General features: G+C 46.4%; 2 protein-coding genes across 3 annotated transcripts; both read right to left on the bottom strand.

Moving 5' to 3' along the window:
* Positions 1-3052: 3052 nt before the first annotated feature.
* il10rb (interleukin 10 receptor subunit beta) lies at positions 3053-13147 on the bottom strand. Its single transcript, NM_001171823.1, has 7 exons — positions 13093-13147; positions 10523-10649; positions 9375-9535; positions 7644-7804; positions 6200-6350; positions 4749-4906; positions 3053-3166 (listed from the first exon to the last, which is right to left on the bottom strand). The coding sequence occupies exons 1-7, from the start codon at positions 13145-13147 to the stop codon at positions 3053-3055; spliced, it is 927 nt and encodes a 308-aa protein (NP_001165294.1).
* Positions 13148-19428: 6281 nt separating this feature from the next.
* Positions 19429-40130, bottom strand: ifnar2.1 (interferon (alpha, beta and omega) receptor 2, gene 1). 2 transcript variants are annotated; one of them, XM_031896115.1, is made up of 8 exons: positions 40026-40130; positions 35714-35817; positions 26687-26813; positions 25153-25325; positions 23770-23930; positions 22652-22823; positions 21564-21694; positions 19429-20734 (listed from the first exon to the last, which is right to left on the bottom strand). In XM_031896115.1, exons 2-8 carry the CDS (start codon positions 35760-35762, stop codon positions 20057-20059), a joined length of 1491 nt encoding a protein of 496 aa, XP_031751975.1. In that variant the 5' UTR covers positions 35763-35817; positions 40026-40130; the 3' UTR covers positions 19429-20056. The 2 variants fall into 2 exon arrangements, with proteins under 2 accessions (XP_031751975.1, NP_001072391.1); NM_001078923.1 differs by having other exon boundaries at positions 19613-20734; positions 35714-35820; positions 40026-40049.
* Positions 40131-54140: the final 14010 nt, after the last annotated feature.

The raw sequence follows: 54140 nt of genomic DNA on the forward strand, positions 1-54140 counted from the left end.
TCCTTTCCCACCCATCACTAGACTAACCATAAACCTTAACTTCCCCAGCCTGGCCCTAATCCTCTCCCTTCCCATCACTAGACTAACCATAATCCTTTGCTTACTCAGCCCCAGCCTGACCCTAATCCTCTCCCACCCATCACTAGACTAACCATAAACCTTAACTTCCCCAACCCCAGCCTGACCCTAATCCTCTCCCACCCATCACTAGACTAACCATAAACCTTAACTTCCCCAACCCCAGCCTGACCCTAATCCTCTCCCACCCATCACTAGACTAACCATAAACCTTAACTTCCCCAACCCCAGCCTGACCCTAATCCTCTCCTTTCCCATCACTAGACTAACCATAATCCTTTGCTTCTCAACCCCATCACAGCCTGGCCTTATCTCTTACATTGCTCTTCTAAATGTGCATTGCTTTAAGCTGGCCATACACGTGGCGATCCGACGATGTTTCGTACGACCATCGGTCGCACGAAACATCGTCAGATCCGCCACACACCATTCAGGGCTGAATCGGCAGGTAAGGAGGTAGAAACAATAGGATTTCTACCTCCTTCTGCCGATTCAGCTCTGAAGGGAGAATTTTGGTCAGGCGCCTTCTATGGCGCCCGATCAAAATTTTCTAACCTGGCCGATCGACGAGCCGACCGATTTCAGCAGCTTCCTGCGATATCGGTCGACTCGCCGACATACCATACACGCACCGATTATCGTACGAAACGAGGTTTCGTACGATAATATCGGTGCGTGTATGGCCACCTTTACTGACTGTGCTCTGATTGGAGAGGAATCTTTAGAAACAGGGCAAATAACTTCTTATGAACATGTGATCTTATAATATTACCCTGTGCTGTACCCAATACCCCTATAATACACATGCGCACAACATAAAGGAAATTATACTGCCCACCTCCCCACAAAACACATCCATGTAATTCATATAATCCCCCCCCCCCCCCAGCTCTGGGATGGAGCTTTTTACCCACTCATAAAGGGGCAGAAGTAGGTTCATACAACATAAAACAATGACAAAACAAGAAATAGTAATGTATGTATTTATTTTATAATCTCTCCCAGACAACTCGGTAGGCAAAATAGATGCCACAAAACTGCAGTTTACAACATAGTTGGTGCAGTTAAAGAAATAGTGTATCCTGCTGGGAAATATAGGCACATGTGGGTGTTTTAGCGGTACCATGAGTGTAGAAGGGCACAGAGATACAGTATATCTAATAAATAATGTACCCCCTACAGTAAAATGTAAGGATATTATAAGTCCCTGAGGAGTTCCATGACCATATAAAGACAAATGGCTAAATGCTGAGTGCACACAGGTCATGGAATTGTTCTGATTGGATGGACTGGATGGTATAAAGGCCTCCAATCCAATGTAGGTCACTCCCCTCTGGATCAACAGCATTCACTGCCGCCAGGTTCCTGCTATGGAATAAAGTTTGATCTTGATATTTGTGTCTTGTATCAGCCTTGTCTTCTATGTTACATATACTATACATATAGAAGCATTTAAATAACAATTTGGATCAAATGAACATACACACTTCTCTTAAATATTCACAATCACAGTTAAATATAAAACACAGATACATTTAAAATAAAATTCTGTTATCTGTAAGAAAAATTCACATATGTAATGTTATTTTTATAAAAATCAGCTGTAAACTGCCTTTATGTCTTTATTCCAATAGGAATTGCAAAGGAATACCAACAGATATATATCGATATACCTAAATGTTACCCGTTTCATACTCCCCGCCCTGCATCTTTCTTCCGTTCTTCCACCTTTCCTCTCCTACCTTTATTCAATGCCTCAGTACAGCAACCCATAAGCCAATCAGATTTTTGTTTTCAGTATTCTGCCTGCAGTAGACTGATCAGAGCAATCTGCTGATTGGTTGCTGTGGTTAGAGGCACCAGAGCAAATGTTCCCTAAGGGCTTTTATGGCAGGTAAAAGTAGTGGTGGGCAACCTCAGCAATTTCATATCAACTGAAGGGCAAGAAGCGGCTTTTGTTTGCCACATCAGGTAGCAGCAGCAGCTAATGTGCCTTAATAATAGCTGTGTGATGTACAAGTCTATGGGAGGAGAATGCACATAATAGAGACCATGCTGCTGTGTTACCGGCCTAGGCCAGACGTTCAGTCCAATAGCAGTACAACATGGAGGCCAATGGAGGATCAATTGGTTCTCTAACAATAAGGTCCAAATCACTTTATTGGCAAATGTGTCTCTTTTGAAGAAGCCAAACTAAACTGCGAATTATTAAACCATTTCCCCTGCCCAGTGTCGGACTAGGTCTCCTAGGAGGGCCCACTCTCACAGCGATTGGCTAGAGATAGGTTTAAATATAGGCCTACTGTGGAAATAAGGATGGGCTGCTGGGAGCTCCCTTGGGCTGGGGCTGCTGGGAGCTCCTCGGGTACCCAGGGAGGCCAGTCCCACCCAGTGTATACAGTGAAACAGCCTACTTTGTCATCATTTTGTACACTAAGGGTGGAATTTTTAATTTTTTTTTGTTAATTGTAAAATTCAAACAAACCCATTTCCACAAATATCTTACATTTGCAAAAATTTGAACTGAGTAAGTGTGGGAAAAGTTGAGAAAATTCCAAATTATTTGGCTTGGTGCATGAAAACGGTGACTTTTTTAAATTGTTGCACAAAAAAACCAGTGTCAAAAGTCACAACAGTTTTTTTTCTGCAGTGTTTAGTAAATGGCCCCCAAAGATTTGGGATCTGTTATGCAGTAATGATCTCTGAATACATGCAAACCGTCAGCTCTCTTACCCACAGTGCATTTAGCAATGCTTCATGTGTGCCAGGTCCTGTCGTATTGAGCAAAGTCTCCAGGTTCCAGGCATTGCAGATACTTGGGTATATAAATATACACACACCCACGTACACTCGAGTCACAAGGTTGGACGTCAGAACTCAAACATAAAAACATTCCTGAGTAAAGGTGAGCGAGGGTGTGTCTGTTACAGTTCAGCAAACACACAAGTGCAATAGTAGAAAGCCCAGGCCGCAGTTACACCTCCGGGTTCTCCTCCGACACCAACGTTAGGGTTCCATAGGGCTCAGCAACATCATCGGGGCCCTGAGTGGACAGGTGGGGGGAGCTGTAGAAAGGCTGGCTTAGGTACTAGGGAGAGAAGGAAATAAAGGTATATTAGCCTTAGGTACATGGCTGCTGGGCTTTTTTCTTTTTGCTTCATATATATATGTAACATGCCCGTAGCCACAGTGGCACAGAGATTTGAACGTACAGGCACTGGCAACCATTTTTTGCATAATAAAAGAAAATACAATTCTAAGCAACTTCCCTATATACATTATTTACTTTTTTTCTGGTTTGAAAGTTATTGCAGTTGAAAGCAGCATCTATCTGTCCGTTTACATGCTCTGCATTGCCGGTTCTGACTGCTCAAAAGTGAAATGACTTCTGCTACATTGTTCAGGAGTGACCAATAGCACTGAACACGTATAATGAATGGATAGAGTTGCTCAGAATTACATCTTTTTAAACAAACATGTAAAACATGTTTTTGGGTGGAGGCCTCCTTTAGGGTGAAGACACATGGAGCTACTAGTAGCAGCTACTAAAATAGACAATGCTGATCATTTACTGATAACTGTCTTTACGTGTGTTTTAGCAGAGGCAATTCTCAGTACTGTCTATGGCAGGGGATTTCCTTTCGTTTAGTAGCCATGAAAAAGTAGCTGCTACTAGTAGCTCTATGTGTCTTCAGCCTTAAATAGCACTTTAAAAACGTGGTTCCATAATTAAGTGTTGTCCTCTGTCAGGGGCACTGTTGCAAGAACAGAAAGTAGCAGGGAAAGGGGGCCTATTGACTCGGGGTGCAAAGGGAACCCTGTAGGTACCATCTGGAGTCAGTAGGTTCAGCAGCGCGCAATTAACAAACAAGTGACTGCAGGGAAATTGTGGGAACCATAGGGATGATTCTTGTCCCTGCGCCTCCCTGGGGCAGCTTTCATGATATTAACACTCTCCCCCCCCCCCCGGGCTTACCTTTCCAGCGCCATGGCGGGAGCAGGGCCGTATTTATATATTGGCACCCATGGGCCTGTGCCAAGGGCGGTGGCTTTAGGGGGGGTGGCCCCCATTTGCCAATTTAATTTATCACATTTTTAAAAAATATTAATAAATCTTCCCAGCCGCTGCCAGATGATACCTGTGCTAATTTGGTGGTGGAGCTGGGGGCATGAGGGTGACAGCGAGCTGAAGTGGTGTCATCTGGTGAAAGTGATGTCACACGTAGCGGAAGTGATGTCACACACAGCTGTGTGTGCGTGACATCACTTCGACAGCCTGAGGGGCGGGATTAGGTTCGGTACCTAGGGTGACACTGGAACTAAACAGCCCTGGGTAGGAGCCCCCCTGGGGAACCAAAACTGCACTTGCTGATGTACATAGCACTTCTAGTATTTCTAATTCTTTGTTGAACTTTAGTTCTCCTTTAAACCCGAGGGGAACTGTGAAGGTCACTATCACTAAATATGGCTACTTATCTCTGAACAGCAGTGGTGTTTTTGTTTTGCCCAAAATAAAGTCTGTTTGCTCAGGGTTTGAAATGAGCAGAAGCAGAGAATATCAAGGAACTGAAACAAACAAACATGGCGCTTCTCTAAGCGGCACCAAGGGAACCTGGGCTTTAAGCCCCACCCACCAACGCACAAACAGAAATACTGACTCCAATACCAACCTCTTTCAGATGCTCGGGGAAGGAGTATTTAGGGAAGAACAGATATTTGGCTGCTTTATATATACTTATTCCTAAATAAAACATTCCAACAACGATCACGGCAGAGAGACACAGGGGGACGATGAAGGAAAGAGCGATCTGCCACCCTGGGATGGTTCCTGCGAAAGAGAGGTGCATGGTCAGTGCCCCTGTTTCCTTTATACTGTCCAACCCCAAACGTGGTCCAACTGGGAAATAATTTGGCCAGGGATGTATGGCTGCTCCCATGGACCACAATCATGGTCCTGCCAGCAAATGATGGGTACCTTACAGAAAGCAATTGTAGGGAAAAATGGCGGGGGTATGGCAATATGGCAGGAGTAATGCTTTTACATTCAGTCCCCCCAGTGCAAGTAACAACCCCATACACCCCCCCGGTGCAAGTAACAACCCCATACACACCCCCAGTGCAAGTAACAACCCCATACACCCCCCGGTGCAAGTAACAACCCCATACACACCCCCAGTGCAAGTAACAACCCCATACACACCCCCGGTGCAAGTAACAACCCCATACACACCCCCAGTGCAAGTAACAACCCCATACACACTCCCAATGCAAGTAACAACCCCATACACACCCCCAGTGCAAGTAACAACCCCATACACACCCCCAGTGCAAGTAACAACCCCATACACCCCCCCGGTGCAAGTAACAACCCCATACACACCCCCGGTGCAAGTAACAACCCCATACACACCCCCAGTGCAAGTAACAACCCCATACACACCCCCAGTGCAAGTAACAACCCCATACACCCCCCCGGTGCAAGTAACAACCCCATACACACCCCCAGTGCAAGTAACAACCCCATACACACCCCCAGTGCAAGTAACAACCCCATACACACCCCCAGAGCAAGTAACAACCCCATACACACCCCCAGTGCAAGTAACAACCCCATACACACCCCCAGAGCAAGTAACAACCCCATACACACCCCCAGAGCAAGTAACAACCCCATACACACCCCCAGTGCAAGTAACAACCCCATACACACCCCCAGAGCAAGTAACAACCCCATACACACCCCCAGAGCAAGTAACAACCCCATACACACCCCCAGTGCAAGTAACAACCCCATACACACCCCCAGAGCAAGTAACAACCCCATACACACCCCCAGTGCAAGTAACAACCCCATACACCCCCCCGGTGCAAGTAACAACCCCATACACACCCCCAGTGCAAGTAACAACCCCATACACACCCCCAGTGCAAGTAACAACCCCATACACACCCCCAATGCAAGTAACAACCCCATACACACCCCCAGTGCAAGTAACAACCCCATACACACCCCCAGTGCAAGTAACAACCCCATACACACCCCCAGTGCAAGTAACAACCCCATACACACCCCCAGTGTAACCCTCTTTCAGGCTGATGTCGGTTTATAAGCCGCTCTTACCATCATTTGTGGTTTTCTCGCATATGGCTTCACTTAATTCTCCAGTATTGTTATAATCGGGGGCGTAGGCCTGGACTCTTATACAGTAGCTGGTCCATTTCTCTAGGTCGGCCAGAGTTTCAAGGTTCTGTGAAGACTCCATGCTGGTGACCTGAAATAAATACAAAGCCAGATATATTTCAGCTACCAGATATGATCATGGTGCTACATATCATGTGTGCCACGAGTACCAGCATTTCATGGTATCTCTCTGTACAGGCTATGAGCAAACTTAGGGGGCTGTTCCTGCTGAATTGTGCTTAGTACAGGGGAATCCCTATGTGCCATAGTTTTATGGTATCTCTCTGTACAGGCTATGAGCAAACTTAGGGGGCTGTTCCTGCTGAATTGTGCTTAGTACAGGGGAATCCCTATGTGCCATAGTTTTATGGTATCTCTCTATACAGGCTATGAGCAAACTTAGGGGGCTGTTCCTGCTGAATTGTGCTTAGTACAGGGGAATCCCTATGTGCCATAGTTTTATGGTATCTCTCTGTACAGGCTATGAGCAAACTTAGGGGGCTGTTCCTGCTGAATTGTGCTTAGTACAGGGGAATCCCTATGTGCCATAGTTTTATGGTATCTCTCTGTACAGGCTATGAGCAAACTTAGGGGGCTGTTCCTGCTGAATTGTGCTTAGTACAGGGGAATCCCTATGTGCCATAGTTTTATGGTATCTCTCTGTACAGGCTATGAGCAAACTTAGGGGGCTGTTCCTGCTGAATTGTGCTTAGTACAGGGGAATCCCTATGTGCCATAGTTTTATGGTATCTCTCTGTACAGGCTATGAGCAAACTTAGGGGGCTGTTCCTGCTGAATTGTGCTTAGTACAGGGGAATCCCTATGTGCCATAGTTTTATGGTATCTCTCTGTACAGGCTATGAGCAAACTTAGGGGGCTGTTCCTGCTGAATTGTGCTTAGTACAGGGGAATCCCTATGTGCCATAGTTTTATGGTATCTCTCTGTACAGGCTATGAGCAAACTTAGGGGGCTGTTCCTGCTGAATTGTGCTTAGTACAGGGGAATCCCTATGTGCCATAGTTTTATGGTATCTCTCTGTACAGGCTATGGGCAAACTTAGGGGGCTGTTCCTGCTGAATTGTGCTTAGTACAGGGGAATCCCTATGTGCCATAGTTTTATGGTATCTCTCTGTACAGGCTATGAGCAAACTTAGGGGGCTGTTCCTATGCTGGAATACTATTGTGGTATCTCTATGTAAATATTATGCGCTATCTTTTGGGGTTGTCCCTGCTATTATATTTGTGTCTCCATTGGTTGGTCACACTGCAGTCACATCATATTGCTTCTGGCTTTGTGTTAGAAGACACAACAGATCTATGAGTTTCAGTATGAATATGGCGACTGATCCCCACCAACATCCATGTAATATACACACTACTCACAACTGACGGCTCGCTCTGCCTCCAGTAAAACAGTTTATACTTGAGATTCCCATATTTGTCTGTTAGTGATCTGCCGTCAGCTTCTTCCATGGGGCCAAAAAAGCTCACATCCAGGTACCCAGCCCGTGACGCCACTTTCACTTCCGGGGCAGTGATAACAGCTGGGGGCAGAGACAGAAGGGTTACCCGTAGGTACAAACCTCCATAACACAGTGGGGGCGGTCACAGGATACAATATTATTCTATAGCAATGTACAACTGGCCCAGTTTGTGTGTTTTAGCTTTAAATAGTTCATTCATTATTACCTAATTTTGCAGCTCTACAGTTGCTAGGGCCTATTATCCTAGAAACCAGAAAGCAGTTTCATGCGCTTTCAGTGCTCTGCCCATTCTTCAGATGTTTCCGGAAAGAACAGGGCAGTTAAAATGTGGCCATACCGGATATAGCTCTTAGCATTGTATCCATTTGTTTGGCTCCTGGGCCGCTTGGTCAGATACCGTACACCAGTGATCCCCAACCAGTGATCCCCAACCAGTGATCCCCAACCAGTGGCTCAGGGGTGACATGTTGCTCCCCAACCCCTTGGATGTTGCTCCCAGTGGCCTCAAAGCAGGGGCTTATTTATATAGGTATAAAAGGTTGGGGGTATGGCCACCTTGGTCTTCTTCTGAGTTAAGGTGGCCATACATTTTGCCTATTTGGTGAGATTGCCAAAGGAGTGGATCTTTCCCCGATAAGCCCACCTAGGGTGAGTGATAACAGGCTAATTTAATCGTTGCTTGAATTACAACAGCGGAAATAGGAGTGGTCGGAGCAAGGACCACATCAATGAGCAGAAGCGGTCTCTAAACAGTCTAAAGGTCCCCATACACGGGCCGACTATAGCTGCCGATATTGGTCCCTTGGACTGATTCGGCAGCTTATCGGCCCGTGTATGGGCAGAACTGAGCGGCTTGGCCGACAGGTATCTGGCCTGAAATTGGCCATATCTCGATCGGCCAGGTTAGAAAATCCAGTTGGATCGGGGACCGCATCGGCTCGTTGATGCGGTCCCCGAACCGACTGCCCCATAACCACAAATGTAATCCAATCGTTTGGCCCCAGGGCCAAACGATCGGATTATTTTTTTTTTAAGTTTCTTGCTACCCGATATCGCCCACCCGTAGGTGAAGATCCACTCGCTTGGCGACATCGCCAAGCGAGCGGATCTTATAGTGTATGGGGACCTTAAGGCTACCGACCCATAGAGCGAATTAGTCTCCAGCAATAGATCGCTGCTACCACAGGCAGGCCCGGATTTGTGGAAAGGCCACAAAGGCCCGGGCCTAGGGCGGCACAAGTTTAGGGCATGCCGCCCCGCCACAACGGTTTTTTTAAATTTGGCTCCCATACGGAGCAGTCGGGACCTCTCCCCACTGCTCCGTATGGGAGTTTAAATGTGCGTTTGCGCATGCGCACTGGAGGGAGAGGGCGCCGCGCGATTGCGCATGCGCACTCGTGCGGGGAGCGGGGGCGGCCTTGGGGCGCCGGCAAGTTAAATCCGGCCCTGACCACAGGCAACTAACTACTCCGAAATGCCTTTCCACCGGCAACAATAGGAGTCCCCAATGGGAAGGCAGATTGCTTCGGCTTTCCAAAGTTGCACAAAGCAAATGCACATCTTAACCGTCTACTAACTGGCAAGGCCCTCTTGGCGTAACAGATACAGGTAGGAAGAAAGGGAAACTTACTCTGTGAGTACGGATTAAAGAACCTGGTCACCCATTTAGAAACGCCGCCGTTACGCTCGGCTCTCACCCGCACAATGGAATTGTAATTAATATTTGAGAAATCGCAATGAGTGGCGTTTGTGTGGCATATTCTTGTGTAATTCGTTCGTCTTTCCAGAGCCCTGAAAATGAAACTTAATGTCAGGTTTGTGGAGTCACAACACGGATAGTTCTTGCTTCTACTTAAAGGAACACTATACCCCCAGAATGAATACTTAACCAACAGATAGTTTATATTATGTTAAGTGACCTATTAAAAAATCTCACCAAACTGGAATATATATATCAGTAAATATTGCCCTTTTACATTCTTTCCCTTGAGCTGCCATTTAGTGATGGGCTGTGTGCTCCTTCAGAGATCAGCTGACAGGAAGTGACAGCTCTAACTGTAACAGGAAGTAGTGTGGGAGCAAAAGGCAGAACTCTGCCCATTCATTGGCTGATGGGGCCTAGCATGTATGTGTGCCTTGGCTTGTTTGTGTGCACTGTGCATCCTATGATCCCATGGGAAGTATCAAACCACAGCATGCCAAAAGGCCAATATTCCATCTCCTCCTGCTCTAGCCAATAGAAATGATGATCTTTACTGGAGGGAACTCAAGTTTTATGGGCAAATACTGTCATGGGAAAACATATGTTTTTCTCAAACCCATCAGGGGTTTGAGATCCAGCAGCCGATCAGCAGAACAATGGGAAGGGAGCAAGATAGCAGCTCCCAGTAGGTTTCAGAATAGCACTCAATAGTAAGAAATCCAAGTCCGGCTTGGGACTCCTCCAGTTACATGGGAGTAGGAGAAACAATAGGTTAGCTGAAAGCAGTTCTAATGTGTAGCGCTGGCTGAAAGCTCAGACTCAGGCACAATGCACTGAGATGGCGCCTACACACCAATATTACAGCTACAAATACATGTGTTGGTTCAAGAATAAAAGTTTAAATGGCAGAGGGAATTATTTGCTGTGTAAACAGTGTAATTTAGAAATAAAAAGTTCCCCATAAAAACCATGACAGTATCCCTTTAAAGCAAGTCATTTGTGCCTCAGTGGTTATTTGATATAAACCTCATTTTCCCATGCTTTGATTTCTACAGATAAATATAGATAAATCTTACAGCCTGTATTCCGCTGTGTAAGTGTAGGCCGCGCTTCCGCTGGCGACGGGAGGGTCCCACCGCAGGATGTTTTTGAAATTCACCGAATCCATCCGGACATTCTGTGGCTCGGGAACTCTTCCAAACACTGCACATCAACCAAACAGCAAGGGAGTTACCGAAGGGAAGTGGAACAATAATCAACCTTTTAATATTAATATGGAGCATAATAAGTGTAATCGTTCACCTTAAAATTAACTTTTAGTATGATATAGAGCTTGATATTCTGGGACAATTTGCAATTGGTCTTCACTTTCAGACTAAATGGTAATTTTTTGGGGCAGAGACAGTGACCAATATTTCCTACTGACAAAGTTCATCAAATAATGAGATATGTAACTGGGCGCTGTCACTGGGCACTGTCACTGGGCTGTCACTGGGCACTGTCACTGGGCTGTCACTGGGCACTGTCCCTGGGCGCTGTCACTGGGCGCTGTCACTGGGCGCTGTCACTGGGCTGTCACTGGGCGCTGTCACTGGGCACTGTCACTTGGCACTGTCACTGGGCGCTGTCACTGGGCGCTGTCACTGGGCGCTGTCACTTGGCGCTGTCACTGGGCGCTGTCACTGGGCGCTGTCACTGGGCTGTAACTGGGCGCTGTCACTGGGCATTGTCACTGGGCACTGTCACTGGGCACTGTCACTGGGCTGTCACTGGGCACTGTCACTGGGCTGTCACTGGGCACTGTCACTGGGCACTGTCACTGGGCTGTCACTGGGCACTGTCACTGGGCTGTCACTGGGCACTGTCACTGGGCTGTCACTGGGCACTGTCACTGGGCTGTCACTGGGCGCTGTCACTGGGCGCTGTCACTGGGCGCTGTCACTGGGCGCTGTCACTGGGCGGTCACTGGGCACTGTCACTGGGCACTGTCACTGGGCACTGTCACTGGGCGCTGTCACTGGGCTGTCACTGGGCGCTGTCACTGGGCGCTGTCACTGGGCGGTCACTGGGCACTGTCACTGGGCACTGTCACTGGGCTGTCACTGGGCTGTCACTGGGCTGTCACTGGGCACTGTCACTGGGCTGTAACTGGGCGCTGTAACTGGGCGCTGTAACTGCAGGGGGTGCAGGGACTGTGACTGCACCAAGGGAGCCCAGAATAATTTGCTCTCATTTAGTGGACAGAAGGGTCTGTTAATCCATCTATCTGTGGTTACTGGGACCAACAGCCCTGCCAAGTCAACTAATTCAAAAGATGTGTTATGTTGTGGGGGAGAGAATAACCATTCTATGGCTATATTTTTTTATTTAATTGAGGAGGATTTGGGAATTTTTGTGGATAACAAATTGAGCAGCTGTAGGCAGTGCCATTCTGTGGCTACTAAAGCAAATAAAGTGCTGCATAAAAAAGGGCATTGACTCAAGGGGGAAAAACAACTTTTGCCTCTTTATAGGTCCCTCATATTGAGTATGGAGTGCAGTTTGGGGCCCCAGTCAGGGCCATAGTTACATATAAGCACCCAAGAGCCTAAAGGTGGGAGCCCTCGAGTGCCTGTATAATAGATCCCCCCCCACCTCCACCTGGAAAGTTTCTGATGGAATCCGGCACTTGAGCTGGGGGGGGGGGGGGGGGGGGGGGGTGAGAGGGGTTGCTGTGTGCCACGGGCAGTGTGATGTCACTTGTACTGAAGTGATGTCACTTCCGCATCTGGGGGGGCTCATATTAAGGTCCAGTGCCCAAATACAGCACTCGCCCCAGTCCTTAAGAAGGATATTAATGAGCTGGAGAGAGTGCAGAGACTGCAACTAAACTGGTAAAGGGGATGGAAGATTTAAGCTATGAGGTGAGACTGTCGAGGTTGGGGTTGTTTTCTCTGGAAAAGAGGCGCTTGCGAGGGGACATGATTACTCTGTACAAGTACATTAGGGGGGATTATAGGCAGATGGGGGGGTTCTTTTCTCCCATAGAAAAGACTAATCAGAACTTCCATTGGAAGCAGTGTAGGTGGGGAATGCCCCGCGGATACCCAAGGCTATAGTGATCCCCAGATTCCAGCCATTTGGATGGAGTTCATGGCACTGGTTGGGCCGGAAATGCCCCTCACTGTCACCCCATGATTGTGAAAGATTTATTTTTGCTCTAAATTGAATTATTTAAACACTAAGCATTATTATACTTGAGGATGAAAAGAAGCCCCCCCCCCACATGATTCTGCCACCACTATACTTGTCACATTCAAGTTTTGCCCCCAAAAAGTACCTCTGACCCCCCCCCCCAAAAAAAAATGAGGGGCTCATTTATAAACACTAGTATTTGCACCAGGGCAGTAACCAATCATTGATTAGGGTTTTTTTTGTAGCCCTATGCAGGGCAATGAAGGCAAACATATGATTGGTTGCCATGGGTTACTGCCCAGGAGCAGATTTGCCCAGTGTTTATAAATGAGCCCCTCTGTCTTTTCTAAGAAATTTCCAACTACTGTTCAACTGAAACTCCCAGCACCTCCCCATGAGAGAGCAGCAATACAAACAGGGCTGCCAGTCCCACCCTCAGACAATACCTCCATGTTTGTTCCAAAGAGCTCACCTGGAATGGAGAGGGAGAGCAGCAGCAGCAGTGGCGGCGGGCAGCAGGGGCACATCGCTGGAATGGTACGTGCTCCGGCCTCTGCCAGGAACTGTGCCAGGAATGCCCCAAGCCGAGACTATCGACATGCTCACTTCCCCATCTCTATCAATAAGGAAGTGATACAGGAAAGAAGGGGAGGGGAGGAGACTGCCGAGAAGGCTGGGGCTGCACTCTGCACCCAACGACAGACACCCAACTCACGCCTGATTTTCTACAGAACTAGCATCTGTCTACTGATCAGCACGAGGGGGGGGGGGGGGTGTTGTTTAACCAGTTTCCCAGGGAGGTTTTCATAATCGCTGCTTTCGTTGGAAATGTGGAATTTCCACACTTGTTAGTCACACTCTCCTCATTAATGTGGCCTTCATATTAAAGGGGAAGTTCACCTTACAATGAACTTATTGTATAATTTAAGAAAGGGGTCTCCACCCAAAAGCTTTTTTTTTTTTTAAAGCAAAATGAAAGAAAATGTATTTCTTATCAATCTTACAACAGACACGACACATTTTCAGTGGTTTTGAAGCTATTGGTAAGTGTAATTGCAACGGAAAGCAGCGTTTCTGCCCCCTGACAAACTCTTGGTACAATGTAGTCGGCTTTCTTCCAGGTTGATCAGCTGCTACATTGTTTCCGGAGTCAGAATCAGCAGTGCAGAGAATATATTCAGACAGACAGAGACTACTTTCTAAAGCATTTACAAATAAGTTTAAATCCATCGGTAACACCTACTGGAAAGCTATTTTGATGTACAATAACCGCAAACACAGAGAATGTTGAATTGACGCATACTAGTGATGTGCGGGTCGACAAACACCCAACCATAACCCGCCCACTCCCGATACGCGCCCAACCCTAACCCGCCCACTCCCGATCCGCGCCCAACCCTAACCCGCCCACTCCCGATCCGCGCCCAACCCTAACCCGCCCACTCCCGATACGCGCCCAACCCTAACCCGCCCACTCCCGATACGCGCCCAACCCTAACCCGCCCACTCCCGATACGCGCCCAACCCTAACCCGCCCACTCCCGATACGCGCCCAACCCTAACCCGCCCACTCCCGATACGCGCCCAACCCTAACCCGCCCACTCCCGATACGCGCCCAACCCTAACCCGCCCACTCCCGATCCGCACCCAACCCTAACCCGCCCACTCCCGATCCGCACCCAACCCTAACCCGCCCACTCCCGATCCGCACCCAACCCTAACCCGCCCACTCCCGATACGCACCCAACCCTAACCCGCCCACTCCCGATCCGCACCCAACCCTAACCCACCCACTCCCGATCCGCACCCAACCCTAACCCACCCACTCCCGATACGCACCCAACCATAACCCGCCCACTCCCGATCCGCACCCAACCCTAACCCACCCACTCCCGATACGCACCCAACCATAACCCGCCCACTCCCAATCCGCACCCAACCCTAACCCACCCCCTTGGAACCATACCCTACGCGGCTTCTCCCCTGTATTTACAAACCTGTGCCTGACCTGCAATGATGTCACAAAAGGGGTGGGGCATACATATAAATACAGAAGCTGGAAGAGGCAGCCGGCAGCATTAGGTCATGGGTGGGCGAGTGGAAGAGCTCAACCTGAACCCGTCGTTAAATAATATAACTATGAGGCGCTTAATGAATGAATGGCGACTCAGAAATGGCGGGTCTGAAGGGGCTCAAGGATTTGTAGCCAAGGGGCTTACAGGGCGGCTCTAGCAGGAATCATTGCGGCTCGCTTCCCCCTGGGACAAACACTCCCCTAATGATCCCAAAGGTGGGCGCCAGCTGGTAATGGGGACTTGGGAAACTTTGCAATTGCATCAAAATGAAAAGGGCAAAAGGGAATGTGCTGTATCTGGCACCGCCCCCCAGTTACCAAACTGGCCCCCTTCCTTTGGTGATTGGTGCAGAGAACAACCACCCCCTCCTCTCCCATCAGTGTATTTTTTTTTTTAATATACAGGCACCAATGGCCTGGCCACCATAAGGCACGTGCCCACCCCTGCCAATATATAGATACGGCCTAGGTTATACACAGTGAAAGGCACCAGTTCCTGGCAGCCCAAATACATTATATACGGTGAGAGAGGGAGGGCAACAAAACCCTAAGGTAACTCTAATGCAGTGAGAAGCAGTGGCTCCCAGCAGCCATTTCTATACCACTTTATAATGGTTCCAGGCACCCGTAATCACTTTACTATTGTCAGTAACTTGCCCTTAGTAGGGGAACAGCCCCGCCACCGCCCCACTATCAGCCCCGCCATACAGGCTGCCAAGACAGACAGAGAGGGAATCAACACCAATATTTGGAAAATTTATAAAAGGAGAAATATTTTATTTGAAGTACATATTTCATGAATAAAAAAATAAAAAGTGAAAAGTGGAATTGCGGGGCAGCTGCCCAGCTGAGGTGCCTGAGAGCTTATACACATATATATATATACAATAATACTTTATATCAATATAAAGTGTGTGTTTGATCCCTGTGCAGAACCATGTTTTCAAACCTGATCCCGACCCAAAGCCGCGGCCCCGACCCACATTCCTACCTGCCTGACCTACAACTGCTTATCCTCAGCCCAACTCCTGGCCCACTGACTGCTATTAACCAGGAAGCGCTGACATCATCAGAAGTGGGCGGGGGTAGAAAAAAAACATGTTTGAAGGAGTAAAATATAGATCATATAAGAAATATATTTAAGGCCCGCAGCCCAAGCCACACAGGGTACCCACTTCTCCAGCAGGAAACCCGTGGGTCCCCGCCCCGCTGCAGGACTCTGGTGTGGGCCCATCTGGTTATTATTCTCTATGCATTGGCACGTCAACAAGGACGTAAAGTTCAACAAACTACTGGGCCCCTGTGTGTAATGGCGCTGAGTGACTCAGGGCCCCATTATTTCATCATTTATTTGGACCCGGAATGCAAGAAAACTTTTCAAGGGCCACCCTCTCATCCAGGACTTGGGCCACAACTACTATTGCCCCACATTGCTCCCACTTGCCCACAGGGGGCCCCACTTATCTGACCTATCAGAATTCCAGAATGCAGCAAACCTTCAGGTGCTGAGCTTCAGTTTGCCCCAAACTCACACACCTGCCCATCTGACCAATCAGAATGCCTCATTTCATAGTAACAGAAAAATTACAGAGCAGGGCATTTTTGCAAAGTAGAAAATGTATATTTAGGGATTTTCTAGGGTTCTGAGCTTGGCTTTGCTATCTGCCTCCAAACCTCATTGGCTGACCAATCAATGCCATGTCTCTGCCTGCTGAACTACCCCGGGCAGCGGCGGGTACCACAGCTAGTATATAGTGTATATTCACTACATTCATGTTTAGGTGCACCCCGGCATCATTTAATAGAAAGGGAGAAATGAAGAAGATCAAAACACTGGCCTGTAAATGGTTAAAAAAAAACTATACCTTGGTATAAAATGATCCCTGGGAGAAGCTGAAAATGAACAATGTGGCTAATGGCAGCTCCTGGGTCAGGAATCCTGAAGCTGAAACCATAAGGAATATGTACAGTACTGTGTGTGTGTAATATATATATATATATATATATATATACTGTATATCTATGAGATGGGAAGACAATACAGAAGATATAGGAATAATACACACTATAAGGACTTTAGGAGACACAGGTCTGAGAATGAGATCCTTATAGATACCCTATTTCTTATAATACTGACATTACAATGAGTTGTGTGACACCCCCAAGCATCATTTACAAGAATATATGACATGGAGTATTTGTGAATGTGATCATATTATTTATGCTATAAATATAGGATACAGTCGGCACATTTGCTCCAGTGAAAGTCCTTTATAATAAAATATATGGCTTAGTAAATAATAGGTAGCTAAGAAGGTCTTTGGCTGTAATCAACAGGTAGGCTCCATAATGCGCTCTTCAGCTGGGGGTTGGCTGCTTCCCCATGGGTAGGGTACAAGAGACTCAAAGAGAAGAATGATTGGCCCCCAGTAGTGTGTGCTAAGGAGATAAACAAATGTATGCAATTACAGGAATAGCAGTGAGAATCTGCTTGGGAATCTTGTATTTATCATAAAGCACCCAAGGGCCTGTACCTAGGGTGGCAGCATTAGACACCTATAGGGTGCCCGGCTCTTTTGCAATCAGAACATGCTTAGTACACCATATGCACCGATCATTGATGGATTTTTAGAAGAGTATATCAAATGGTGAGTTCTGTCTTTTTACCCACTGATAGATTTGCTTCCCACAGGAATGAACAGAACGTGGGGGTGAGTTGTTATGTATTAAGCTCTAAACTCACATTTTGATAAATCTGCACCTAAGAGTAATTATAGATCTGCGATAATGAGTAGTAATGAGACGGTGGGAAGGATTTCTATAGGTTAGGGGCTGTCACACAGGAAAGCCACCTCTGGGTACGGCCGCCTAACAGAAGTGGAAACTGTTACTCACTATCCAACAAACTGACCTTCTGTGGGTTATTTGGGACAGTCTGCTTCATGTCAATGAGACCTCACAAGTACAGCGCCTACAGCCTCAGCAACAGTGAGTCATGCAATGGAGACCAGCCTGCTGCCCAACCATCAGCCCAGCCCAGCCTTCTGCTGCCCAGCCATCAGCCCAGCCCAGCCTTCTGCTGCCCAGCCATCAGCCCAGCCCAGCCTTCTGCTGCCCAGCCATCAGCCCAGCCCAGCCCAGCCTTCTGCTGCCCAGCCATCAGCCCAGCCCAGCCTTCTGCTGCCCAGCCATCAGCCCAGCCCAGCCTTCTGCTGCCCAGCCATCAGCCCAGCCCAGCCTTCTGCTGCCCAGCCATCAGCCCAGCCCAGCCTTCTGCTGCCCAGCCATCAGCCCAGCCCAGCCTTCTGCTGCCCAGCCATCAGCCCAGCCCAGCCTTCTGCTGCCCAGCCATCAGCCCAGCCCAGCCTTCTGCTGCCCAGCCATCAGCCCAGCCCAGCCTTCTGCTGCCCAGCCATCAGCCCAGCCCAGCCTTCTGCTGCCCAGCCATCAGCCCAGCCCAGCCTTCTGCTGCCCAGCCTTCAGCCCAGCCCAGCCTTCTGCTGCCCAGCCTTCAGCCCAGCCCAGCCTTCTGCTGCCCAGCCTTCTGCTGCCCAGCCTTCTGCTGCCCAGCCTTCTGCTGCCCAGCCTTCTGCTGCCCAGCCTTCTGCTGCCCAGCCTTCTGCTGCCCAGCCTTCTGCTGCCCAGCCTTCTGCTGCCCAGCCTTCAGCCCAGCCTTCAGCCCAGCCTTCAGCCCAGCCTTCAGAGAGGTGATTCCCAAATAATTTTTTTTAAAAAAGGTTCTGGATAATCTATTTAAGAGTTGGAAGACACAATGTTAATAAAGATTGAGGCGCACACTAATGATAGGGGGCATTTGGCCAGCGAGCTAAGGCAGTACAAGAGAGGGCAGGCTAGGGTGCACATTTTCAGGTAAAACACTGCTTGGCAATCGCTCTTGCAGGTATTTTACACTCGGACTCCTTAGGAAAAGGCTGAGGGGGAAAGTATGGCTGCTGAAACATGATATAAAAAGGCTGAACTACTTCACTCCCCATAATCACTAAAATCTGTAAAAATGTGTCCAAAAACATGTTCTATCCATGAAAACAACTAAAAGTACAAAACAGCAATCATTAAGGTAAAAATGGTCCTAATAAGAATACGTAGCACCACAAACAATAGCAGCGCTGTCCCGGGGGATCAGCCGGCGCCACAGAGCTCACAATCTCACGTTTGGCCGACCGAGGCGCAAGAGATTAAAAGGTTGATTCACTAAAGGTCGATAAGCGCTATTGCATGCTTTTTTGAGTTAAAATTGACGCGAAAAAAAACATGATTCGCTAAAGTATTATCGCATGCGTTAAGTCGCATATCGCAACTTTGCAGGGAAACGGTAATTTTCAGAGCAGTAGTTTTACAAGTAATGCTGTGTATGGCCAATATGGCGTGCGGTTTTTTGCACACGGCGACAGTTTGTGCGTGCTGCGTTGATTAGCGCGTGTTGCGTCAAATACTGCACAAAAATAGTCTTCGCGACTTCAATAACGCACACAGCATCGCGTCTAAATTAACGCAAGTATGCTTTTAGTGAATCGTGCGTTAAGACGCAAAAAATTAGAAGCGATAACATTTTTAACGCATGCTATAAATAGCGCACGTTTTATCGCACCTTAGAGAATCGGCCCTTAAGTCACTTGCCCAAGGCCAAAGACACAGAAGGAATCCAGGGAGTCACAATCCAACAACGTTACATTCCCTAATTCTGTAAGTGCGGCAACTCTGCATTCGGCACAATGCCCTTTTCTTAAGTGCTATGATCCGATTTCCTGACAACAAATGAAAAAAAAAATTAAATAAATAAAAAAAAAATGTTTTTTTTTGCTGTAATTCCTCTTATATATAAAGGACACATACAGGCACCTGAGGGCTTGTACATAGGGTGGCCCTAGGGAGCCTATTTAATCTCTATTTTTTTTTTTTTTTTTTAATAAAAACCCTCCCCCAGCCGCCAACAGATGCTTCCTGGCCGAATCCAGAGGTGGAGCTGAGGGGGTGGGAGTTTCCACTGTGATTGGCGGCACAAGACGTGACTCCTGCAAGCTAGGGTGGCACCTAATCCCTGCCTTCCGGGTATCCCATGAGCCCAGTCAGACTTTCAGACATCCCCTATAGAGTTCAATGCTGCTCATGCCCCCGATACCTGCGGGCACTGCCAGCTGGAAGGCCGGTGACCCAGTTTTAAAATCGGTTCAAATAATACTGAAATAATACACTGCCCAGGCCCCCAGGCACTTGCAATCCCATGACTGCGCAGTTCATATTTGGGACAAACACAAAAGGAAGGGACCGGGCAGAATAACAATCCGTGTGGTTGATCCCCACAGGATCAGTAATAACCCGCTCTCCGAACTCCAGCAGAGCTCATCGACTCATATAATCTGAAGCAAAGAGTCTCTCTGTCTCCTCTGCCCCAGAATCTGCATCACTCTCATCTGAGGTACCCGCTTCCTCCGAACTGCCCTCCCCCGAAACTGGCACCCTGCAAGCACCCAGGTTTAGTATATTAGTATTGAGCCTGAGATCATGGGGACCCTGAGGGACATCGGGTGCATCCCCGGCCGCTTTATCTACTTGTTCCTCTATGGGGGGCGTCTGGTTTTTGCAGTCTGTCCCCAGAACTTCTGGATTTCCCACAGACACAGAGTTCAAATTGATGTTGAAGAAGACCCCGGCACTGTTTAACAGCATGGGGCTTGGGGAGGGGGTATCAGTCGCCTGGGGCAGTTCTGAACCAGAGGCAACGCTCTCACAGAGATCCAACAGCGGTTCCTTTGGAATTCCCTTCTCAGCAGAACTACAGTCTTGCCCACTGGATTCAACAGAGGAGGAAACAGCCGAGCTCTCCCCTTCGCTGGAGTCATTCTGAGCACTGTCCAGAACCATATTCCTTTTGGCGTATCCTTGCCCGCACATTCCCCTATCACTATCACTGCGCTCCTCCTGCTCAGTATTACTGAGTATTTCTATGGGCGCAATCTGTGCAGAGCTGTCGTATTTCTCCGTATTTCTATCCATGCTCACCGATGCTGGAAAGGATTTCTAGATATTAAACACAAAGATAAAAAGAAAAACTGAATGCACTTTCTTTGTCTGTTTAAAAACAACTATTGGTGCCCACCCCTTGGAAAGAAGCATCTGCAATGAGCTGCAATTTCAGTATATAAGTAGGGTGGGTATTACACCAATGAGTCCTAGTTATGAGCTAAGGGGGCCCAGCCTGAAGGCCAGTTAGGGGGGGATTTGGGGTGAGTGCTTATTTGTGCCCTGGGTACCCCTGGAACTATAGCAGGGTGACTGTTACCCCAATGTTTCTATATATCTGTAACCTTGTTATGGGCTAAGGGGGCCCAGCCTGAAGGCCAGTTAGGGGGGATTTGGGGTGAGTGCTTATTTGTGCCCTGGGTACCCCTGGAACTATAGCAGGGTGACTGTTACCCCAATGTTTCTATATATCTGTAACCTTGTTATGAGCTAAGGGGGCCCAGCCTGAAGGCCAGTTAGGGGGAGATTTGGGGTGAGTGCTTATTTGTGCCCTGGGTAACCCTGGAACTATAGCAGGGTGACTGTTACCCCAATGTTTCTATATATCTGTAACCTTGTTATGAGCTAAGGGGGCCCAGCCTGAAGGCCAGTTAGGGGGAGATTTGGGGTGAGTGCTTATTTGTGCCCTGGGTACCCCTGGAACTATAGCAGGGTGACTGTTACCCCATCCATCCCTCCTCCCATTCTCTCCCTAGATGCAGTTTTTAGGCTAATTGGGAATAAATCACAATTTAATTAAACTCTTTTATCCACCTTTCCCTGAACACATGAAACAAACACAAAACAACCACATGTAAGAGTGATATAAAGGTGTACAGAAACATACCAAAACTCTGGGGAAAAACCCCCAACTCATGCAAATGTACCCGGCTCTGTCGAGTGCAAACAGTACACACACTAATCCAATCAGTATTAGGATGGCAACGACAACAGCAATAACATATGGAGGCTGGAAATCTGCGGAGAGAAACAGAACAATACTTATAGGGATTTCACATTAGTATCTCACTAGCCTGCTGACTGGAAGTGTTCAGAAACGTTGTTGCAGCGATCCTGCAGGTTAAGGGGAAATGGCACGCACAATGGTTCTGGAAGCTTTGTTTCCTAGTGTTTAATAGCTCCAACAACCCATAAAATCACATGTGTCACTGCCTTAATATCCAGGATCTTTCTATCCCTGTGGGAAGTGACAGGAGGAAGGTGGCCAGCCTGCTAGTTGAATAATGGCTGCTAAGCAAAGGCTAAAACTGCCACTGGAGAAAGTTAACACCTTCCCGGGAGCTTAGATAATAAAGTAAAAAGAACTGTACATATCATGATTCTGTTATATAGCGGTGACATATAGGGCAGTACTGTACATTATATATCAGTCCTATCAGCCCCTGCCCCAGTGGAGTTTGTACATTCAGCTCCTCTAGGAAAAGGAAGGATATAAGGGCTCTGGTACACGGGGAGATTAGTCGCCCGCGGCAAAACTCCCTGCTCGCGGGCGACTAATCTCCCCGAGTTGCCTTCCCTCTGCCATCCCACCGGCGAACATGTAAGTCGCCGGCGGGATGGCAGACGCGGCGGCGCGATTTCGCGCAAATCGCCGAAAAAGACTCGCGAGGCTTTTTCGGCGATTTCCCGAAATCGCCTCGCCGCGTCTGCCATCCCGCCGGCGACTTACATGTTCGCCGGTGGGATGGCAGAGGGAAGGCAACTCGGGGAGATTAGTCGCCCGCGAGCAGGGAGTTTTGCCGCGGGCGACTAATCTCCCCGTGTACCAGAGCCCTAAAGGCCCTTTACCTCTCATTATTCACAGGCGGCCTATAGACAGCAGCAACACAGATATTCTTAGAATAAAAAGGATTATGTATTTGTTTTATTTTTATTTCTAGCTGAGGGGAGATGTCTAACACGCTGATGCCTTACCATGAGTTTCCTCAGTGACGACACATTTCAAGGCAGAAGGGATAATCTTGCCACGGGTATTCACAGAAGCCGATACGTTTACGGATACGCAGAAATTCGTGTTCGGGGGCAAATTGCTTTCCACATAAGGCAGTTCTTCTTTATAGGTCACATTCTCAAAATCTATGAGTTTCTATGAGAAGGAGAGCAAAGGCAGTTGGTAAGGTGTCTCTCTGGCCCCCTCATACACATCAAGCAAAGTGCTGCATGGAGCCATTCAGTTATGGGAGAGGGTTTGCTTATTCTCTAGCAGGGTCGGACTGGGCCAGCGGGACACTGGGAGAAAAGCCGGTGGGCCCCGCCTACCTAGGACCATGACCTGGCTGGGATGTGTGGGCCCACCCTTCCTGCTGGCCAGAATCTCTGGGCACCCCCCCTTCTCCATCATATTTAAGCTGCTGCAATTTTCAGGAGGTGAGAGCAGATTCACATTGTTGGGGCAAGAATCTGCGATGGGGCATGGGGGGTAAAGATAATGCATGGGGGGGAATTCACAACAGGGGTGACAGTGGGGGGGCCCTGGACAACCTCTGTCACTGTTCACTATGCCAGGTATGCCCAAGTGTGCCCATTTGTGAGGAGTCAAAGAAAGCAGGATAAACAACTGATACTGCTGCAGTTAACCCGTTACCTGTGGATCACGGACATGGTTATAGATCAGGGGGTAGCACTACAGGTACCTTAAAGAAGAAGTAAACCTTTTTTTTCTATCTTTAAAATTACTCTTAACAATCCCCAGCATAACATACCTTAGTCCCTGCATTAAGTCTGATCTGGGTTCTGACTTATAAGTTTAAATCTCTAGCTCCTTTCCTCTACTTCCTGGTACAGTGTGAAGCCCCGCCCCCTCTTCCTGCTGAGCTCTCCTTATCTCTTTGACTACAGGATAGTCGAAGAGGGGAGCCTTCTGGGCATGGCTGACATGCCTTTCTGGATAACAGGTCCCACACCTGTATTACATAAGGGTTCCAGAACATGATAATGAAGGCTATGGCCTGACAAGTCCCTCACAACTGTTCCATGCCAAAAAGTCGAAAAAGAAAAGATTTTATGGTTAAATTGCAGTAAATGAAGTGTACCTGGTTGCCTTGCCAACGCTTAATACTGTAAGTTACTAATGGGTAGACACGATCATGCAGCATGGAAGGGGCTCCCTTAAAGTAGGATATCGGAGCCCGGATATGAACGGTCACGTTGCAGCCTTGGGCAGATATATTAACCAGCGGGGGACCCAGGTCGGCTACAGAGGAACACAAAGATTACTGGCACACAATGATTCTCACTTTGCAGTAAGGGCAATGTACTTCAACAAGAAAAAAAAAAGATAAAGTTGGGCATGACATCACTTCTGGTTAAGTCACAGGGGGGGGGGGGGGGTAAAAAATACTCCAGACCCCCCGACCATCGGGCTGATCTGATCTTTGCGCCCCGGTCCAACAAGCAGATCATAATAGGGGCCTGTGCAATCAGTGGCATAATACGGTCCTTGTCTGATGCCTACCCAATAGATATCCGAGTGGGTTGCTGGCTTGGCAGTGCCATTTTGGGAGCCAATGCATGTCTCGGTATGGCCAGCTTAACTCTGCACCCAATAGTATATGATATGGAAAGATCTACAAAGTCAATAAAAAATGATTCTGCTGAACCTGAACTTTATTTAATTCCAGTTTCAGAGCCATTTAAGTTTTTATAAACTGCCAATATAATACATTTTTTAACAACAGCACCACCTGCTGGTTAGTTTCTGTGACTGTACAGCCAAAGATCAGAAGCCTCTTCCTGAGCACAGCAACACTTCTTTTTTTGTTTTCCTTCTGGTGTATCTCTCTGACTCTACAGTTACAGGAACTGACCAGCAGGTGGCAAATTGATACAAAATTCCTAATATGTAACTATATTTTTTTTTATATAGCATTATGTTATAGCTATGTTTGCAGCAGTGTACAGCAGAACAATAAATTTATATATTAATTAAATTGTGTCTCAACCCTTTCTCCTTGTAGATTGTAAGCTCTTTTGGGCAGGGCTCCCTTCCCCTCCTGTATCGGTTATTGATTGCTTTATATGTTACTCTGTATGTCCAATGTATGTAACCCACTTATTGTACAGCGCTGCGGGATATGTTGGCGCTTTATAAATAAATGTTAATAATAATAATAATAATAAATCAATAAAATAAACAAACGGGGTCATTACAATCAGAGGTACAAATAAATACAAAGTACAGTTTCATTAAAGATTGCCCAGAGGATGGAAGTCCCTGCGCCGTATTGCTTACAATCTAAATTTTCATAAATAGCAGTAAAATAAAAAATAATAATCAATTTAAATTGCAAAAAAATGCTTAAAAAAGCACCTCAAGCAATTTTATATTCATTTTTTAAGGTTAATGGAATAATAGGGTATTTGTTTTACAAAAGGAAATGACAGACAGTACAAAGCCTATGTGGGACAATACTTACTACTGTATAAGGGACTGAATTTTGCCGAGGTTGTTGCACTGGAAATCTCATTATGAGTAAAACTGACGACTCGCGCTATGTAATCTGCACTTATATCTGTAAAATAATCCGTCAGGTCACAGCGCTGCTCAGTGATATTGGCGCAAGTGGAGACATCAGACCAATTTCTGCGCCTATTAAGAAAAGCAAGAATGAGAAGCTGGGGGCATTAAACATACTGGTACTGCATTTATACTGCCGTGTGTTCTGGGGACATTAAACATACTGGTACTGCATTTATACTGCTGTGTGTTCTGGGGGCATTAAACATACTGGTACTGCATTTATACTGCCGTGTGTTCTGGGGACATTAAACATACTGGTACTGCATTTATACTGCCGTGTGTTCTGGGGACATTAAACATACTGGTACTGCATTTATACTGCCGTGTGTTCTGGGGGCATTAAACATACTGGTACTGCATTTATACTGCCGTGTGTTCTGGGGGCATTAAACATACTGGTACTGCATTTATACTGCCGTGTGTTCTGGGGACATTAAACATACTGGTACTGCATTTATACTGCCGTGTGTTCTGGGGACATTAAACATACTGGTACTGCATTTATACTGCTGTGTGTTCTGGGGGCATTAAACATACTGGTACTGCATTTATACTGCCGTGTGTTCTGGGGACATTAAACATACTGGTACTGCATTTATACTGCTGTGTGTTCTGGGGGCATTAAACATACTGGTACTGCATTTATACTGCCGTGTGTTCTGGGGACATTAAACATACTGGTACTGCATTTATACTGCCGTGTGTTCTGGGGGCATTAAACATACTGGTACTGCATTTATACTGCCGTGTGTTCTGGGGACATTACACATACTGGCACTGCATTTATACTGCTGTGTGTTCTGGGGGCATTAAACATAAAGCTGGTACGCCATTTATACTGCTGTGTGTTCTGCGGGCAACATATCCAAATATAGTCTGAAAATCTCTGCCTTAATATGCTGCCTGAATAGAAATGTTCCCATATGCTGACTCTTATATGTAAAGCTGTATTTGAAGTCTTAAAAAAGAAGCCAATGAGGAAGCCAGTTCTGTTTGCCTCTTTTCCAGGGGTACAGAATGCTGGCTTTCTGTTGTTAGGCTACATCATACAAACTGGGGCATTATTACTACAATATAAACTGAAGACTATGGGCACACAAGGTATACAAGTCTGACCAGAAAATGGCTGCTGGTGATGTACATTATTAGGTCCAATCCCCGACTGGCTGGGGAACTTTCTGTGAATGTATTTGTACCCACATCAAAGTAGATACTGCAGAACTACAAATCCCAGACAAAGAAAGGCAGCAGGGAGTGCAGCTACAAGTACAGTAACTGAGCGGTATACACAGAACAGTACTAGGAATGGGCTACCTGTGGGCCTTCAAATAACTGTTTAATTACAACTCCCAGCACCTCAGTTGTCAACATGATTTAAACAGCTGCCAGCGTGTGTGTAACCAGTCCCCTTAGTACCAAAGCGTACTCACCGCCACAGTGTATATTGCACCCTGTAGGAGACGAGAGAGTTATTGTTGTTGTCCTCCCATGTCAGTATGTGCTGGAAATTAGCAGAATGGATCTGGACATTCTCCGGACTCCTCAGCGCAGCCAGAACTACAAAAGAAAAAAAAGCCGTATTTATAGGCATGGCTGATTCATGCAACAGTAACAGAATTTTTTATTAAAAGGAAAACTCCAATTTTCGAACCAAAATTTGTTAATTTTAGCCTTCTTCCAATGAACGTTCGAATATTGATTGTACGTTAAAATGCAAAGATCTAAAACCAACATTCAGCCTGAAATTGTAGGATAAAGCAAATCGTATTCTGAACATCCGATAGTCACACACACAATAAATGCGCAGACTGTATCGATATCCGACTAAAATGTACCAACCTGTCCGATCGACTGAATGACTGATTGCCATGGTATGAAAATTACTGGGATTTTATCGGTGCGTGTATGGCCAACTTAAAACATTGATGGTACAAACTACATAAAGGTTCTACATAACCCACAATGCATTGCACTATTCCTTTCCTTGGGAGGAGGCAGGCTGAAGGCAGGCTGAGGACAGGCGACTACTGTTACATTTTATTTGAGGCACAAAGTAGCCAGCCAGATCAGCAGGGGAACAACTAAACCCAAACTGCAACTTTTCTAAATTGTCACCCCTTTTTTTTTGCGACTTTTAGCGCTAAAAATCTGAATTGGGGAACAGAACAGAATTGTGCAATAGAATTGGGCAGGTTCTCCAATTTAAAGATAGTTGCATACTGGGAGATCTGGGGAGCTGCAGTGTTGCTATGTAGCCCAGCACACCCAGAAAGAAACCCACAAACAGGGTTAGAGATGGGCCAGCGGGACACTGAGAATAAACCCGCTGGCCCAGAACCGATCCGTGCTTGGCCCTCAGGGGCCCGTCGGTCCCCCTCTCCCGAAGTGCCTAAGTATGCGCACTCGGGGAGGGGGTTGGGTGGGGATCACCCTCCCTTGGTGGGGTGCAGGCCTCTGCGGTGGCAGCCCCGGTGGCCCCTGCACCCCCAAGTCTGACCCTGCCCACAAAACACCTTTCGTTGCAAGCACCCCCAAAAATTACAGGTTCTTTCAAGAGATTCTCATAGGGGTGAATAGGGCTGCTGCTGCGTTTGGGCTACTAGAAAAGCTGCTGGCGAAATGCCCCCAATTACTCCACGTGCCACTGCCCTAACTAAAGGGACAAACAGTTCTATCCTGTCCAGTAAGACGCGCACAGCATTCAGATCTCAGGGAGCGAACTACACAATTGTGCCAAGTTGGCAACGCTTCCAAATGTGCTAAAGGTGCAGCAGGGGACCCCAATTCATCTATTCTATATACATGATCATCGGTGACTTCTAATATCCATATATTTTACAATGCGGGGCAAATGAGAGATTGAAATATGTATAGTTGAGGGCTCACATAGAAAGATAATTAATAAAAAAAAAAAAAGTAACAATAAAACTGGGTCAGTGACCCCAATTTAAAAGCTAGGAAGAGGCAGAAGACGACGGCAACTAATAAATTATAAATATATACAGGTATGGGATCCCTTATCTGGAAACCCATTATCCAGAAAGTTCCAAATTACAGAAATACTGTCTCCCATAGACTCCATTTTAATCAAATAATTCAGAATTTTAAAACGGATTTCCTTTTTCTCTGTAATAATAAAACAGTACCTGTACCTGATCCCAACTAAGATATAATTACCCCTTATTGGGGCAGAACAGCCCTATTGGGTTTATTTAATGGTTAAATGATTCCCTTTTCTCTGTAATAATAAAACAGTACCTGTACTTGATCCCAACTAAGATATAATTACCCCTTATTGGGGGCAGAACAGCCCTATTGGGTTTATTTAATGGTTAAATGATTCCCTTTTCTCTGTAATAATAAAACAGTACCTGTACTTGATCCCAACTAAGATATAATTACCCCTTATTGGGGGCAGAACAGCCCTATTGGGTTTATTTAATGGTTAAATGATTCCCTTTTCTCTGTAATAATAAAACAGTACCTGTACTTGATCCCAACTAAGATATAATTACCCCTTATTGGGGGCAGAACAATCCTATTGGTTTTTTTTAATGGTGAATAGTAAAGTGAATAGTGAAGATAGGGCTGGGCGATATACCGTTTAATACCGAATACCGGTGTTTTTTTTTTTTTTTTAAAACTATATTCATTTTTCAGATACCGCAATACCGGGGTGTCAGGGTACTCACCCGTGCGGCCCGGTCTTGTGTGCCTCCTTGTGTACGTACATGTCAAAGTGTGCACGTCCGTGACGCGCTGACGGCGCCGGTTCTGCGCATGCGTAGGGGGTATTTAAAGCTATCAAACGCCTCCTCCTGTGCTATGTTGTCTGCGGCCTTGCCTGGGAAACTAAGCCTGCCTGATTTACCTTACGACTTTCTGTTGCCGATCCTTCGCTTGCCTGACTCTGATTTTCAATACTGCAGTAATTATTCTCTAATTTATTAGGAAATGGGGTTAACACCTAATCATGCATGGAAAAAAAAAAAAATACCGTCAAATACCGTGACACCGATATAATTTTGAAAAATACCGTGATATAAATTTTTGGTCATACCGCCCAGCTCTAAGTGAAGACCAACTGCAACATTGCTAGGAACAGGTCATTCTATAACATACTAAAAATTTACTTTTTAGGTAAAATGTAGCAATCATCTTTGTTTTTTACCCAAAATGCAGTGTCTTTTCATAATTGCATCTGCCACAAAACTGTGCACTAGTTAGTAAATAACGTGCACCCAAAGGAAACATGCAAAGGGGACCCGGAGTATACTTTGTAGGGGGAGGACCCTGGCAGGAGAGGGGGGGGTACTTATATCCGTACTCCTTGTGCCCTAGCTGCCACCGCTAGTTATTTTAGGGTCGTGCAATGCTGAGCGAGGGAAATACACAGATGTGATTGTGTAAGGCTCCGCACCACTTCCACCGAGACAAAGTCACGAGCGCTTGACTAACAGAAACAGACATTTCCTGAGTTGCCAAAAACATTGCTCTAAATTTAAAAAAATATTCTGCTGCGTGCAGGCTAAGTATTAATGGCGTATCATCTCCTATAATTCATTCCGTGCCACTGAGGGACATGCAGCCCATAAAGGCTGGAAAGCAGTACATGTATTCAGTAGTCAGGCAAGCAGCGCGCAGAAAAATCCACATGGCGAACAAAACACTTATCAGCCAGTTGGGTAGGCCCGTCGGAGGGCCCCATACATGGGCCGATCAGGCAACGACTAGGAGAGAAGAAGCCAAATCGGCAACTAAAATCCGCCCTTGTATGAGCACCTTAAAGGTCAAGTCTACCCAAAACATTTTTTTGACTAATAAAAGAAAACATAATAGAAGTATAGGATCCCTTATCCGGAAACCCGTTATCCAGAAAGTTCCGAATTACGGAAAGCCCGTCTCCTATAGACTCCATTTTACTCAAATAATTCAGAATTTTAAAACGGATTTCCTTTTTCTCTGTAATAATAAAACAGTACCTGTACTTGATCCCAACTAAGATATAATTACCCCTTATTGGGGGCAGAACAGCCCTATTGGGTTTATTTCATGGTTAAATGATTCCCTTTTCTCTGTAATAATAAAACAGTACCTGTACTTGATCCCAACTAAGATATAATTACCCCTTATTGGGGGCAGAACAGCCCTATTGGGTTTATTTAATGGTTAAATGATTCTCTTTTCTCTGTAATAATAAAACAGTACCTGTACTTGATCCCAACTAAGATATAATTACCCCTTATTGGGGCAGAACAGCCCTATTGGGTTTATTTAATGGTTAAATGATTCCCTTTTCTCTGTAATAATAAAACAGTACCTGTACTTGATCCCAACTAAGATATAATTACCCCTTATTGGGGGCAGAACAGCCCTATTGGGTTTATTTCATGGTTAAATGATTCCCTTTTCTCTGTAATAATAAAACAGTACCTGTACTTGATCCCAACTAAGATATAATTACCCCTTATTGGGGGCAGAACAGCCCTATTGGGTTTATTTCATGGTTAAATGATTCCCTTTTCTCTGTAATAATAAAACAGTACCTGTACTTGATCCCAACTAAGATATAATTACCCCTTATTGGGGGCAGAACAGCCCTATTGGGTTTATTTAATGGTTAAATGATTCTCTTTTCTCTGTAATAATAACACAGTACCTGTACTTGATCCCAACTAAGATATAATTACCCCTTATTGGGGCAGAACAGTCCTATTGGGTTTATTTAATGGTTAAATGATTCCCTTTTCTCTGTAATAATAAAACAGTACCTGTACTTGATCCCAACTAAGATATAATTACCCCTTATTGGGGCAGAACAGTCCTATTGGGTTTATTTAATGGTTAAATGATTCCCTTTTCTCTGTAATAATAAAACAGTACCTGTACTTGATCCCAACTAAGATATAATTACCCCTTATTGGGAGCAGAACAGCCCTATTGGGTTTATTTCATGGTTAAATGATTCCCTTTTCTCTGTAATAATAAAACAGTACCTGTACTTGATCCCAACTAAGATATAATTACCCCTTATTGGGGGCAGAACAGCCCCATTGGGTTTATTTAATGGTCAAATGACCTTAGTTACCAGGGAGAGGTTTAAATGAAAGACTGGTATATGAATAGGAGAGGGCATTGATAGAAAAACAAGTAAAAAAAAGTAACAATAACAACTAGAAAGGGAAGTTTGAGAACAAACTTCATGTTGGGTTGAAAAACATGAAGTCACTGAATGGGCTCTGCCCACTTTCTCTAACCTTGGACCACAGTTATACAGTAAAAACCACTGTGCAAAGTTTGGGGACCCTGGTTTCAATAGTGTCTGCATGGCAGCAACTTAAATTTCCCCACTGAAAGTCAACGACATCTGATTGGCGGTTGGTGGCTCCACCCCCTTTTTCTAACCTGGAACTGCAGTTATCCAGTGACTAACTCTGCAAAGTTTAGGGGCCCTAGAATTAATAGTTATAGAATGGCAGCAATTAAAATTTAAACCAATAAAAGTCAATAGGTGAATTGTGATTGGTGGCTCCGCCCACTTTTTCTAACCTTGAGTGGAAGTCACCCAGTGACAAACAGTGGGCACCCTGGCATAAATAGTGTGAGAATTACAGCATTTTAAATTTAAACCAATAAAATTGAATGGATGAAATCTGATTGGCTTTTAGTGGCCCAACCTACTTTTCCTATTTTTGAACTGCAGTCCCCCAGTGACCAACTTTGCAAATTTTGGGGACTCAGGCATAAACATTGTGAGGCTGACAGCATTTTACACTTCACCATTGAAAGTAAATAGGTGAAATGTTATTGGCTGTTGGTGGCTCCACCCACTTTTTTTCTAAATTTGAATGGCAAATACCCAGTGACTAACTCTGGAAACTTTAACAACCCTGGAATTAATATTTAAATAATGGCATCAGTTTAAATATAAACCAATGAAATCTAATGGGTGGAAATGGATTGGCTGTTGGTGGCTCCTCCCACTTGTTTGGGAACCCTGACATAAATAGTGTGAGCAAAGCAACATTTTAAATATAAAAAAAAAAAATTCAATAGGTGAAGTCTGATTGGCTGTTGGTGGCTCCACCCACTTTTTAAAACCTAAAAATGCAGTTCCCTAGTGACCCTGTTGTTAATACTGTGAGAATGGCAGCAGGTTGAATTTCCCATTGAAAATCAATAGGTAAAATCTGATTGGCTGTTGTTGGCTCCACCCACTTTTTCTAACTCTGAACTGCAGTTACCAGGTGACTAGCTCTGCAAAGTTTGGAGACCATAGTATTAATATTTAAAGAATGGCCGCAGTTTAAATTTTAGACATATCAAGTCTATAGGTGATATCTAATTGGTTTTTGTTGGCCCCACCCACTTTTCTAAACTTGGAACATAATCACCTAGTGACAAACTGTGCACAGTTTGGGGACCCTGACATTAAACATGTGAGAATGGCAGCAGTTAAAATTTTCCCACTGAAAACAATGAAAGAAATGTGATTGGCTTTTGGTGGCCCCGCCCACTTTTTCTAACCTTGAGTACAAAGTCACGCAGTGACTGACAACTCTGGCATCAAACCAATAAAATTCAATAGGTGAAATCTGATTGGGTGGCCCCGCCCACTTTTTTCAAACCTAAAACTGCAGTCCCCTAGTGACCAACTGTGAAAAGTTTGGGGACCCTGGTGTTAATATTGTGAGAATGGCAGCAGGTTGAATTTCCCCATTTAGAGTCAATAGGTAAAATCTGATTGGCTGTTGGTGGCTCCACCCACTTACAAAAATACAAAAAACCTTAAATGCGTAGTCACCCAGTGTCTGACTATGCAAAGTTTGGGAAGCCTGGCAACAAACCAATAAAAATCAATAGGTGAAATCTGATTGGTTGTTGGTGGCTCCGCCCACTTTTCAAAACTAAAATTGCAGTCCCCTAGTGACCAACTGTGAAAAGTTTGGGGACCCCGGTGTTAATTCTGTGAGAATGGCAGCAGGTTGAATTTCCACATTGAAAGTCAATAGGTAAACTCTGATTGGCTGTTGGTGGCTCCGCCCACTTTTTCTTACCTTGAACCACAGTTACCTGGTGCCTAACTCTGCAAAGTTTGGGGACCCTGGTGTTATTACTGTGAGAATGGCAGCAGGTTGGATTTCTGCCAAGTCAATAGGTAAAATCTGATTGGCTGTTCACATCTCCGCCCACTTTTGGGCATCCAGCAATCATCATATTTTCATTCAGGCTGACCCCATGACTGTGTGATTCAAGTTTGGGGAGTGTAGCCTCAAAGCTGTAAGATTGGCAGCAGTTTCAATTTCCCCATTAAAGTCAATGATTAAAATTTGATTGGCTGTTGTTGGCCCCTCCCACTTTGGGGTCATCCAACAAATGTTGCTGCTTCATTTGGGGTGACCCCATTATTATGTTATTCAAGTTTGGGGGCTGTAGCTTCAAAGCTGTAAGTGTGGCAGCAGTTTGAAAATCTTCCCTGTCAAAGTCAATGGGAAAATTGGGGGGTTCGGAGCGGCGCCACAGAAAGACGGGGGGCTGGATCGCTTAGAAAAGCACAAGCAACCTGCTCCGCTATAGGGCGAAGATGTGTGGGGAGTTTGGGTATTGTACCCCTAAAACTGTAGGAGGAGTAGCGTTTAGAAAATGGGGGGCGCTAAGAATAAGAAGAAGAAGAAGAAGAAGCGGAAGAATAAGCTAAAGTCGAAGAACAGTATGTTGGGGTTTTCAACCCAACATAATAACACTGGAGCCTCACAGAGCAATAGTTTTCTGGCTGCCGGGGTCAGTGACCCCTATTTGAGTTGGAAGAATTTAAAGACTATACAAAATACATACTGAAGACCAATTAAAAGGTTGCTCAGAATTGTCTATTGTATAGCTTGTTAAAAGTTAACTTAAAGGTGACCCGCCCCTTTAATATATAGGGACAGAGACAAGAGGTGTTGGAAGGGTTACTGACTGCTCTGCATTTACTGTCATGGGAAAACATGCAGCAGCTATCTGGTGGCTAGGGTCCAAATTACCTTAGCAACCAGGGAGTGGTTTGAATGAGAGACAGATAAATGAATAGGAGAGGGCCTGAATAGAAAGATAAGTTTTAAAAAGTAACTATAAAACTGGAGCCTCCCAGAGCAATAGTTTTCTGGCCGCCGGGGTCAGTGACCCCCATTTGAAAGCTACATGAAAGCTACAAGGAGTTAGAAGAAGAAGGGAAATAATTAAAAATACTATAAAAATAAATAATAAAGACCAACTGAAAATGGAGTTGGCCATTCTATAACATACTAAAAGTGAACTTAAAGTGTACCACCCCTTTAAAGAAGAAGGAAAGGCTAATAAAGAGTTAATCTCAAGATGCAGGCATACCTTCAGTTCTCTCAATAGTGCCCTTAAGTCTCCCAAACAGGAAGAAAAAACGCTGAGCTGTGTAAAGAGAGTTCCCATAATGCCTCACTCCTGCACCCAGACCAAGTGAACATGCTCAGTTAGTTAGACTATGGGGCTGATTTACTAATCCACGAATCCGAATCCCGAATGGGAAGAAAATTGGATTGGAAACGAACATTTTGCGACTTTTTCGTATTTTTTGCGACTTTTTCGTGAATTGTCGTGACTTTTTCGTAGCCGTTACGACTTGTGTGAATTGTCGCGACTTTTTCGTAGCCGTTATGACTTGCGCGAATTGTCGCGACTTTTTCGTAGCCGTTACGACTTGCGCGAATTGTCGCGACTTTTTCGTAGCCGTTACGACTTGCGTGAATTGTCGCGACTTTTACGTATTGAGCGCTAGTAAACGGCGGGCAAACCTTTCCAATTTTTTCCCGACGGCTACGAAAAAGTCGCGACAATTCGCCCAAGTTGTAATGGCGACGAAAAAGTTTCGACGGCGACGAAAAAAATCGCAAAATACCGATCATTACGAAAAAAACGCATTCGGACGCTTTCGATCCGTTCGTGGATTAGTAAATCGGCCCCTAAGAGTCAGCTTCCTGCTGATTGGCTCAGATCCACATTCCTAAGGGGGGGAGTGAGTTCTTAGCATTCTTGAGGGAGGGGGGAGCAGGAGAGGGGAGAGAGCTGCGTGTCTCTGGCACAGGAATTACAGACACAACAAATCTTTTGATAGAGAAGTCAGTGCAGCATTTCCGTGAGTGCTTATGGCTGTATTTACATAGACCTTTCTGATACAGCTTACTGAGTTTTTACCTTTCCTTCTCCTTTAAAAGCAGTGTTTGTCCTATTCTATTCTTTGGCATATGAAACAATGTAACACAAGGCCGCCTGACAGACCTGACTCGCTGGGGGAGACTGACCTTTGCAACATTGTTTAAAAATAAAACAACCAGGAGTTCAGCAAATGCTGCCGTCAATAGCAATTACACTTACAAATAATTTTTAAAGCACTAAAAATTTGAAATAAATTCACATTTGCTGTAGGTTTCCCATAAGACACCTACCTGAAGAGCTCAGAAGGCACATCAGCAGCAGCAGACACAGCCCTGCCATGGTTCCCGAATATTACAGCCAATGAGATATCTTCATTGTCTCCTTTAATTCAGTCCTGCTGAAACACAAACGGTGGCAATTAATTTGTGCAGCAAAGAAGCAGCAATTTCCCACTACACAGCAAGTGTCTAGTGCAATGCATTTGGTGGCTTGGGGGCAAGTAAAGGAACACTTTACAAACCACACAACAAACAGTGAGGATTGTGGGTACTCATACAATAGAGCAGTGCTGTCCAACTTCTGTGACAGGCAGCATAGGGCAGGCAGAGTATGGCACACATTGCAGGGTAGGGCAGGCAGAGTATGGCACACACAGGCAGCATAGGGCAGGCAGAGTGTGGCACACACAGGCAGCATAGGGCAGGCAGAGTATGGCACACACAGGCAGCATAGGGCAGGCAGAGTATGGCACACACAGGCAGCATAGGGCAGGCAGAGTATGGCACACACAGGCAGCATAGGGCAGGCAGAGTATGGCACACACAGGCAGCATAGGGCAGGCAGAGTATGGCACACACAGGCAGCATAGGGCAGGCAGAGTATGGCACACACAGGCAGCATAGGGCAGGCAGAGTGTGGCACACACAGGCAGCATAGGGCAGGCAGAGTATGGCACACACAGGCAGCATAGGGCAGGCAGAGGTTGGCACGCACAGGTAGCATAGGGCAGGCAGAGTGTGGCACGCACAGGCAGCATAGGGCAGGCAGAGTGTGGCACGCACAGGCAGCATAGGTCAGGCAGAGTGTGGCACGCACAGGCAGCATAGGGCAGGCAGAGTGTGGCACACACAGGCAGCATAGGGCAGGCAGAGTATGGCACACACAGGCAGCATAGGACAGGCAGAGTATGGCACACACAGGCAGGGTAGGGCAGGCAGAGTATGGCACACACAGGCAGCATAGGGCAGGCAGAGGTTGGCACACACAGGCAGCATAGGGCAGGCAGAGTGTGGCACACACAGGCAGCATAGGGCAGGCAGAGTATGGCACACACAGGCAGCATAGGGCAGGCAGAGTATGGCACACACAGGCAGCATAGGGCAGGCAGAGTGTGGCACACAGGCAGCATAGGGCAGGCAGAGTATTGCACACACAGGCAGCATAGGGCAGGCAGAGTGTGGCACACACAGGCAGCATAGGGCAGGCAGAGAATGGCACACACAGGCAGCATAGGGCAGGCAGAGTGTGGCACACAGGCAGCATAGGGCAGGCAGAGTATGGCACACACAGGCAGCATAGGGCAGGCAGAGTATGGCACACACAGGCAGCATAGGGCAGGCAGAGTATGGCACACACAGGCAGCATAGGGCAGGCAGAGTATGGCACACACAGGCAGCATAGGGCAGGCAGAGTATGGCACACACAGGCAGCATAGGGCAGGCAGAGTGTGGCACACACAGGCAGCATAGGGCAGGCAGAGAATGGCACACACAGGCAGCATAGGGCAGGCAGAGTGTGGCACACAGGCAGCATAGGGCAGGCAGAGTATGGCACACACAGGCAGCATAGGGCAGGCAGAGTATGGCACACACAGGCAGCATAGGGCAGGCAGAGTATGGCACACACAGGCAGCATAGGGCAGGCAGAGTATGGCACACACAGGCAGCATAGGGCAGGCAGAGTATGGCACACACAGGCAGCATAGGGCAGGCAGAGTGTGGCACACACAGGCAGCATAGGGCAGGCAGAGAATGGCACACACAGGCAGCATAGGGCAGGCAGAGTGTGGCACACAGGCAGCATAGGGCAGGCAGAGTATGGCACACACAGGCAGCATAGGGCAGGCAGAGTATGGCACACACAGGCAGCATAGGGCAGGCAGAGTATGGCACACACAGGCAGCATAGGGCAGGCAGAGTATGGCACACACAGGCAGCATAGGGCAGGCAGAGTATGGCACACACAGGCAGCATAGGGCAGGCAGAGTGTGGCACACACAGGCAGCATAGGGCAGGCAGAGTATGGCACACACAGGCAGCATAGGGCAGGCAGAGGTTGGCACGCACAGGTAGCATAGGGCAGGCAGAGTGTGGCACGCACAGGCAGCATAGGGCAGGCAGAGTGTGGCACGCACAGGCAGCATAGGTCAGGCAGAGTGTGGCATGCACAGGCAGCATAGGGCAGGCAGAGTGTGGCACACACAGGCAGCATAGGGCAGGCAGAGTATGGCACACACAGGCAGCATAGGACAGGCAGAGTATGGCACACACAGGCAGGGTAGGGCAGGCAGAGTATGGCACACACAGGCAGCATAGGGCAGGCAGAGGTTGGCACACACAGGCAGCATAGGGCAGGCAGAGTGTGGCACACACAGGCAGCATAGGGCAGGCAGAGTATGGCACACACAGGCAGCATAGGGCAGGCAGAGTATGGCACACACAGGCAGCATAGGGCAGGCAGAGTGTGGCACACAGGCAGCATAGGGCAGGCAGAGTATGGCACACACAGGCAGCATAGGGCAGGCAGAGTGTGGCACACACAGGCAGCATAGGGCAGGCAGAGAATGGCACACACAGGCAGCATAGGGCAGGCAGAGTGTGGCACACACAGGCAGCATAGGGCAGGTAGCGGTTGGCACACACAGGCAGAATAGGGCAGGCAGAGTATGGCACACACAGGCAGCATAGGGCAGGTAGAGTATGGCACACACAGGCAGCATAGGGAAGGCAGAGTATGGCACACACAGGCAGCATAGGGCAGGCAGAGTATGGCACACACAGGCAGCATAGGGCAGGCAGAGTATGGCACACACAGGCAGCATAGGGCAGGCAGAGTATGGCACACACAGACTGGAGATACATATAGATGGTAAAATCTAAACAATAACATTAACACTGTATATCAATGTAAACAAATCATATTGAAGACTATACATATACTTCTGTAAATTATATAAGAAAACTCAATATGTGAATTAACCCTATAGTAAAAGATCAATAAAAACACATTAAAAAAAACAAAACAAAAAAAAACACCAGTACTGCTCCTACACTCTGAGGGGTGAACAATGGGGTGATTACAGCCTGAGCCTGAGGTGTGAACACTGCAGGGGGTGAACAATGCACACATTAAAAGGAGTGAACAGTACAGGGGATTACAGCCTGAATCTGAGGTGAGAACCATGCAGGGGGGCAGTTAATCTCTGTACTGATACCATTTAAAGCTTACACAAAAGTAAGACATCAAAGCAGCCAGACAGTTGAAACTTCGTGTGACTTCCGTAAATCACAGCGACACGTATGCCATCCCACCGGCGATTTACATTCTTGCCATTGGGATGGCACTGCAGGGAGATTAGTCACCGGCGGCAACAAAGATTTGTCGCAGGGCGACTAATCTCCCCGTCTGTCACCTGCGTATGGGTGAAGACACACAGGGCTACTTAGTAGCAGCTACTTGTCACGGCTACTAAACGCCAGAAAATACCCTGCCATAGACAATACTGAGAATTGCCTCTGCTAAAACACACATAGTGACAATGATCAGTAAATGATCAGCATTGTCTGTTTTAGTAGCCGTGACAAGTAGCTGCTACTAGTAGCCCTGTGTGTCTTCACACTAAAGGGCACTTTTCAAACAGGGTCCCATTATTATAACGCTATGGATCAGCTGGCTCCCAAGTCATTTTGCATCGCCTACAAACATAGTGTAAAACACCCCCCACTGTGTCCAATAGGAACCAAATGTAACCACCAGTACTGCCCAACTATGTGCATAAATATGTGCATAAAAAGAAATACAAATAAAATAATAAAACTGAACATTTTTGAAACGTACTATAGTAGTAGTATGGCAGCTCCTACTTATAGGAACACACACACAGGCTCCTGTAAAAAGTTGTTTTCTCAAAGTGAATGTTTATAAATAAGGAATAGTTTATCTTTAGATTCTGTGAAGGCAAACTAAACATTACAAGATACTGTCATCATAAGGGGGGCGAACCGGCGGTTCTGAAGATTTGGAAAGTCCATAAACCAGGTCCACTTGCCCTTTAACCCCACAGATACACAGAATGGCACCCAGGCAGGGGGGGTGGGCACATCAGGTACAGAGCTGGGTATATTAATAGGAGCAGAGCTGCCATACCGATTCCTCTGTGCAGATAGCTTACATACAAGGCAATAACAATGTTAGCGAGTGGGGTGTAACAGCGGGGGAGTGTGTCACAGCACACAAACTTACTGGGCTGAGTTTGCTATCATATAACGGTACAATACCCACACAGAATCTGTTATCCAACAACAGCACTCCGCCCTGACTTACCTGGCCGCTAGCAGCCTGCTTTCTGTCCCCCTACTGCCAGCATTGGCTCCGCCACTCACCTTCTAGGCAATGAGCCATTCCCTGCTAACCCCGCCCACTGCTTTCAGAAATGCCTGAAGAAAGCTGCGTTCTCATTGGTTATCAAGGTGTGATCGGCATCTATTCAGACAAACTACAGCCTGGGGGCGTCGCCAGTGTTGTACACAGATTTGGAGGCGGTATATTTCTGGAAGTGACGTATGGAAAGCGAATTTTCCCAGAGGCCGTAGGGAGGGAGAGAGGGTTGGATGTGATTAGACAGGTGGGAGCGTCTCAGTCAGAGTTGGAGCTGTTGTTTGGTATAGGGCTTTTAGTGTCCAGCAAAGACAGATTATAGTAGAGGGCGTTTGCTGGGGTGGGAGGCGATTGCTTTGGCTTGGTACACTCATACCAAGGGATGGTCTACCTTTTAATACGTCATAGAATGGCCTATTCTAAGCAACTTTTCAATTGGTCTTAATTATTTATTTTTTATAGCTTAGAAGTTATTTGCCTTCTTCTTTTGACTCTTCCCTGCTTTCAAATGGGGTCACTAACCCCCCACAGCCAAACATCAATTCCTGTGTGAGGCTGCAATTTTATTGTAATTGTTACTTTTTATTGCTTTTCTTTCTGTTTAGGTCTTCTCCTATAAATATATAGGTCTCTCATTCTATCCACTCCCTGGTCCCTAAGTTAAGTTGCATACCTCCCAACATTTGAAAAACAAAAAGAGGGGCAATTTTTTGGCCACGCCCACTTTTGTGACCACGCCCCAATTAACACACCCCATTTTTTTCTAAAAATACTCCTTTTATATAGTTGAAATGGTGGGATCAGATGCTAATGTGCTATACCCTCATACTGTACTACCTAAGGAAGCCCACAGAGCCCCCCCATACACAGTGCCCTTCATACACAGAGCCCCCCCATATACAGTACCCCCCATACACAGAGCCCCCCCATATACAGTACCCCCCATACACAGTACCCTTTATACACAGTGCCCCCCCCATACACAGAGGCCCCCCCATACACAGAGGCCCCCCATACACAGAGGCCCCCCATACACAGTGCCCCCCATACACAGAGGCCCCCCATACACAGTGCCCCCCATACACAGTGCCCCCCCATACACAGGACCCCATACACAGAGGCCCTCCAAACACAGAGCCCCCCATACACAGAGGCCCCCAAACACAGAGCCCCCCCAACCAAAGACGCCCCCCCAAACACAGAGGCCCCCCCAACACAGAGCCCCCCAAACACAGAGCCCCCATACGCGCTCCGACTCCTTCCGCTGCTTCTCTCCTGTGGCTCCTTCTCCGGCGGTCCCTGGCCCTTTTATAAGGTTGCGCCCCGTGTGTACGTGTGACGTCATTACGCACGGGCGCAACCTTATAAAAGGGCCAGGGACCGACGGAGAAGGAGCCACATGAGAGAAGGAGCCACATGAGAGAAGCAGCGCAAGGAGTCGGAGCGCTCATCCCGCTGTCACGGATCCTTCTATGAATGTCCTGCATTTCCGTAATCTATTACGAAAATGTGGGACATTCAGGGAACTATCCGGGACAGCGGGACGAGCTATAGAAAGCGGGACTGACTGGGGGGTATGAAGTTGGACCCTAGAAACCAGATAGCTGCTGAAATTCCAAACTGGAAAGCTGCTGAACAAAAAGTGAAATAAGAAAAAACACCACAAATAATATAAAAAAAAATACCAATTGCAAATGGTCTCATAAATGGGTGAAGACACCCAGAGCTACTTAGTAGCAGTGACTTTTTCACAGATATTAATACCAGAAAATAACTTGCCGTAGACTATAATGAGAATTGCCTCTGCTAAAACACACGTTGAGACAATTATCAGTAAATGATCAGCATTGTCTGTTTTAGTAGCCACTACAAGTAGTAGCTACTAGTAGCTCCGTGTGTCTTCACCCTTAAGCATGGCTAGCGTGGCCACCTTACCTGAAATATAAAGAGCCAGCCTTCCTGCCTCTCTTGTCGTCTTGCCTGATCAGCAGGCAATTTGCTAAAATAACATAATCACACAAAAAAAATTAACAACTTTCATCAGTTTCTGTGGATGTTGGACTTGCTGGTGTAGTAATCAGTTGTAGTATGAGTTTGGAATGTGATTGTTTTGATGGCATTTCAGCCACTTTGACCAGATTATGGCCACATAGTGAAACACCAATGACTTTACTCATTTTGCCAACAAAATCCTTCACTAGTACTTTACTGAACTGCTGTTGCTAGGGGGTCATTCTTTTGTTATATATCATTTTCTCTGAAAACTGCTGCTTTAATGTGACAGAAAATGAAATAAACAGGATCATTAAGAGAGGGTACGTGTGGTGGCGGTGAAACTTTAAAGATATACAACCGATCGGGTTTACCTCATAATAATTCTTGTGGTATTTTCTCTCACCTGCCGTCCCCAAGGTTTTATGTAATAGAATTATACTGGAAACACAGCACTTTGGGCTATTAGATACCAGCTTGTGCCAGAGTAATGAGCTCCCAAAGGCGCTGCTCCTTACTCACTCACTGCCTGTTTATGGGACCTGATTAGGAGGGGAGGCTTTATTTCCTGGTCAGTCTAATTTGATATTTTATTATACCCTTTGAGGAAAACATGCTCTTCTGCATTATACTGATATGATATTTCTGTTAGTGTTAACAAGTTTAACGTTTGAATTATATTTAATAGTGTTCCAAAGTTAAGCATAAACAAGACAAACAAAATACAGGTGAGTGGGGGGAAAAGGAGAGGTTTTTCATAAGGAGGGAGATAAAACTAAAGTAACATTCTATCATTTTATAGAATTACTACTTATTAATCCATTAAAGCGGACCTGTCACCCTAAGAAAAAAATCCAAATTGTTTTCTATTGTGCTTGCCAAGCAAAATAAACTTCATTTACATGATATAAATAATTTCAATCTTATTTTAATCAGCCTTGGAATTCACAATTACAGCAACTGTCTGCCCAAAGTCTAAGGCATGGAGGCGGGGCAGGCAATATATGATTGACAGCTGGGATTTTTAAATGCTTTTATAGGTATGGATGTGTTACTATAAAATGAGTTTGGGTTTCATGTTTAATTTGACAAGGGCTTTTATTATACATCTGTTTATGTCTGGGTGACAATAAAGTAGAGGAGCATCGGCCCAGTCCAGCAGGTAAGTAACCAGAATTCAATAAAGACTGTAAGTGGGAGCTGCCATGTTGCTGTGCTTGAAACTGGTTGTCTAGGTTTGGAAGACTTAACCCTTAAAGCATATTATGGTGTCACTGGCAGTATTGGGTCAGTTTTGGAGTGATGACGAGACTTGCTTTCTCTGAGGAGGGAATTTTCATACAGAGCTGTGTTGGGCTGGGAGGCGCTGCTTGTTCTTTTCACAGACCAACACACCTAGTGAATCAGACAGCATGGAAAGCAGTGTATTCAGGAGGGGAATATAAAGTCAAAAAGGGTATAAATCTAAGATATAAAAGTGGAGATCAGGCTTACCCGTTTACAGGTTAGGTCCAGTTGCTCATGCCCCAGACCCTCAGCATAGGGGAGTCACATAGGAAGAGGCAGGCACTCCGGAAATCCAAAAATCCAAAAAGGTAAAGTAGAAGCTCAAAATTGAAGTAAAATCAAAAATACTTGATTTTAATAATACACATACATGCTATAAAGAAGCCTTTATAGCATGTATGTGTATTATTAAAATCAAGTATTTTTGATTTTACTTCAATTTTGAGCTTCTACTTTACCTTTTTTGGTTTCCGGAGTGCTTGCCTTTCCTACTAAATATTCAGGAGGGGAGATGACCCCTGCATTAAGAGTTAAAGGAGACGGAAAGGTAGAAACTAAGTAAGCTGTATCAAAAAAGGTGTAAATACAGCCATAAGCACTCACAGAAACGCTGCACTGAGTCCTCTATCAAAAGAAATGCAGGATTTTTTGTATTCTGTTCTTCTATATCAGCCTTCCTCTCTCAGAAAAATCCTTCATTCCCAGGGCCGGAGTCTACACAGCTCTCTCCCTTCTCCTGTTCTTCCCTTCCATCAGAATGTGTGATCTGAGTTACCAGTAGCTAGAGCTGCAACGGAAGCTTCTGACACTGAGCTAAAATGGCAGCTGCAATCTTAAACAGAGGAAGCTTCGAGTGCTCTTTACTCAGGTATGGTAATGTTTTCTGCAGAATAAATAGGTGGCACTAATGTGGCTAATCTATTGGCAGTAAAATGCCAAAATGCCTTTGCTTCTCCTTAAACCCCATGTCTGAAGTTACCTACAAACTGGAAATGCAGTTATTACGCATAAGAAGCAGGGTGGCAGTTGTAAAGGTACATATATGGGCCCATCCTGAACAGTATCTGACCTATACTGCAGGGTGGACAGATGGATACAAACAAGGAGCCATATACAGTAAGGTCACCTTTGTATTGTCCTGATTGTTTGGCCCGATGGCCTGAATGATCAGAACAGCAGCTGCTGGTTCCTGTATATACAGTATATATATGTAGCCCACTTTAGAAACGGTTGTGGCACTACCTGCTGATCTTTCACTGGTTGGCGCTTCCAGGAGTCCTGAGCCCCGCTTACTATGGGGAACAGCTATTTCTTTATACTTTGGCGTGCCTCCACCCAGGATAGGGATAGAATGAACTATAACTCCCCTCCTGAGAACTTGATACTGTACTGCTGTGTGGGGACTCCCAACACTCCTGGTACCTTGCCCCCTCCCTGGGGTAGTTGCTTACCCGGCAGTGTGGATCCTCCGTGTATGCAGAGACAGAACACTGGATGGATGTTTAACCAGTGGAACTTATTTATTGTCACAGATGTATCAGACAGGCAGGTTACACACAGGAGCAAGGTTACAGTCAGGGTATACTCCCTCTTCCTTAAGAGACCCTCTCTCCACGAGATATTAGCAGTACTCCCGCCAGATGATTCCCTTTAGGGGTTCCCTCCGGTACTTCTCGCCAGAAGCCCCTCTCTAGGGCACTTCCCGGTACTACACGCCAAGCGGACACCCCCTCAGCAGACCTCACCCCGGTACTTCCACTTAGATACCCCTGGATTAGGCAAATCTCCTACACTTAGCACTTTACTCCCTGACTCCAGCTATGAGTGCTGGTGGATCTTAATCCAGTACTTCTCCTGTCGGGGCCATGCTGCCCAGCTAGATAACCTACCTACCACTCCTAGAGCGGTCTAACACAATTACTCACTGTCTAACTCTGACCTGTTGTTAACCTCTTCTCCAAGAGGGGTCCCAGGCTGAAAGACCTGGCTGCACATGGCTGCACAGCCTTTTATACTAACTGTACCACCCTGTGGCCATAACCTTTAACTGCAGGCAAGCTAATCCCCTATTAACTATTTAGGTGCCAACCCACCCAAAAGTGTTGCACTATTAAGTATCACCCACCCTTGGGGTCTATCCTGGGGGTAACCAACCTAGGGGCCCAAATTTGGAGATCCCTACATATATATATTGTGACATGCTGAATGCCTGTACACGCAATTTTGGGGGAATTAGCAATGGTAGGCAGGCAGGCATGCAGAGGATCTGGAGCATAGAGACAGGGACACCAAGTCTTCAGGCAAAACTCAGGTTTATTAAGGGCCCATTCTTCCCAACAGAAACATAAAGACAATAGTTCATACACAGTTCAGTGTTATGATATGTCCCTCCTTCAGGGTTCTCACCTTCCAGGGTTGGTTCCACACTCTGGAACACTCAGGCTTCACACTAAGCCTTACTGAGCCCTCTCAGCACTCATCCGTTCGGTCAGAACTCCCTCTGCTCCCTGCAGTGGCAAGTGGCACCCCCAGCTCCTCTGGGAGTTCCTAACACAGGCAGCCCTCCTGCTCTGTGCCCTGCTATGAGAGTGACCTTCACACAGTCACGGTTCAATTCCAACTCCGTAAATCACACAACCCCTTTTATTGGCTGCTCACCTGCAGCCTAATCAGGCAGCTCCCTACAGCTGGCCAAATCAAACCTTAAAGGAGATTTACTCCAAAACAGCATTACCTGCTGTAAAACCAGGTATTTTACCTTGAATACTGGTGGAAATACACCAAATAACGCTCTTTCCCATTGCATCTCTCACATATCCCCCCCCCTTTGTTTTGACCCAGGGGCAAAACACCTTGCAACCCCAATAGAAACTCTCTTTCTCTTAAAGGGATTTCTATTTCAAGTCTCTCCACTTTGTGTTTTGTTAAAGGGACAGGGAGAAGCTTTTCACTACACCAGCAGGTGCCAATCACACCCTCTTTTAAGCATGACTTTTTCTCAGCATGGAAAAAATCCAACACCCTCATCTCAGTCTGAGAGTACACACACATGCTTTTCTGCAAGTCCTTTCTCTCAGGCATTACTGACCCTCTTTCATACTCCTGCATCACTTCACTCAACAGGGTTATCACATCTGAGTAAGTCGAGTCATCTTCATCATGCACAGACACGCATTCTGTCAGTAAACTTGCCTCTGAAGTTTCAGGCTTATTTTCCACTTTATTACCATCAACGGAAAGTGGTGGGTCACCTTTGAAAGAACCCTTTAAGGCAGCCCTATTGCCTATATCACCGGGATCCAACACATGTGTATCTATGCGAGTAGCCACACACACTTTCTTCTTCTGCTTCTCATCCAATGGGGAAGAAACCGAGGCTAGGCTTTTGCCAACACTGTCAGACACCCATGCCTCACCATTTTTGTCAAAATCATGCACGCACAGCATTTTATCACTCACCGCTTCAAAACCTACAGTGGGCTCTTCCTCGGCCTGCAACACTAGGTTTACTAGCAAAAATTTATCTTTGCCTTTAAGCTTTTGCTCACCAGATGCACCCTGCCATCTGGTAGCATTTGTCACTTCTCGCACACTGTCTTGTGTCACACAGCCTGGTACACACTCAGTGTTCACATCTAGCACACATTTGGCATCATTTGTATCAACATTCTCTGCCAAACTCACATTTTCTGTGTGAACATCTCCTTCCACAGCATTTGGCAAAGACCTCACTACTTTGCCTTTAAGACATTCCTCAGTCACTTGATTCATCACCAGGTTCTCACTGCAGACAGAATCTGGGGTGTCCAGAACCTCACAGCACTGATTAGGAGGAAGCTTCAAAGTAACTCCACTTTCCTCCACAGTCATTCCATCTGACTTACTCTCATTGGCAATGTGGCTTACAATTATCTCAGAACACTCAGTCCCCTTTTCACACAAAACCCGACACTCAGTCAGCTCAACCCATTCACCTGTATCAACTTGCTCACCCAACTGCAGGTCATTTGTCTCTCTCAGCTGGTCTGCAGTATGACCTAGGGCATAGCAATAGGTGCAATTTACCAGTTCCACTTTGCACACACTCTCAAACAAGTCATACATGGTGCAGGTCTTGTCTTTCACCTCACCTTTAAGGCACTCCCAGGCAGACTCACAACCACACAACAGGGAGACATTCTCACTTTGCATTAACCCTTCAGGTAGCAAAGCACACTTTTCAGTAATGACCTTTTCCTCTCCAGCACATTGTGTTTCCACTCTCACACAATTCAGCTCACTGGAGACCAGTTCTGTGGCCGACACATCCTCACACACAGAATCAGGAGGTAGTTTTACCTTTTCCTCATTTACTTCCTCAGACACACCGTCTGGCTTACCTCCATTCACTGCCATGTTACTATTTTTCAGTTCAACATTTCCAACAGCTCTGTTCACACACACAGCTTGACCTTTAATAAGTTCACCTGACTTCTCACTGAACACACTTTCAAGTGCCTTACTGCCCCAGCACTCCTTATAGGCTTCTAGTGACCTTTGCATTGCTGCATATACAGGACAGGTAGCAGTAACATGCCCAGTAACATAACAGTGGGTGCATCTTTCCCTTTCAATTAGCTCAGCCAATCTAGCTATAGCAGTTGACAGAGATATCTCATTAGTATACTCATCCCCTTTAAGACCTTCAGGAGATGAGCTGCAGCCGGGCAAAAAAGAGTTACTCTCACATTGTTTTAACCCCTTGTTCACTGAAGAACTTGAGCACACTCTGCTCAGCAGTTCTACATGCAGACTCACATTTGCATCAGTTGCAACATCTTTTTGCAACAAAGCTGCACAATCATTACCATTCACACTGGTAACATTTTGTTCTGTTTTAACAGACTCAGAGCAGTTTACACTCACTGCGTCAGTCACACCTGCTAGGGACACATATACATTGGGGGGCACCCCTACTCCCTTTACCTCAGGCACAACATTGGTATATTTCTGACTTAAGGAATCTTCTTGCAGATACTTCTTCTCTGCATTCAGGTGTTTCCCACTGTGAATTACCTCATTCACACGCTCTAGGGGAACATTAATACCAGGGGTCACCCCTAAACTTTGTACCATGGGTGTTACCTCACACCCCACAGTCACACTTTTCACGTTTGGACATTTCACAGCAAAATTACAATTAACATTTTGCATAGAACAAACAGTATTAACCCATTGATTTGATTGCTCCTCAACCAAAACGTTATCATTCCCCCATAACTCCCAGAATAGGGGAAAGTCTGTTCCCAGAACCAACTCCTCATTACGGTTACTGGAAACCACAAGGGTGTGACCAACTGTCCCTTGTGTGGTTTCAAAAGTCAGACATACAGTTGTCTTCTTGCAGTCCTCTTGCATCTCGGGGACCTCCTGCGGTGAAAGAACATAAAGCAGCAGTTCTTGCCACACCACAGACACAGTGAAGTTGGCATCCAGTGGCACCCACAATGGAATCCCATTCACTTTAACTTCCACCAATTTTTCAACCGTTTCTTTTAAGAGACACAGTGCACTCTGCCCATGCACTTAACTCTTGCTGTACTTCAGCTCCCAGGACCTTGCCTTTAATTAAAGAGTCCCAGTCTTTTACCCCACCAGCATATTGTTCCCTTTCCACCACCCCTTTAAGAACAGTCTTACCATTTCTGTAGGGCATACACTCTGGAACTGCTTTGGGTAAACTCTGGCCAACCTCTCCAGACCAGACTGTGAAACCAGCACTGCCTCTCTCCTTGGCATGCTGCACTTGTGCCACCTGTACAGGCTCCAACCTTGGGGCACCATCTCTTTGGCCTTTTCCAAAACCTCTTTGGAATGCTTTTCCTGGCTTGCATCCAGATGAAGCGACCACCTTTGCCACTCGCGAAGTCTCCGTCACTTCCTTTGCCATCTGTTGCAAGTCCACACACCGCTGTTGCAGAAACTTGGCATTAAACCGCTGCTGCCAGACTCGCAGCTCTTGTAGCACCCTGCTACGCTCACTTTTTGGCTGTGGGTGTCTCAACATACTTCCCCACATACTTTTGCCTTCAGCAAACCAGTCACTCACTGGCGCCACTTTGTCTCAGTCTCTTAGGGAAACGCTCGCTAGCCCTTTAAATGTGTATGTCTCTTTAACAGCTCCTTAGTGCCCGCATTAGAACACCATATGTGACATGCTGAATGCCTGTACACGCAATTTTGGGGGAATTAGCAATGGTAGGCAGGCAGGCAGGCATGCAGAGGATCTGGAGCATAGAGACAGGGACACCAAGTCTTCAGGCAAAACTCAGGTTTATTAAGGGCCCATTCTTCCCAACAGAAACATAAAGACAATAGTTCATACACAGTTCAGTGTTATGATATGTCCCTCCTTCAGGGTTCTCACCTTCCAGGGTTGGTTCCACACTCTGGAACACTCAGGCTTCACAGTAAGCCTTGCTGAGCCCTCTCAGCACTCATCCATTTGGTCAGAACTCCCTCTGCTTCCTGGCAGTGGCAGGAGGCACCCCCAGCTCCTCTGGGAGTTCCTAACACAGGCAGCCCTCCTGCTCTGTGCCCTGCTATGAGAGTGACCTTCACACAGTCACGGTTCAATCCCAACTCCAACTCCGTAAATCACACAACCCCTTTTATTGGCTGCTCACCTGCAGCCTAATCAGGCAGCTCCCTACAGCTGGCCAAATCAAATCCTTAAAGGAGATTTACTCCAAAACAGCATTACCTGCTGTAAAACCAGGTATTTTACCTTGAATACTGGTGGAAATACACCAAATAACGCTCTTTCCCATTGCATCTCTCACAATATATTATGTGTGTGTGTATAAAACATGGGGGATGTTAATGCTTTACTGTCACAAGGTGTCATTAAAATTGGATTCATGTTCTTCTGTTATTGATGTGCCCCCATTTGCCTTCCAGCCCTTCCCTGCTGCTGCTGCTGAGGGCCCCCCAATGTAGGGAAGCAGTGCAGACACTCTAGGCATAAACACTGTTAGTAAAGCACTGGTATAAGCATTGTTTTATATTCAAGTCTAAAAAATAATATCCTGTCAGGCATTTCCTGGAGATTTGTTCAAATATGTGTTTGAAGCTGTAAAAGATGTCCTGTTGGAAACTGCCAGTTGTGTCCGGCCACAAGATCCTATGAATACTCCTAAATTGGTAGTTGTGCCCACCGAGGTGCCAGTTGTGTTATATTAGGCAGCATCTAATCTGCTTGTAAGTAAATAAGGTGAAATGTGAATGTGGTTTCAGCAGAGGTGCAATCAGCCATGCTTACATCTTGCTGTGGTCTCCATTGCAGGTTGCTGGCTGTTCCCACCTTGATGTTGGTGGTACTTTCCTGCAGAGCAGGCTGCCGCCATCTTTCTTTAACTTCTGTGTGCCCCCTGCAGGAGCTTAGACTTGGCACGTGCACGGTACAGAAATAGGTACAGAGACAGAGGTACATCAGGGTTGGTGAATATGTGGGCGACAGGAGTTGGTGAGTGCAACAGAGCAGTGTGGGTAGGATTGAGGGCACAGCGAGAGGACTAACATCCAGTGGGAAACCATAAGCGGGTGAGAAAGCGGAAACTAAAAATAGGCAAGTTGGTGCCTATATTGGCAGTAGGGGGGGACCCCAAGTGTACAGCTGCTAAACACTGGTATTTCCCCCCCTCCAGTGAGATTCTTAACCTCTATGAAGAACCACAACCCACAGGTTTTCTGGAGTGCTGAAACAGTTGAAACAAAGGGGAATTCCACCCAAAAACAGTTTTTTTGCATAATGAAAGAAACTGTAATTCCCCATATTTGTTTAAAGATTCTCATTGTTTTAAGTAGTTTATAAATGCAATCCCTGTCATAAGAAGTGTCTGTTTATTCCTTTTTGTTCTGTGAGACTCATGTATCAGTGGCACAGAAGTCAGTTCTCCGCCGGGTCTGTTATTTATCAGCTGAATTCTGCAACAGTGTTTCAGGAGTCGCAACCAGTAGTGCAGAGAATGTAAACAGTCAGAGACATACTGCTTACCATAGCAGTTTACACGTAACTTTAAAAACACTGAAAATGTATATTTTATGTGGCTTAGTATGACATTTTCTACATTGGGCAGAGTTCCCCTTTAATTGTGTCCATTTAATTACCAGCATTGCTCGCTATCGTCATTTCTATATCTGGGGACCATGAAATTGTCATATTATCCATCTAATGACTGATATTCATGGCAACCCCTCCATCTCTCTGCTGTGTTACCGATTCAGTTCTGTTCATTTGTCTCTTTATTCCATTCTCCATTGGTCTCTCATTTCTTGGAATGTGTTGCAGTGGTTGAATGGACTGATCTGCTGATGGATTTAGTGAGTCGATGGATTATTATGCATAACTGATTGGATTATTAGGCATTTCAGATTCACTAATGAATTATATGGTCGCACAGATCTTAAGGAAGGGTATTTATGGGGGGCTTACTTCTCTAAGGAAACCAGGTGGAATCCCTGCCTCTGGTGGTGCTTTAAAAGAGTGGTAACATAGAAAGTTAGGTTGAAAAAAGATATACGTCCATCACGTTCAACCATAATGCCTATATATAACCTGCCTAACTTCTAGTTGATCCAGAGGAAGGCAAAAAACCCCATCTGAAACCTCTCTATTTTGCCTCAGAGGGGAAAAAATTCCTTGCTGACTCCAAGATGGCAATCGGACCAGTCCCTGGATCAACTTGTACTGAGAGCTATCTCCCATAACCCTGTATTCCCTCACTTGTACTGAGAGCTATCTCCCATACCCCTGTATTCCCTCACTTGTACTGAGAGCTATCTCCCATACCCCTGTATTCCCTCACTTGTACTGAGAGCTATCCCCCCTACCCCTGTATTCCCTCACTTGTACTGAGAGCTATCCCCCATACCCCTGTATTCCCTCACTTGTACTGAGAGCTATCCCCCCTACCCCTGTATTCCCTCACTTGTACTGAGAGCTATCTCCCCTACCCCTGTATTCCCTCACTTGTACTGAGAGCTATCTCCCATACCCCTGTATTCCCTCACTTGTACTGAGAGCTATCCCCCCTACCCCTGTATTCCCTCACTTGTACTGAGAGCTATCCCCCCTACCCCTGTATTCCCTCACTTGTACTGAGAGCTATCTCCCCTACCCCTGTATTCCCTCACTTGTACTGAGAGCTATCTCCCATACCCCTGTATTCCCTCACTTGTACTGAGAGCTATCTCCCCTACCCCTGTATTCCCTCACTTGTACTGAAAGCTATCTCCCCTACCCCTGTATTCCCTCACTTGTACTGAGAGCTATCTCCCATAACCCTGTATTCCCTCACTTTTACTGAGAGTTATCTCCCATAACCCTGTATTCCCTCACTTGTACTGAGAGCTATCTCCCCTACCCCTGTATTCCCTCACTTGTACTGAGAGCTATCTCCCCTACCCCTGTATTCCCTCACTTGTACTGAGAGCTATCTCCCCTACCCCTGTATTCCCTCACTTGTACTGAGAGCTATCTCCCCTACCCCTGTATTCCCTCACTTGTACTGAGAGCTATCCCCCATACCCCTGTATTCCCTCACTTGTACTGAGAGCTATCTCCCATAACCCTGTATTCCCTCACTTGTACTGAGAGCTATCCCCCCTACCCCTGTATTCCCTCACTTGTACTGAGAGCTATCCCCCCTACCCCTGTATTCCCTCACTTGTACTGAGAGCTATCTCCCCTACCCCTGTATTCCCTCACTTGTACTGAGAGCTATCTCCCCTACCCCTGTATTCCCTCACTTGTACTGAGAGCTATCTCCCCTACCCCTGTATTCCCTCACTTGTACTGAGAGCTATCTCCCCTACCCCTGTATTCCCTCACTTGTACTGAGAGCTATCTCCCCTACCCCTGTATTCCCTCACTTGTACTGAGAGCTATCTCCCCTACCCCTGTATTCCCTCACTTGTACTGAGAGCTATCTCCCCTACCCCTGTATTCCCCCACTTGTACTGAGAGCTATCCCCCATACCCCTGTATTCCCTCACTTGTACTGAGAGCTATCTCCCATACCCCTGTATTCCCTCACTTGTACTGAGAGCTATCCCCCCTACCCCTGTATTCCCTCACTTGTACTGAGAGCTATCTCCCCTACCCCTGTATTCCCTCACTTGTACTGAGAGCTATCTCCCCTACCCCTGTATTCCCTCACTTGTACTGAGAGCTATCTCCCCTACCCCTGTATTCCCTCACTTGTACTGAGAGCTATCCCCCATACCCCTGTATTCCCTCACTTGTACTGAGAGCTATCCCCCCTACCCCTGTATTCCCTCACTTGTACTGAGAGCTATCTCCCCTACCCCTGTATTCCCTCACTTGTACTGAGAGCTATCCCCCCTACCCCTGTATTCCCTCACTTGTACTGAGAGCTATCCCCCCTACCCCTGTATTCCCTCACTTGTACTGAGAGCTATCTCCCCTACCCCTGTATTCCCTCACTTGTACTGAGAGCTATCTCCCCTACCCCTGTATTCCCTCACTTGTACTGAGAGCTATCTCCCATAACCCTGTATTCCCTCACTTGTACTGAGAGCTATCTCCCATAACCCTGTATTCCCTCACTTGTACTGAGAGCTATCTCCCCTACCCCTGTATTCCCTCACTTGTACTGAGAGCTATCTCCCCTACCCCTGTATTCCCTCACTTGTACTGAGAGCTATCTCCCCTACCCCTGTATTCCCTCACTTGTACTGAGAGCTATCTCCCCTACCCCTGTATTCCCCCACTTGTACTGA

This window comes from Xenopus tropicalis, chromosome 2 (genome assembly GCF_000004195.4).
Source record: "Xenopus tropicalis strain Nigerian chromosome 2, UCB_Xtro_10.0, whole genome shotgun sequence".
Taxonomy (NCBI): Eukaryota; Metazoa; Chordata; class Amphibia; order Anura; family Pipidae; genus Xenopus; species Xenopus tropicalis.

Coding starts and splice junctions, on each gene's coding strand:
- il10rb (NM_001171823.1), bottom strand. CDS start 13,147: ATGTGCCCCTGCTGCCCGCCGCCACTGCTGCTGCTGCTCTCCCTCTCC. Junction 9,536..10,522: donor TACACAGCGGAATACAGGCT/GTAAGATTTATC, acceptor TTTCATTTTCAG/GGCTCTGGAAAGACGAACGA. Junction 4,907..6,199: donor CGAGAAAACCACAAATGATG/GTAAGAGCGGCT, acceptor TCTCTTTCGCAG/GAACCATCCCAGGGTGGCAG.
- ifnar2.1 (XM_031896115.1), bottom strand. CDS start 35,762: ATGGCAGGGCTGTGTCTGCTGCTGCTGATGTGCCTTCTGAGCTCTTCA. Junction 26,814..35,713: donor GTGCCTTCTGAGCTCTTCAG/GTAGGTGTCTTA, acceptor TTTCTTTTGTAG/TTCTGGCTGCGCTGAGGAGT. Junction 25,326..26,686: donor GTGCAATATACACTGTGGCG/GTGAGTACGCTT, acceptor TTTTCTTAATAG/GCGCAGAAATTGGTCTGATG.